This window comes from Pangasianodon hypophthalmus, chromosome 18 (genome assembly GCF_027358585.1).
Source record: "Pangasianodon hypophthalmus isolate fPanHyp1 chromosome 18, fPanHyp1.pri, whole genome shotgun sequence".
Taxonomy (NCBI): Eukaryota; Metazoa; Chordata; class Actinopteri; order Siluriformes; family Pangasiidae; genus Pangasianodon; species Pangasianodon hypophthalmus.
In genome coordinates this window covers 10,137,000-10,209,088 of record NC_069727.1, presented here as the reverse complement: position 1 = coordinate 10,209,088, position 72,089 = coordinate 10,137,000, and the positions used below count along the sequence as shown (strand labels likewise).

General features: G+C 37.2%; 2 protein-coding genes across 7 annotated transcripts in view; both read right to left on the bottom strand.

The window, feature by feature from the left end:
• Nucleotides 1-13,095: 13,095 nt before the first annotated feature.
• LOC113532214 (chemokine-like protein TAFA-2) lies at nucleotides 13,096-57,851 on the bottom strand. Of its 3 annotated transcripts, XM_026923468.3 has the most exons (7): nucleotides 57,406-57,850; nucleotides 42,282-42,308; nucleotides 31,429-31,529; nucleotides 24,978-25,130; nucleotides 22,244-22,368; nucleotides 17,739-17,788; nucleotides 13,096-13,885 (listed from the first exon to the last, which is right to left on the bottom strand). In XM_026923468.3, exons 3-6 carry the CDS (start codon nucleotides 31,526-31,528, stop codon nucleotides 17,759-17,761), a joined length of 408 nt encoding a protein of 135 aa, XP_026779269.1. In that variant the 5' UTR covers nucleotide 31,529; nucleotides 42,282-42,308; nucleotides 57,406-57,850; the 3' UTR covers nucleotides 13,096-13,885; nucleotides 17,739-17,758. The 3 variants fall into 3 exon arrangements, with proteins under 3 accessions (XP_026779269.1, XP_026779270.1, XP_053097587.1); XM_026923469.3 differs by lacking the exon at nucleotides 42,282-42,308 and having other exon boundaries at nucleotides 57,406-57,849; XM_053241612.1 differs by lacking the exons at nucleotides 17,739-17,788; nucleotides 42,282-42,308 and having other exon boundaries at nucleotides 57,406-57,851.
• Nucleotides 57,852-62,464: 4,613 nt separating this feature from the next.
• etv6 (ETS variant transcription factor 6) overlaps nucleotides 62,465-72,089 on the bottom strand; it is a 23,876-nt gene continuing 14,251 nt past the window's right edge. For 3 of the 4 annotated variants that reach the window (XM_026923009.3, XM_026923010.3, XM_053241796.1), the window contains 6 exons: nucleotides 71,265-71,429; nucleotides 68,281-68,415; nucleotides 65,905-66,495; nucleotides 65,089-65,231; nucleotides 64,430-64,530; nucleotides 62,465-62,969 (listed from right to left, as the gene is read on the bottom strand). In XM_026923009.3, the coding sequence (XP_026778810.1) occupies nucleotides 62,867-62,969; nucleotides 64,430-64,530; nucleotides 65,089-65,231; nucleotides 65,905-66,495; nucleotides 68,281-68,415; nucleotides 71,265-71,429 (1,238 nt within the window). In that variant the 3' untranslated portion in view covers nucleotides 62,465-62,866. Of the gene's footprint in view, nucleotides 62,970-63,243; nucleotides 63,894-64,429; nucleotides 64,531-65,088; nucleotides 65,232-65,904; nucleotides 66,496-68,280; nucleotides 68,416-71,264; nucleotides 71,430-72,089 lie in introns of those variants that run through there. The other variant, XM_026923011.3, reaches the window with a different exon arrangement.

Genomic DNA, 72,089 nt, shown 5'->3' with positions numbered 1-72,089 from the left:
GTATTAACAAACCCATTTTGTGTGAATGGTGTAACAATTACATATATGTGGTCTCCCACCTTTTTAAGGGAGCAAAAGTAATTGGAAAATTGGCTGCTCATCTGTTCCATGGCCAAGTGTATGTTATTTCCTCATTATTTCACATACAAGTAAGCAGATAAAGGGTCTAGAGTTGATTTCATGTGTGGCATTTGCATTTGGAATTTGTTGCTGTTAACTCACAATATAAAGTCCAACGAGCTGTAACTGCTAGTAAAGCAAGCCCTCATTAGGCTGAAAAATAAAAGCAAACCCATCAGAGAAATAGCAAAAACAATAGATGTTGCCAAATGTACCAACTATTTGGTACATTCTTAAAAAAAGAACGCACTGGTGAGCTCAGGAGCACCAAAAGGTCCGGAAGACCACGAAAAACAACTGTAGTGGATTACAGAAGAATTCTTTCCCTGGTGAAGAAAAACCCCTACATAACAGTTGACCAGATCAAGAAAATGCTCCAGGAAGTAGGTGTATATGTGTCAAAGTCAACAATCAAGAGAAGACTTCACCAGAGTAAATAAAGAGGGTTTACCACAAGATGTAAACTATTGGTATGCCTCAAAAACAGGAGGACCAGATTAGAGTTTGCCAAAAACATCTTTAAAAAAAAGCCCATATTGTTCTGTATCAAGATCCTATGGACAGATGAAAAAAAAGATCAATTTTTACCAGAATGGTGAAGAGAATAGTATGGAGAAGGGAAGGAACTGCTCATGATCCAAAGTGTACCACCTCATCTTATGTCGTGGGCGTGTATGGCTGCCAATGGAACTGGTTCTCTTGTATTTATTGATGTCACTGCTGAATAAAGCAGCAAGATGAATTTTGAAGTGCATAAGGCTATATTATCTCCACAGATTCAGTTAAGGTAAATGCTTCTCATTGGAAACTCATTGGACAGTACTGATGGACAATGACTCGAAGCATACTTCAAAAGCAACCCAAAAACATTTTAAAAACAATAAATAAATAAAAACACCCATACAGTGGTGAAACAACATACTATGGACAGAAGAGACAAAGATAAACTTCTAATTGAGCAGCATTACACTTGCTGAAGGCAAAACTAAAGGAAAAACACCCCAAGAACAAGCAGGAACTGAAGACAAGGAAATTTACTTTTACAAAGTCCTGACACTTCTACCATAAATGATAAACAAACGTCTCCTAACAGAAGACTTCAACTTATCAACTATTATATTCTTTTCTTTGTTATATGACATGTTTTTAATCCATTTATTATTTGGCTTAGATTATGTGGCATCCCTCATACAAGTCCCTGTGAATGAGCTGTTATAGGAACGATAACGTATTAGAATGAGCGCATTAACATTAACATAAACCTATCATTTCTGTTACAGTTATATATAATATTCAGATCTGTGCTGCTAGAAAATTAATCAGCACCTTCTGATTTGAGAATCGAACCATGCTGTGGTATAATTATTTTAATCAACACACATTCTCACTTAAAATAAAAATGATTAGACTATCATTCAGGTGTGACATCATAGTTCACACTACATTCATGCTGGTTATAAATGTCAGTATCCCCAATATAAAACACCTTCCTGCATCCCTACTGAAAGCTTGGCACAAAAAAGCCCTTCCTGATAACATCTTAGAAAAAGCACCTCCTGACATTCACCAAGTGTCACTGAAACTGCAGTTGGCTTTGTGTGTTGTAGTCAGATTAGAACAAAGTCAAAGTTTGTAGCCATGTATGTTTGGTGGAATTAGTGAACTGCATAAAAAGAAAATCGAAGATGTTTGTGGAGAAAGACGGCATCATGAACGCTCCTGATTAAGAGGATATTTAAGCCCAAAGCTTAGTTGCCTCCACCAGTTAGTTAAGACTAAACAAACATCCAAATGAACACCAAAAAGGTTAAAGGAAGACAAACCCCTACCGAATTCTCTGTGGAATTAAAGAGGACAGTCTGTGCAAAACTACAAATATAAATGAGCGTGAAGTGTTCTGCATGGAGGAGTACAAGATCCCTCTACAAGTGTTCTGCAACCTTCTAAGACATGGCAGATATTCACTCTAGGGCAGGCTTCACAAAATACCAAACATTTTGAAACCAATATTTAATAGAAATAAATATTTAGGAAAATGTTCTATGTTTAAAAAAAAAAAAAAAAAAAAAAAAAACACTGTTTAATATCAGGCTACCGTATGTTCACAGTATCACTCTTGGCATGTGTTATACCACTCTCGGCATGTGTTATTCTTTTTAATAGATAAAAATTAAACTCATTTTTATGATGGATGTCAATAATTCTCGAGGGCATTGTATAATTGACTCCTCAACGTATGTAGAATTACTTTGGGTTCTAACCTTCTAATTGCATTTCATTCAAGAGTAAATGTATTAAAGAAGTAAATGCCACATCTATCATAGATCAACATACAAAATAGAGATGTAAGCTTTGCTAGTAAGCACAGCATCAGCATAGAAATGTCTCCAACCTAGAAGTATTTTCAAAATGGAAAGATTTCACTCAAGTTATAGATAGTTAGGTGATCTTAAATGAAAATGAATGAAGAAAAAATTTGCTTATGTGGTGGTTAAAGTTAATCCTGTCTTTGAGGGAGTCAGAGTGAAGTAAAAAAAATAATTAAGATTGATGGATGTGAATTGCTTACAGTTCAACATCTTGCTTGCTCTTCGTTAAAATGACTGCAGATAAGTGGTAGGTAACAGTTATGCAGGATCCCTTATTTATTCCCTACAGGGTATTTGATATTGTTTGATATTTCCTGTCCAAATTTATACCAAAATCTCTTTATATTTGACTTGGATAACCTGACAGTTGTTCAATATGAAAAGAGAATCATGCAGCTTTCTTTATCACAAGATGTGGCTGTGTTAAAAATAAAGTATTTAATAACAGAGGCTCAGCCTTGGAGAATGAAGCTGAAAAAAACATAAATAAAAACAACTTGCCAAACATTAGGGGTGTAAATTCTTTTCGCCTCCGCTTGCCCTCCCTCTTAGGAACATACATTATTGAAACTATGATGTATGGTTTTTATTTTTGCACTCGTGTCAAGCTCAGTGTAAGGAGAGGGAGAACTTGTACAGGGTTTGACATGATCTGCACATAAAGATCGAGGGCAGATCTGTGAGAAAAAACTGGATCTTAATGAACATGGATCTTAACCAACTTCTGCAGAACTAATGTCATAGTATGAGCAAAGTGTCTGTGTAAGTGTTTGCCAGATACAAAAAAAAAGGTGCTGCCAAAAACCTAAATTTAACACAATGGAGAATGAAAATGAGAACAGACTGAACAACGTTGTGAACAGGATCAGTGCCAAACAGTCCTCACTGTCATAAATAGCCGTAGTCTACCGTTTGCTTGTTATGATTATTCATTATTCAGTCAGTGCTTTAAAATTCACCATTTACTTAAATAATATTGTGAGAAATCAATATCAATATCGAGAGCTCTTATCCACAAATGGCTGGTGAATATTACAAAGACTATAAATGAATGAATGAATAAATAAATATATATATATATATATATATATATATATATATATATATATATATATATATATATATATATATATATATATATATATATATAAATAAGATTGACAAAGCCAAAATTGACTCCACAGAACTAATCCAGTTCTATTAAATTTGAAATGTAAATGTTTATACAGATTATAAAATTATACAGACTTTTACCTGGAATGTTCCCTATACATGAGAAATGTGAGTAAACCTGTGTAGAACGAGATTATTAACAGAAATGTTTGCTTTAAATTGTAGTTCACTACATATTTCTTTATATAGGTGCAGTATGTTTGTCTAAGCAGAAGGTTGTGTGGTTTGTAGTGTCAACATTGCATATGATAACCCGTGTTTTTTTGTTGTTGTTGCTGAATTTCTATGTGCTACTCCACACTTGAAGATGTTTTCAGGAAAATTAAACTTTAAGAATTTTCAAATTTCAAATTTCATATTTAAAGATCTGAATGTCTTACATATTCCACATTGCAATGTAAAAGATTATTCTAATCTTTTACATTGCAATGTAACTTCTGTAACATTCTGTAACATATATCATCCTGAACCTCTGCAAAATAAGGAATTAATGAAAAGCAGATTATGAAAAAAGAATTCCCAGTAAGTGTGCTCAAATTTTTCACTGATAATGTACTTTCTAGTTTGGTTATTATTGTGCTAATGTGATACTGAAACACAAATGTATCCAGAACAAGTACATGACGTTATAATTTAAGAGATTCCTCAGCACTGCTAGCTAAATGGAGCCAAGAATCGCAGGTGTCAAACAGCACGTTCTCACACTCGCAAATTCATAAGAACTCGCATAAGCCTGGTTAAGGTTCTGGTTGAGGGACAGAGTTTTTTTTATTCATTATCTGAAATCCACAGTAAATCAAAATGATTTGCTAAAATTCAACTCAGTAAAATCCTCAAAATGAAAGGCATTGAAGAACTTGACATATCAAACAATGTGATTCTTCAAGCCTTTACATGTCAAAAGTGATGTTTATTAAAATGTTTTTTTTTTTTTCTGAGCAAGGCAATCTCCATTCTTTTCATGATCATCTTTGTCCCCTTGTCATTATGTAATTGCATGCTCAGTGTTACAATGAAGGGTCGCTGCTCTGTGTCCTATTTTACAGAATTTTAAACATTTTACAAAGCCCTTATTTGCAGTATAAAACCATTTATATAAAGCGTAAATGACTACACTTATTTAATTATCCTTTAAATTCTTTTAATTTGGCAGCAGTGCTCTGCAGGCAACTTTATAAACTCATGCATTCATCATTCATCTTCGCTTCATCCTGGTCAGGGCCATGGTGGATCCGAAGCACAGCTCTCTCACGCGCGCACACACACGCACGCACGCACGCACGCACGCACGCACGCACGCGCACACACACACACACACACACACACACACACTGACACACTCATTCACATATAGGGGAAACTGGAGACCCCAGAGGAAACCTAAACAGATACAGGGAGAATGTGAAACTCCAAACAAACAGAAACTCAAACTCAGAATTGAACCAGGTACCCTGGAGCTGTGAGGCAACAATGCTACCCACTACCATGCCGCAGTTTTTATTATAAAAACATATTATTTGTAATTCCTGAAGGCTTGAAAACCTGGTAATATACAGTAAATGTCACTATTCATCATAATCCCATGTGGCATACTGGACTACTGCTGTTATGACTGGTAATGACTTGTCCATCTTTATGAAGTATCCTACATATCTAAAAATGTCTAAAAAATTATATACTAGAGTAATGTTTGATATTTTAAGCTAGTAAAGTATGAAGTGGAAACTAATCAAGTGCAATGAATGATGTATATGAAATGAACATGGATAACTCCAGTTACCTGTTACTGCAAGAAGTCTATAAGGACTTACTGTATATTAGACTATATAAGACTTATATTGTTGTAGGCTTCTTCATTATTATTATTATTCAAAGAAATGTCTGTTTCTTTTTATTTGCTACTATATTACCCAGAACTATGGGATCAGCTGTAATGACTTATAAACACAGTTTTCATAGAAAGAGTTACCATATTGTATTAACTGAGGAGAAAGGCAGAGAAAGACCTGCTGCTGGAAGGACCAGTGTTTGAACTGGACATTACAATAACTGCACTTTCATTTGAATCCTGAAATGAATGTTGACATTTAATTACAAATCGTTCTCTGAAGAGTTTGCTGAAAATAACTTTACTTCAGTAAACACTGATGAACTTCTCTGATTTTTGTTTTTTTCATTTTTTTCTGTTATCTCAAAGCCATGATATCTTGTGAATTTGTTTGTTTGTTTGTTTTTCATGTAGAAATACTGATCACTATTACCTGATCATTGTCAACACGTTAATAATATGTGAGTGTGTATTTTCAATTAATATTTAATCAATCCAGGTGGCACAGTGATATTACTGAGATATATATATATATATATATATATATACACTATATTACCAAAAGTATTCGGGCACCTGCCTTGACTCACATATGAACTTAAGTGCCATCCCATTCCTAACCCATAGGGTTCAATATGATGTCGGTCCACCTTTTGCAGCTATTACAGCTTCAACTCTTCTGGGAAGGCTGTCCACAAGGTTGAGGAGTGTGTTTATAGGAATTTTTGACCATTCTTCCAAAAGCACATTGGTGAGGTCACACACTGATGTTGGTCGAGAAGGCCTGGCTCTCAGTCTCCGCTCTAATTCATCCCAAAGGTGTTCTATCGGGTTCAGGTCAGGACTCTGTGCAGGCCAGTCAAGTTCATCCACACCAGACTCTGTCATCCATGTCTTTATGGACCTCGCTTTGTGCACTGGTGCACAGTCATGTTGGAAGAGGAAGGGGCCCGCTCCAAACTGTTCCCACAAGGTTGGGAGCATGGAATTGTCCAAAATGTTTTGGTATCCTGAAGCATTCAAAGTTCCTTTCACTGGAACTAAGGGGCCAAGCCCAACTCCTGAAAAACAACCCCACACCATAATTCCTCCTCCACCAAATTTCACACTCGGCACAATGCAGTCCACAAATGACCTGGCAACCTCCAAACCCAGACTCGTCCATCAGATTGCCAGATGGAAAAGCGTGATTCATCACTCCAGAGAACGCGTCTCCACTGCTCTAGAGTCCAGTGGCGGCGTGCTTTACACCACTGCATCCGACGCTTTGCATTGCACTTGGTGATGTGTGGCTTGGATGCAGCTGCTCGGCCATGGAAACCCATTCCATGAAGCTCTCTGCGTACTGTACTTGGGCTAATCTGAAGGTCTCATGAAGTTTGGAGCTCTGTAGCAATTGACTGTGAAGAAAGTCGACGACCTCTTTGCACTATGCGCTTCAGCATCCGCTGACCCCTCTCCGTCAGTTTACGTGGCCTACCACTTCGTGGCTGAGTTGCTGTTGTTCCCAAACTCTTCCATTTTGTTATGATAAAGCTGACACTTGACTGTGGAATATTTAGGAGCAAGGAAATTTCACGACTGGATTTGTTGCACAGGTGGCATCCTATGACAGTTCCACGCTGGAATTCACTGAGCTCCTGAGAGCGGCCCATTCTTTCACAAATGTTTGTAAAAACAGTCTGCATGCCTAAGTGCTTGATTTTATACACCTGTGGCCAGGCCAAGTGATTAGGACACCTGATTCTGATCATTTGGATGGGTGACCGAATACTTTTGGTAATATAGTGTGTATGTATATATGTATATGTGTATATATATATATATATATATATATATATATATATATATATATATATATATATATATATATACTGCTACACAAATAATGTGAAAGTGCAAAACAAGAATGTTACACGTTCTCACAGCTACAATTTCAAGAAGATTTTATTAAGTAGCTATATTTCTACATGCTGTGGATCTATGCTCAAGCAATGATATTCCACAATTTGTAAACCCTATAATTCAGTGAGATTAATGTGAGGTTGCATGTGGGACAATCAGTAAGCTGCTTAAATGAAAATCTGCCTCCAGTTTTTGCTTATAAAAATATAAAAGGTGCTTCAAGCCACAACCTTAACTAGTCCTCATGTTTTCATGTGTTCCGTCATGGTTTCTTTTGTAGATTAGAACCATCTAGATCTTTTTATGAGTCCCTCTGTGTCTGATTAGTAATCTCAGTGAACACACAGAGAAATCCAGAGAGACATGAAGACATGAAAACATGCTAAATTTACAAACACACCACACAGCTCCAGTGAGGTGTGAATCTCTCCAGCTGTGGGATCACACTCTGTATTTATATACTGTACAGTATGTGAGGGCAAGTATGGTGACTGGTGCACCAGTGTAGTGTTTAAGATCCAGAGACTGTGTTGGGGCATGCATTAGGCAAATAACTGAGAGAAATAGTACTAGCATGATGAACCATTGCTTGTAATCATAATATTTTCTTCTGACTGCTTCCAATATGAATGAGACAATATTAATATAGTCACTGCAAATGTTAACTGTGAGTGTTGTTTTTTTGAAAAGAGCGATAGAAATGATTTGAAACAGAATTATAATCATAGGCTTCAATTTTGTGTTTACTATGATGGTGTTCATAGTTCCTGCAAAATATTTGAAAGATAAAATGTCTATATTGCAATAAGACATGGTTAATTTTGTTTCTAGGGTTTAGTTTTGTTTTAAATTAGACATTCGTACCCCTACATAGTAGTTCTTAATATTTGTATTAGTACAGTGGTGAAAGTCAGGTTTTTTAATTAAAGAGTGTTACAAGACTATGAATATGATTTTATTCATAGGATCAGCTTATGGTGAATGAGCTTGTTGTTATCCTTGATTTCTGATCAGTTAGCTAACTAGCTCTTACCACTGTTAGTAAAGTTTCAAAGAGCTGTCCTTAAATATAGCATGTTTTTTTTTAATTCTAGGATGAAGTTTCAAATAAATTTTAATATAAAATAATAAAATAAACTGATTACATTTATTATATTATATTATATTATATTATATTATATTATATTATATTATATTATATTATATTATATTATATTATATTATATTGATCTTCAAGTTTCAAAATAAAAAAATCTAATAGCTGCCTCAACTACCAGTGTTATTTTTGAATTACAAGTGATTAGTAGTGTCATGCTTATTACAAATAAAGCTTAACATTACAATATATAGAAGTGAGGATTAAACAAGTCCTTTAAAAACAAATTGAGTGCTGTATGGAAGTATTGGGTAAAGAACTAATCAGAACCAGGTTCTGTGGTCAGAAGAGACCCAAATGAAGTTTATATGGATTGTGAGGTTTTTGTGACAGGGAAGCTTGAACACATAACTCACAGTTACACCTACAGTAGGTGGCCTGTGTCATGCCTTGAAGAACCACATTATTTACAAAGTGATACAAGGGTGAGTTCTCAAGCCATTGGGCCTTATTTATCAGTCCTTGTTGTGTAAATGTTTTCCTAGGTCACACCAAACTAATTCCTGTTAAATATCTTCAGTAACAATGATTTTCTTCATACTCACATGTATGTACAGTAGATGAATGCCAATCACCAGCAAAAAAAAGTGCAAAGCGCTTGATCTCCACAGCTCACCTGCTTTTAGTGACACCAACAAATATCTGGAAAAGGAAAAGCTCACAGAGAGCTGAAAGAGCAAACTGAGGAGAAATGGTGTAAGAAAAGGAGGCAGAAGTAGACATTATTTTGATTCATGTCTAAGCCAACTTAAAAAAAATATTTAGGAGCATAACAGCGCCTGAAAAGGCCAAAATCTGGAGCGAAATTACAGGAAAAGTTAATAAGGTGTGAATTAACTGAGGTGAAAAAAGATATCTACACTGTAATCAGGTGATCATGATCAACAAGCACGTCACACAGGGAAACCACGATGTTTGTTATAAATGTCTCAGCAACTGTCGACTAGAAGCTTCTGACGCACCAATGCAGAGCAGATGTCATCCTGTGAAAAATCATACCAGTCTCTTTCTCTGTTCCCTCCAAAATGCAGAGTGTGTGAAATCTTCCAGTAGCTTAATGCCAGCTGAGCCATTTGCATGAGCATGTCTGCATTCACCTACTGTATGCACATTCCAACCTTTTATACACTGCCATTTCTTTTGTCTTCATTGAATGACTAGTCTTATTTGTCTTAATGTATGGATTTGTGTTGCCTTACCTTATTTAATTATTAATATATGGCATTTTCTGTATTTGATATTTCTTTGATTCATGCCATTAATTTCAAAGCACTCGGTGAACGAAATTCTTCATTAAAAAATTATGTGTATTTAAAATAAAGAAGGTATTTAAACATGTATAATCCATAGCCTATATACAGTTGCAGTAACCCATACCAAATGTATGATTTGAAGCCTATCAATCAAGTTTTACATTCTCCTTTTACATAAATGTTCACAAACTCAGGAGGTCTCATAGGATATGAATGTTTTTCCATGCTAGCAGGATTTTCATGAATGCCAAATTCCTTATATAAATGCACTTAGGAATGATTTCCGAATAAGTTTGTGTGGCTTGATAAATGAGGCTCATTGTCACCTCATTTACTAAGGACTGAGGAAGAGAATGAAGAAAAAAAATGCTGTAATATAGTCTCTGTAACCACACTCCCATGTCCCTTTCCATGGCATTAGGTCCATAATGTATTCGTAATATATAGTATATTATAATAACATGTGCTGATGATTAACAGAGGATGTAAACAGTATTTTAATTTTTTATTCATCCAAGTCATTTCAAATGTCTAGTAGTAAGGTAACTGGCTTTATGTTATAATCTATTTTAATATTGCCACCCATCCAAACACTTCATCCCACTGCCACACCACAAACACCACAGGTGGACTTGGCATAGAAAATGCAAGTGTATAATCAGTACTGTAAAAGCAGAGTAACACAATAAAGGGGATGGGTGGGTGGTTACTGATGCCTTCCAAAAGCTGCTTATATGAGCATGGTCACAGCCCTTGTAAGTCCAAAGCCACAACAGCACAGAAAATTTGCATGCATGCAGCAGCATGGCAGCTGCACTGTGAACAGCGTGATGTGGAGCCTCAAAGTATCAGAGCCAGGTACATTTACATTTATTCATGTAGCAGACACTTTTATCTAAACTGAGCCGGGATATAATCCAAGCATCTGAGAGCTAAGAGCCTTGTTCAAGAGCCCAACAGTGGTTCTCAATCCTCAGTTCTGGGATTTGAACTCCCTCCCTTTCAATTACTAACCACAGGGCCACCAGTGCTCATTACTACAGCATTACACTGAATGTATCACACTTCCATCAGTGCTCAGGGCAGCCATACGTGAATAGAGTGCTGTGTTCAGAGCAGGTTTTACTCACCCCTAGCCTCTAATGTCTCTCTGCTCGTTTGACATTATGCTTAGCGCCACCAAAACATTTAGTTGCTCACTGTCAGTGGCTGACTAGTGAACTAGTGGGCTATTGTCAGCTAGCTAGCTAGAAAACACAGCAGAGAACAAACACAGTTTCTGAGCAGTATTTCTGACACAAGTAACTGAAACACATTCTAATTTGAAGGGAAAAAAGAAGCTCTGTTCTGTTTGTGAATAGTTTATGAACAATGAAGCAGCTTCCAAAATACCTGGACTTGTCAGGGAGCTAATGACAGCGCATTTCAATCTATGAACTTACAAATGCTATTTAGCATTTATATGCTCAAAACATTTGTGTACTAATCTGCAATTTTTAGAATTCCTCACTCCACTTCAGTCAGGTGAGGAGGTCTGGGGTGCAGTTGGTGTTCCAGTTCATCCCAGTGGTGTTCAGTGGGGTTGAGTTCAGGGCTCTGTGCAGGACACCCGAGTTCTTCCACTCCACACTTGGCACACCATGTCTTCATGGAGCTCGCTTTGTACACAGGGGCATTGTCACGCCAGAACATATTTGGGCCTCTTAGTTCCAGTGAAGTGAAACTGAAAGTCTACAGCGAACAAAGCCATTCTATATGTTTGTGTGTTTCAAACTCTGTGGCAACAGTTTGAGATGAGAGAGATTTTTGTGATGGAAAAAAAATTAAACCAAAATAAATCATGTCAGAACCTTTCCCACCCTCAATGTGAAAATGTATATAAAATGTACAAAAATTAAGTGAAAAACAATCAGAAAATTTTTTGGAAAAATAGGAACAATAAAAAAAGTTACAATACCCTGGTTGCATAAGTGTGCACACTCTTTTATAATTGAGGATGTGGCTGTGTTCAGAATGAACCAATCACATTCAATCTCATGGTCAAAAGTAATTATCATACAGTTGTCATCAATGAAATTATTCTGATTAACCCCAAATAAAGACAAGCTGTTTCTGTAGGATTTTCTTCACATCTTCTTGGTTTCATCTGACTGCTGAAGCCATGGTTGAAAGAAATTGATTTTTTTTTTTTATTATTAATACCATGGGTCAACATGAAGGCCATCATCAACAAGTGGAGAAAATGTAGCACCACATCGACATTACCAGAACAGGACATCCTTCCAAAATTTACAGAAGGACAAGACAAAAACTTACCAGGGAGGCTGCCAAGAGACCAACGGCAACATTAAAGGACCTGCATGAATATATGACAAGTACTGATTACTTTCTGCATGTGACAACAATCTCTCGTATTCTTCACATGCCTGGGCTATGGGGTAGGGTGGCTAGATGGAAGCCCTTTCTCACAAAAACCATCCAAGCTCGACTAAATCACCCCAAACCATGTGGCAAAATGTGTTATGGTCTGATGAGACCAATTCCAAAAAGTATTATAATTACATAATTCCAAAAGTTATGTTTGGTGCAAAAAAAAAAAGCACATCAACAAAAGAACACCATACCCACGGTGCAGCATGGTGGTGGCAGCATCATGCTTTAGGGCTGCCTTTCTTCAGCCAGAACTGTGGGTTTTATGAAGGTGGAGGGAATCATGAATAGCTACAAATACCAGTCGATTTTAGTGCATTCAGGTGTCTGCTAATAAGCTGAAGATGAAAAAGAATTTCACCTTTCAGCTAATCAGATCAACAAAGGAATGGCTTAACCAAAAGAAGCTCAAAGTTTTTGAATGGCCTAGCCCGAGCCCAGACCTGAATCCAACTAAAAATCTGTGGGATGACCTGAAGCAGGCTGTGCACAGGAGATGCCCTCACAGTTTGATGGATCTAGAATGTTTTTGTAAGAAAGAGTGGAAATATTGTCAAGTCAAGATGTGCCACGCTGATAGACTCTTACCCAAAAAGACTGAGTGGTGTAATAAAATCATTCTTTTACTCCACAAAAACCTGCCAGTCTACAGGGGTGTGTAGACTTTTTATATCCACTGCATATGCTGCTTCCAAAATTGTGAGGAAAAGTGAAGATAAAGTGGTAAAAATGTTGCCTGGCTATTTCTGGGCTCTAGATCCACTATGATCCTGACCAGGATAAAGCACTTACTAAAGATGAATGAATGGTGTCATCATCATGGATAATCAGAAGTCAGAAGTAATTATGAATACAGCAATGTGTCTATAAAACATCATTTATTTTAGTAATTAGCCATGTAAGGTGACTATGTTACAGAGAGAATCAGACCTTACAGCACTTTTAAAGCAACAACCATGCCTTTGATTATGTTTGATTTTTTTTGTGCTATTTCTGTGCTATAATACACACAAATGGTTTAAAGACAAATATGGTTTATTATAGAGTCACTTTGTTCCTGACATACAGTACATATGAGGAAGCATTTGCAGCTATACATACAGTATGTTAAAAAAAAAAAAAAAACTTTTTTTGTTTAATTCTATAGGTTTGTTAATTTTTTTACTTCAGATTTAATGCAATAAATGGTGCATTAATTAACATAGGCTTACATAAACATTCATATTGGAACTTCAAGGCTTTCTGATCCACACAAACAAAGTTCACATATATTGTAATCTTATGTGGCTTTGTGCCATTACATTGCCAATTTTTATATGATTAAGTCTATTTGCATTCATAAGCTAAACTAAATAACTGTATCTTGAGGCAAAATGGTTGTCACACTTGGATCCATATGGATCTACATAAAGGAACTTTGTAACTGAGCCAAAAGTCCAAAAACGGCAAGCAATACGCAACTACAGAAATCCACAACAAGCTTTATAAAGCTGAAGTACGGAACAGCATCCAGATGTGCTCACGACACTGATGTGCCTGGAAAACCTGCGTTCACTGCGTTGTTCTGTGTCTGTTACAAAACAGTCTTTACACAGATCAGATCCACAGGCAAAGATGAGGAGCCTCCAAACAGTTCTCCAACTCAATCCACCTGAAAGAAAAGTTTCTCATTTAGAATTTATTAGAATTAGAATTTATTTTTATTAATTAATTAATATTATTACAATATATTTAATATAATATAGTTCTAACACATAAACATCACAAATATAATGCTATTAAACCACCTGATCCACAGAGCCTACCCAGATGATAGTAATATAAAAGAAGTCACATATAAATCACAGCACAGTGAAATTCATTTCTTTGTATATCCCAGCTTCTTAGGAAGCTTCTTGGGAAGCTGGGGTCAGCTATGATACAGTGCACCAGAATCAAAAAGGATTAAGGGCCGTGCACAAGGGCCCACAGGTGGCAGCTTGGTGGGGCTTCAGCTTGAACCCCCAACCTTCTGAGCAGTAATCCAGAGCCTTTAAACATTGATCCACCACTGCCCCCTTTCTTAAACCACTTTTATGCTCATGTCTTTCCGTTTTATCCAGGTTATGACGTAATGAACAACACATGACAAATTGTGCAGTTATTATGAAAATAATCCACATCAGGGTTGTGTGATGAAGCTTTACTCTAAGTGGAGGGCCCTTACCACCCCAAAGTGGAATTCCGCTTATACCACAGTGATTTGCCAAGGATTACAATGTTTAATTTATTAGTGAATAACATGTTGCGCATTTTAACGGTTTGTAGTTGAGGTGATGTTTTAAACCTTAAGATTTAACGTCCATGAGACAAGTTAGTTCCTGTTATCACTTACACTTTAGCTGCAATATACAGTCCTTTACTCAACAGCATCTCTCTCTCTCTTTCTCCCTCCCTCTCTCTCTCTCTCTCTCTCTCATCATCATCATCATCATCATTTTACAAAGAACCTGGAATATGTAAACGTCTTTGACCTGAAGACTTTCCTGTACCCAAGACTTCAATAAATGTTACATAAATGTCTCCTAACAAAAAAAAACTTCACCACATCAATAATAATACATGTTAAACAAAAACACTTTTCAAAAATCTGTTTATTATTACTCTTAGATTATGTGGAGCAGCCACTGTACAACCCTGTGAATGAGCTGTTATTATAGAAACTATAACGTATTATAGTTATAGCACTGAATGACTTACTGCAGTGCACTCAACAGGAGAGGGAAAAAAATAAATGGTGACAGAATATCCCGTCTTTAAACTGTAACTAGGAACAATTATTGCTCAATTTGAAGTGATTTAAGTGCTTTAGTTTTTTTTTCTTTAGCTTTTTTCTATCTTCTTCCCTGGTTGATCCATGAGGCTTGAGCACTGCATGATATCTGTTATCTCTCTCTCTCACACACACACACGCACATGCACCATTCACTGCCGCAACTGATGTCTGAAAGGTCTCATATCGGCATTAGTCTTCACAACATTTTCAGACAGGGCTTCCACTGTCCAGAATTTTTTCCACTGTCCTGTCATTTATGCAGTACATAAAGAAATTCTCTCCCTAGGAAAGTTATATATGATATAAATACAGTAGCAGATTAATATGTAGGTTAGCTTCGCCTCTTTACATAATCAAGGGCAGAAAATTCATTCTTGCACATATTACACATAGCACATAGAAATATAATCTACCCCCTTTGTGAAGTGGAGTAACATTCTCCACTGTCACCAAGATTAATGAGTCACTAAATTAAGAATTATTAGTTTTTCTTTCTTTCTTTCTTTTTTGCTACAGCAAGCAGAAAAGCACTTTTCTGTAAGACGTCTTTATAATTTATGTTGTACTCGTAATAACATATTCATATACGCTATAAGGACAGTCAGTCTAAGAGAATTGTTTGAGTTATGAGAGATAAATACAACAAATAACAACAATATGCTTAATTAGGGCTCAGAAATGGAATTAAAAAATCGATTGCTTTGCTCTGAGCAGAACCAAGATTTGTTCTTGTGCTCCATACCTAACTTAATGTTAGAAGAAAAGAGGAGAAATGATTAATTTAAGTAGGGCTAATATAATAAACTAGTAGGTTTAGAAAGCTATTAAACCCAGCAGCTGGGTTTGTGTTGATAAGGACACACTTACTGTTTATGTTCCAGTATCAATGAAATATGCCATAAAAATTAAATAAAGGTTATAATGACCAAAATAACGTCAAATGAGAAGTTACAAGATTGTCAATAGGCTTACAAATCCCTGTTTAAAAATGTTTGTTTTTTCTCTCATTTTCATGAGCGCAACACAAAAGAAGCAGGTTTGATTATCTTTCTAATGCATACTTTAACATAATGAAGTTTTATGCTGAGGAAACATTTAGTAACATTAATTTACCTTGTTTGTGCTAGATTATAGCCTATGGTATGTGTGTGTGTGAATGAAATCATGCAAGACGAGACATTGATCCAAAAACATTTGCTCGTTTGAAGGTAAGCAATAAGCTAAACAATAAGCTGGTGAGCTATAAGGAATGAAAGAATAATGATATTAATTATGAACAGATCGTGTTTAGTGAATGACGATTATGTTTTCTGTTGTATTTGCTTCTAGCTAAATACTGTTTATTTCAGTTTTCAGTTTGAAATGGTTTCCAATCCTGTGCTTAATACATGTATTTTTACACACAGTGATGGTAATGATCTATTAGAGGACTGCACACCTGCAGGGTTTACATTATTTAATCCTCCTAGAAGAAAAGCCTCGGCAAGAGGCAACTGGGGAGAATACATCTTTATCATTGGTCAAATGGAATATTCAAATATTCAAAGTTATTCAAATGGAATACATACATTTGCTTCTTTTTATTTTAGCCTGATGCAATTGTGTCTGGAATAAGGGGCTCGCAGAGGCAAAGTGAGGATCCCTATGCAGAGGTTTTAATGACAGAACTCAAAACATTCAGGGTCAATACCAAGGTAAAATACAATCAGGTACAAAATGAAATCCAAAAAATTAACTGCTCGTGAGGGATGTCAAGGTTAACGCACAAAATATCAGAGATCATATCAAGACACAAGGGCAACACAAAAGGTCAAAAACTTGGCAAGGCAAACAAGGTCATACTCAAAAGATCTATCCAGAAAGTAACAACTCAGAACTGCAAGGCGCCACATACACTGTAAACCCTAATATTGTCTTTACTTTACAGGTAATCCTGACTAAACATTACTTAAAATGTTGTGTTTTGTACCCATAAATCAAAAATCAAAGTTCTATGATATATATATGTATGTATATATATGTAAATATATATATATATATATATATATATATATATATATATATATATATATATATATATATATATATATATATATATAAACAGGATATGTGGGAGAAAACAAGGAAGTTTGCCCCTGGCCTCCTTTTGAGTGTCTGTCATATATTAACATATGACATTCTCAAAATTAATAATTAACCTGCTGTACACATTTCCAGAACTGTTTCCAAGTATTGTTTTATTACTGTCATACACATTACGATTCAGTGTAGAAAATACAGTCTTCAGAGCCATATCATCTTTGTAAAGCTTTTTTTAGAAGGAATATAAGAGTAGTTGGTGAAGCTTTCACATGACAAGCTTGCTGTGGTGCCACGATTCATCAAATTATCTTCAGAAACTGTGAGATGTCAGATGCATATTGAGAAACATTTGTTGTTCAGTGTATTAATGAAAAGATGAAAAGATTTGAACATGACTTGTGCTTTTATGATTCTCCATTGACAGATTCTCATGTTTTGCGATTTTCTTTTGCAGGCGTGTTCTAGCAGACATGCAGTCAGTGCTCAGCAGGGGTACCTAAAGCCATGCAGGTACAGGGAAAAAACACTCTAATGGGCAGGAAATATCATTCCAATCCGAAGCATTTCTGACCATCTCTTAATGTATTGTAGTGAAGTGCAGTCTGACCTGTATCTAGTTTCCATCCGCTACCAAAGCTGATCCCGGTCAGAAGAGATCTGTCCCAAAGGTTACATGGGAAATGAAAGGAGGAAACAGTATTAGTTTAGTATTTCATAGAGAATGAAAGAAATGCCGTCTTTTGAGGTTTATGTGTTTTACCACCGGATCAATATAAAAACCACCACAAACAACAGCTGAAGACATGCGCTGGGTTTTAGGCTGTTTAAGACTCCTTGGATCAATAATTAGGCTCCAGACACCAGGTTTGGTGTGGCAGCTTAAATAATTGATATAATGTGGACAGAGATGAGCAGGAGTGAAGCCATACAGTCATCATAACCAGGACAAGGGCACTGGCATCAGCTTACTATTAAAAGGTTCTAATTAAAGCTGGAGTGTTGGCTTATTGGTCTTGTGAAGGTGTAAGATTGTTGTGGTGACATGATGAATTCTTTTTCTAATGTCATTAAGACGACTAAAAGCTTCACACTGTCACTAAGGTCAGAACAGCTGAAGTAAGTGTTGGCAGCAGATAAGCATTTAAGCTGATCTGTTTAGGAGTTTTCCAATGGTAAAGATTAGGGTATGGGTAATAATAATATAATAAACAAAGTTCCTGTAGCAATCAAGCGCAAACTAGTAGGCAAACATAATCAGGGAATCTTAGTCCTAACATATGTATACCACAGCAATTTGCCAAAAATTCCAATTTTTATTTATTAATAAATGACACATTGCACTTTTTAACTTTTATAGTTGCGTTTAATGTTAGGGAACATCCACGAGTCTTCAGGACAGAGGAGTTTTGGTTTCTGGTTTCTCTGTAGCATGATAAGAACCTTTTTTTTTTAAATGGCTCGTTAATTACAATAAAAAAAAAATAGAGAGGTTACATAAGTGATAACAGGAACTAACCTCCGTGTCGGGAAACTGAGCATTGACACTCCTTCGATAAATGTTTATAAATGTCTCTTATATTTATATATATATATATATATATATATATATATATATATATATATATATATATATATATATATATATATAATAACATGTTTTTAATTTGTTTATTACTTGGCTTAGATTATGTGCAGCGTCCACCATACAATCCCTGTCGTATTAGAATGAGCACATTAATATAAACCTGTCATTTATTCAGTTGTAAATATTCAGATCTGTGCTGCGATAGAAAATTAATCACCACCTTGAGATTTGAGAATTCAACCATGCTGTGCTATATTTATTGTAATCAAGATACATTCTCTGTTAAAAGAAAAATAATTTGAAAAATTATCATTCGGATGTAACATCATTGCTCACACCACATGTATGCTGCTTAAAATTCCAGAAGCCCCAGTGTAAAATGTCTTCCTGTATCCCTACCCCCAAGTGTCCATGAAATATATCCAGGGGTCCCTGACTGTATTTTTTTTAATTACCATTGATGGTGGTGGAGGTTACTATCAACTAGTATCAATGTAGTTCTATTTGTAAGACTAATTGACTTGTCACTTCAAACAAAAGGGGTTCTGAAAAACATTAACAAACCATAGACTTAATAAAACCAGAAAGTGATGTTAACATGAAACACAATTTCAAAAAAATTGTTAAAGCCTCTAATGGATTGAATAAATGAATATGTTGGTACATTTTTGGTCTGTCATACTTAAAAGTAAATCTGTAAAATCAAATCTTCTACAGATTTAATAGATTTGTAAACATTAGTTTTCCAGCACAAAATGGTACACAACTATATTTGTATGTCAGTAAAGAAAGCAGTATATTACGTAGGAGACCACTTTTCAGACAAAAACATAATGAAGGCTGCTGGGTTTTGTTGCAAAAATAAGAAGAAAGTGTGACAGTCGAAGTCTCCAGAAGAACTGTGGCTGCTTCTGTAAGATGCTCAGTAACACTTCCAGCTCATTTCCTTATAAAACTGCACTAATTGCACCCGAGACATTTTTTTTTTAAAACAAAGGGTCATCACTCTAAATATTGACTCTGTTTCATTTATTACTGTTTACTGTTTAGTATTTTTTTTAATGTAGATACATTTAATTTAATTATTTTTGAAGGCATCTTTGCTGTATAGCATTTGCCTAAGAGTTTTGCACAGTACTGTATATATACACACCGCTCAGCCATAACATCTAAAACCACCTGCCTAATATTGTGTAGGTCTTGTGCCACCAGAACAGCTCTGACCCGTCAAGGCTTGGACTCTACAAGACCTCTGAAGATGTGCTGTGGTGTCTGGCACCAAGACGTTAGCAGCAGATCCTTTAAGTCCTGTAAGTTGCAAGGTGGAGCCTCCATGGATCAGACTTGTTTGTCCAGCACGTCCCACAGATGCTCGATCAGATTGAGATCTGGGGAATCTGGATGCCAATTCAACACCTTTAACTCTTTGTCATGTTCCTCAAACCATTCCTGAACAATTTTTGCAGTGTGGCAGGGTGCATTATTCTGCTGAAAGAGGTCACTGCCATTAGCGAATCTCACTGCCGTGAAGTTGTGTACTTGATCTGCAGCAATGTTTAGGTAGGTGGTACGTGTCAAAGTAACATGCACATGAATGCCAGGACCTAAGGTTTCCCAGCAGTCCAAAGCATCACACTGCCTCAGCTGGCTTGCCTTCTTCCCATAGTGCATCCTGGTGCCATCTCTTCCCCAAGAAAACGTGATTCATCAGACCAGGCCACCTTCTTCCAATGTTCCATGGTCTAATTCTGATGCTCACATGACCATTGTAGGCGCTTTTTAGGTGGTGGACAGAGGTCAGCATGGGCACTCTGATCAGTCTGCGGCTATGCAGCCCCATAAGCTGCAAGCTACAATGCACTGTGTGTTCTGACACCTTTCTATCATAGCCAGCATTATCTTTTTCAGCAATTTGTGCTACAGTAGCTCTTCTGTGGGGTTGGACCAGTCCGGCTAGCCTTCACTCCCCACGCGCATCAGTAAGCCTTGGGCGCCCATGACCCTGTCGCCGGTTCACCTCTTGTCCTTCTTTGGACCACTTTTGGTAGGTACTAACCAATGTATACCAGGAACACCCCACAAGACCTGCTGTTCTGGAGATGTTCTGACACACAGTCGTCTAGCCATCACAATCTGGCCGTTGTTAAAGTCACTCAGATCCTTACATTTGCCCATTGTTCCTGCTTCCAACACATCAACTTCTAGAACAAGAACTGACTGTTCACTTGCTGCCTAATAAATCCCACCCCTTGGCAGGTGCCACTGTAATGGGATAATCAATTTTATTCACTTCACCTGTCAGTGGTTTTCATGTTATGGCTGGTCAGTATAGATAGCTAGATAGATAGATAGATAGATAGATAGATAGATAGATAGATAGATAGATATTGATAATCTTGATAATTAAAAAATATTGATAATATATTGACATATAGATAATCTTGGTTGTTGAAAAAAAAAAATTTAGTATGATTTCCTTTGTAGTGACTAGGCATGTGATTTCTTTTAATCATCATTTCGGGACAACTGCCTGATCTATTTTTCTGATTTTTGATGCTATCATGATATTGTCTTTAAAACACTTGCTTAATTGTGCTTGTTTTTAATGGACAGTTATTTAACTAACTTAAAAGTGTCCTTAGCAGCAAGTCACAATCATCACTAACTATTCACAATTAGACAAAAATGTTTTTTTTTTTTTTTTTTTTATTAGAATACAAAAAAGTGTACAGACACTTCATCAACATTCTGTCCTTCTAATACGTGTTCTCCTGAATGCAATAAAGGGTTTATTTAAAAAAAAAACAATATAAAGCCTATTGAATATCATGGTGTATGATACAAAAGGAATAACTGGTCATGCTGTTGTAGGAAAATAAACAATGACTGGGTGGTGGGAAGTGTTTTATTCCTCTTACACCACACTAATTTACTAATAATTACATTTTTTATTTATTAATGAACAATACAACTTACTTTTTAATCATTTATCATTAACATCCATGAAACAAAGTAGTTCCTACTGTCACTTATGTTATAGCAGCTAAAAAGTCTTTTTTTTTTTCTTTTAAAGGTAATAAGAAAAAATGCCCAGCTTCTCATGTTACTGCAAAACTGGAAAGCCCAAACCTACTGATTTTACAGAGCACTGATGTGTAGAACCTTCGATCAATGTTAAATAAAAGTCTCCTTACAGAAAAACTTAACCATCTCAATGATTACATATTTTTAATCCATTTATTATTAGACTTAGATTATGTGGAAAGTCCAGCATACAAGTCTCTGTGAGTTATAACATACGTATTAGAACAAGTGCAGTAATATAAACCTGTGATTTGTCTTGAAGGCAGAATTACGGTCAGATCTTCTGTTATAGAATATTAATCAGCACCTTTTTAACAAAACGTACTAGAGAATTCAACAGTGCTGTGGTATAAAACTAACTACTAGCAAATGACATATAGTGAAGGTGTAGATTTGTTTGTGAAAAATGACTGTTAGTAAGAAGAGTGTGTGTCTTCACATACCTTTGTGGTCTTGATCTTGTTCCCTGTGGCACAGCTCCAGCCTTTAAGATCAGGCAGAACTTTACACTCCTCTCCATCCAGGCAGGGGTGCATCTGACACCACCACTTCTGCTCAACTATGGAGGCTGTAGGAGGTTAAATGTACTCTTTCAATCCAAATACTGATTCATAGATACAAGACACAATACAAGATGATGTGAATTGATGGGAGAACATCAATATTTGGAGCTGTGCAGTTTTCTGGCTGCTATTGAGGTGACATGATTTCCATGTCTTACTTTTGTTCTTTACAGCTATCTAGAGTCTGGAACACTTGATGACATGATTTACATTAAAAGCGACGGTATTAGCTTTCGAGCTTTCAGTGATTCACATTAGAGAAATATAAGCCCTTGCAATAGACCATTGTCTTGCACAGATTGGAGTAAAAGGTGCAGTATCTAAATATGTAGTGGAGATAATGAAAAGGTTAAGCACTGATCGTTTTGTCAAGATTTCCTGCAGTGAGCACATTAGTGCTATGCTTTAATTTGCAGGGAATGTCAGACACAAAATGTCATTGAATAGGTCAGACAGCACTGAGGGGCCCATCTGGGTTCTCTCTAGTAGCTTAATACACTGATTTCCTCTACTTTATTACATCGCAACTATAGTAGGGCACTTATGAGCCAAGTAAAAAAGATGACAACTGCCCTTTTTAACAGTTACACACTTTTCACAGTGGATTATGGAGTGACCGGAGCTTCTATCGTAAAATATGTACATACAATGCCAAACTGATTAAGGCTTAGTGCCATTGACCAAGGCCATCTCTTTTGATTTTATAGTAATAGAAATATATGTGGATATTACTATTATTGTTCATTTGTTTGTTTTGTTTTGTTTTTTGTAAAGAGTAATTTTTAAGAGTAATTTTGATCTTCTATCATCCACATCCCAATGATCCAGTGAACAACATTTAAGCTCCTCCTTTAAGTAAATCTCATTTACCAGATGTTCAGAAACTTATCAAGAATCTTTGGGAGAAAAATCCCGGTATGTAAGATACATACATAATCTACATACATTCTTCAATGTATAACTTGTGACACGCAGTAAAGAAGGAGTGTTTTAGCACCAAATGTTTCATACGTTCCAATTGGAACTGAGTAACAAAGTCATGTTTCTATTAATAATCAGAAAGAAAATAAGCAGCAGGAAAGCACTTGCACATTAGACAGGCAACCTTCACACATTTGAACATATTTTTAGCATCCAATCTCCACCAGCTAGCACATATATATATATATATATATATATATATATATATATATATATATATATATATATATATTTCACTTGTTTCATGGTAGCAAAATTAGCTCTACTGCCATTTATACTTGATGTGACAAGTAAGTAAGTTCATTAAAAAATCTAGAAAAAGTAAGATCTAGAATAGTACTTTCTGAACTCAATCATTAATTCATTCATTTACAGTAACTACTTTATCCTAGTTGTAGAGCCTTTGCTGGGAATACTGGGGCATGAGACAGAGTTCACTGCATAGAACAGTACACACACACAAACACACACATACACACCTGGGGCAATTTAAAGTTGTTAATTTACCTGTATACAGCTAGATGTCCGAACAGCTGAGTCACTGGCAGTCTTCAAACAACGTCTAAAGACTTACCTCTTCCTAAAGTACTCAAGTTAGCACTTACAAAACCAAAAAAAAAAAAGTATTGTCTGAGCACTTGTCTATTACCTCCCAAACAGAGTTTTTGGACTGATGGTATTCCTAGTTTGTGACCTAGTGAGCCAGTATCAGAATGTATTTTTGATAGACTTCAAAGCACTTTTGTAAGTCGCTCTGGATAAGGACGTCTGCCAAATGCCATAAATGTAAATGTAAATATGGGAGAAAAGCGAGGAATCCAGAGGAAAAAAAAACACAAACACACAGGGAGAACATCCAAAACTAAACACAGACAGTAACCACTGAGCACTGAGATATCAACACTACCAACTGCACCACTGTGCCACCAAAATCTGAGCTATAAGTGATTAATTTCAGGTAATGTCATACACATGCATGTCTTCAGAACCAATTTTAATATTTGGTTCTTTATTAATTCAAAATTTAGGAATGCTTCCCCAAAACTTTAAAAATCTAGTTACAAATATTTAGTAGAACATTCTTTTCAGTTCAAAATGCCTTACAGCAACAAAATCCATACAGTGGGGTCCAAACGATTGAAACCACATTGAAAATCTGGAATTTTTTTAAAATTGGAAATAAACAGAAAGTTTTAGAATTTTGAAAATTTTGAAAATCCTCATGTCTAATCTCTTCTATTGAAGCATGTGTTCAGACGACACTCTGATGGATTTGATCTGAAATGGATCATCGGGTTTTGCACAAACTTGTGGAGTCCGTGCCAGCTCGAGTGCACACTGTCATTAAAGCAAAAAAAGGATTCTACTTTTCACTCAAGTTGTTACTGATAATATCAATATCAAATGACAATTTGTGTCCTATATCAGAAATGTTTCGACCTCATTTAACAATGTATACACAATGCCTAGTTATAGGTATTTTTGAAAAAAATTATAGCGTTGTGCCAATATAAAGGCAAAAAAGTATGATAAAAAAAAAAAGATGTTACACGGGTATATATATATATGTATGTGTGTGTGTGTGTGTGTGTGTGTGTCTGTGTGTATGTGTGTATAAAATCCCGGAACATACCATCTACACAGGAAGGTGCTGCTCGTGTGGTTCCAGCCACTTGTCCCGGAAAGCAGGAGCATTTGACAGTCTGAGAACGTTCCTCTATCTTGTTCTTATTGCAGCATCGATGTAATGCTACGACTTCACACGTTCCTGTTCTGACATGGTGAACTGTTGAATGAGAGGTCAAATGACACACACAAACTCATATGGTTGATACCTTTTCATCTGCTCTAAAGGAAGGATATAGTGATATATGAATATAACGTTATCTATATTAAAATATCTTTACAATGTGTAAGATAAAACCCTAGTATGACACTATTCCAGTCATTTGTTTAAATAATAAAACTTTTCAACCAGGGTAACCATACTTTTTCATGGTTGCTCTTTCAAATAAATTAGGACAGCCTGATTGATAAAACGGCACATAAACCTTTATTTGATTTTACCAGCGCCATTTCCTGTACAAAGAGTTCAAAACAATCGTGGCATTCATTACATACCCCTAGTGAATAAAACCTTTCAATCCCATTTTGGTTCTAAACCCTTTTCTTTTGTAACTTTGCTTTGTGCCATGTTTTGTCTCATTGTGACCAGATCCACAAAATTGTTTTGAAACTGTAGTTAATATCTATAAAGAGGACACATATAATATAGGAAATATATGAAGTTCTCTAAATGAATGACACACAGCTAGGTGCTAACTTATTCCAGGATTTGCAACGGTTATCTGTAGCAATTGAACCTGTTATGTTTCCATGATTTCTAAAATGATATCGTATTATGATCTCATTCACATTATGAAATTATGCTAAACATGAAACATGATATACAGTATATATATATATATATATATATATATATATGATACATGAAACATGATATACAGTATACACACACACACACACACATATATATATACTGTATATCATGTTTTTGATGTTATTGGCAGTTAATTATGCTTATTTCTATCAGGTATAGGCAGAGACGGATGCAAGTGTGGGTTGAAGTTTATTAAACACTCAAATAATCCAAAAGCTAACAATCCAAAACCAGTCCAAAATCCAATGTCTAAAGTCAAAAAACAGGCAACATTCAGGCAATCACAGTCATGTTTCATGTTTAGCATAATTTCAAAATGTAAATGATATCGTAATATAATTTATAATATTTAATATTTCTTTCTTTCTGGACTCCTCCTCCCAGTCCACATCAAGAGCTTCATCATCTACAATAGAGGATCTGAAGAAGGAGAGACCAGAGAAAAGACCACCGGGATGGGCTGAGCTCAGCTCAAAGCACTTCCTCTTCCTGGACCTCGCTGATTACGTAATACGATATCATTTTAGAAATCATGGAAAAATAACAGGTTCAGTTGCTACCGATAACAGATATTTCGACAGTCTCCTTATTACACCACGGCATTTTGACTTTTAAGTCTTTATGCCATAGCTTTCAGCTTGACTTCTAGTTCTACTTGGAGAATCTTTAAGGGTAAAATGTTTAACTTTATAGGGAACAATTTATATACCAGCGTAACCAGGGTAAATAGGAATAGAAAAGTTAGTGTCCATAATAAAAGCTTAACATTCTGATGATCCTGACCTGGGGGTGTGTTCTGTAGGTGTGCATGTGGTACACTATACTGTATATGAAGTTAAAAAAACTAAAGTATAAAAGAAGTTAAAGGAATGCTCAGAGTTAAACTGCAGTGTTCTGTATTTTTATCCATTTCTCTATTTTTATGTAGTTGGCTCCCTCGGTATTGTCTGAATTATTTAAAGGCAGTGTATGTCTGTGCACTTTTAATTGAGTCTGACATTTCCATGAGGTTCCCTCCTCCTGTGGATGCATTTTTGTTTCCACCTAATGTGGTAAACAACTAATTAAGAGTGTTTGGATGCCCTCGCACTGTTCTATAGCAGTGCAGACAAGCTTATCTAATTACATTGCATTTTCATAACTAATCAATAGAATTATGGGGTTGGATTTTGTAAATTATGATAAATGATACTGAAATGTGTTCAGTAGAGGCTTTTTATGTATATAGTACTCCTCTCCATAATTACTGAAATCACTTTTAAACATTTTCTGAATAGCTCTCCGACAGTCCTCATCGTAGCTTAATGTGTAATGTGAATTGGTGACATTTAGAAATGGTCAGCAGATTCTATCGGTGCAATTATAATCTGACTTTTAATACATATGATCATGGATCTTTTTTATGTTATTAACATCCTCAGTCTAATTTATAGTTAGAGTGTTAACCTCGCTAGGAATGGAGAGAAAATTATATCAGTACAAGGCAGCAAGAGGTCTGTGTTACAGGGTTTTAATAATCAGTTTCTGTTGTCTCTGCACACACTTCTCTTGAAGGCTGTACCGGTTACTTTGACTATGGAAGAAAGGAAGCACTACAGAAAATAACCCACACGTTCTCCTAGCACATTCTAAATATGAGCATGAACTGAGACACTAGAGTTTTAGCCAGCCATTATTTGCTTTCTGAGCTTTCTGAACTCTATTAGTACAAACATGCACAGGGAGGAAGAGAAGTAACACTGAGCAATGTGTTATTTCAGGTGCTGTTCCCTTCACTGTAAAGATAAGGTCACAGTCTCCTCCAGAGGCCTGAAGTGTTCGTTCGCAGGTATGACCAAACAAACAGATAAGCTCAGTGGCTCTGCATGTCTAATCTAACTGTGATGTATTGAAGCATTTCGAGATAGAGATGGAGGGCACATTTAGAGGATGAACAACATAATGTATTTTTGATAATTTGACAGCCAAATCACCCCCATATTCCCCAACACATTTATGTGTGTGTCTGAAAGGAGTTGGGAGACACGGATTTGAGCAAAAGGTGCTTAGACTGTGATTTGAGCAAAAGAAAAAAACAAGCTAAAAATGAAAGCTGCTTTGTCTGCATATAATAAATATCGTACAGTGAATCATAAGGATTTGATTAAGTTGACTCCACATAATAAGTTATATTCTACAGTATATTCTAAAAATTTACTTAGTATGCAACAACAATAATAATAATAATAATAATAATAATAATGATGATGATGATGATAAAATTGTTATATTGAATAATAAGGATGTCCATGCCACATTCACTTCAAATATGGTGTATATATGGTGTAAGTTACACTAGATGAAAGATGCCACGAATGGCAGACAGATGACATACACTATATGGCTAAAAGTTTGTGGACACATGACCTTCACACCCATATGTGGTTCTTCCCCAAACTGTTACCACAAAGTTGGTAGCACAGAATTGTATAGAATGTCTTTGTATGCTGTAGAATTAAGATTTCCTTTCACTGGAACTAAGAGACCCAAAGATGTTCCAGCATGACAATGCCCCTGTGCACAAAGCAAGCTCCATGAAGACATGGTTCGCCAAGATTGGAGTGGAGGAACTCAAAGTATCCTGCACAGAGCTCTAACCTCTTTGAGATGAACTGGAGCACCACATGAACCTCAGACCTCCTCACCCAACATCAGTACCTGACCTCACTAATGCTCTTGTGGCTGAATGATCACAAATTCCCTCAGCCACGTTCCTAAAATCTAGTGGACAGGCTTCCCAGAAGAGTGGAGGTTATTATAACAGCAAAAGAGGACTAAATCTGTAATGGGAAGTTCAACAAGCACATATGAGTGTGATGGTCAGGTGTCCACATACTTTTGGCCATATAGTATAGGTATTAGGCAATCATCAAAATGAGGGACAGACAGAAGGTTTTCAGGTGATCAACAAGCAGGATAAAGTAGGAGAGGTAGTGTGGCAAATCAGGAAATAAAACTTCACAAAGACTGGATTATTTAAAGGGGTTGTGTACAGATGTGTTTCTTTAGAAGTCTGGCTTTTGTGACCATGGATATGTTTCAGTTTGATCTTGTGACTGAGAGTCATGTGGTGTGGGAACTGGCTGAGGATGATGGGAGTTCGCAGTGGGTACAGACACAACATGGACTCGGCACTTTTTTTTTTAAGAATTCCTTCTGAGGAACTCTAATAAATCCATTATCACAATTATGATGATAACTATTAACTATAAGTTAAGGCTGGCTCTGAATAAGAATATTATATTGGAAATTATTTTAAAATGAACAAAAAAGATATCTCTGTGATGTCATCGATAGATATGTGTTAATAATCAAAAACAATAGGAATGTAAATGTTTTTGATTATTAACACATACACAATAAGAAATCTACTGAAGCTGTGATATTTGAAGGAGATATAGTGAAAATAAGCTCCAGCAAGCTGCAAAAAGACAAACTGAACATTTCTGTACTTGCATTAAGTTTGATGATATAGGCACATGATCTACAGATCCCGTGAAACATGAAAACGGACACAACAAACATATCAGGCAGAGTTTGATTAGTTGATATTTGCGCTGGTGCTGCACCCACCCAAGGTGACGTGAGACAATAAAATGATTACGATACAGTGACTTCTTCATTCTACTGTAAATACTGTATTACATTAGGGCCAGTGGGAGCTCAGTGGTTATGACATTGGCCTACTGATCGGAAGGTTGTGAATTCACATCCCAGCACTGCCAAGCTGCCACTGTTGGCAGCTTAACTCTCAGCTGCTTAGTTGTATAAATGAGATAAATGTAAGTCACTCTGGATAAGCGTGTCTGCCAAATGCTGTAAATGATACAAAGGCATATTGTAGATACTGTATTACATTACTACTACTATATTGTAGAAATAAATAAGAGGAAGGAAGATCTGTGTTATACATTAAAAAGGGCATCTACTTATATATAGTAGCTACACAATACTACAGTGTTTGCAATCCTTACAATGACATGATATACTAGGTAATTAATTCAGTGTTAAAAAAAAAAAGTGCATATTGTATGCATGTTGGACCTTCAGCCGCTCAATATATGATGTTTGTTTTGCACATATATTCTCCTTCTTTCCATTTTGAGTCCAAATCTTCCCTCCAAACATTAAGTGCTCTCTGGAAGCTGTGCCTGACTCGAATGATAATAGATTTACAATTCCAGAAAAAAAAAAACACAAACCCTGGGGAAATTACAGTGTACCAAAATTATCAGATGGAAATTGAACCCTTGCAAGCTAATTCGATTCCAGTCCCCGCTAAGATGATGAGCATCTTGAGGATGAGCAAGCCAAGGCCGCTGCCAGTTTCCGGAATGCGTGCGTCCCTAATTGGGCCAAAAGCTGCCTGGCGGCTGCACATGCACTGGGCTACTGAACTATTCGTCAAGGTAAGCTGGTTTCATATCACCATATTGTTGTGTGGCACAATGGGGTACTTCTGCACTGCGGAGAGTGCTCAAACGACAAAGGGTTTATTTTAAAATGCTGTAATCTATTTTTCCAAACACTTTTTACGTTTTGCATTCATATGCCACATCCTCCTATCCGTAGATGCAGAGTTTATTTTACAGCCTCAGGGACAAAAAAAAATTTTTTTAAAAACTAAAAGCTATGTTCTTTGTGACCAAATATATCCAGCAAATAATTTAATGTTAATGTAAATTTTCTTAACAATCATGCTAATTTAAAAAAATAAATAAAATAATAATAATAATAATCTCCATCTAGCCAATGAAGCCTGTAAATTAGGCTGTGATACTTTTGCTAATGAACAAATAATTACTTCTACCCATTTCAAATGACTTCAGGGACCATATAAGTACATTAGAATGCTATTATGGCACTAGAAAATCCCTGGTAGTAATTAAAATACATATACTGATTTAGTTAACACATTATTACAACCTTGGTAGACATGCTACAGGCTGGAATATGATTGTAAGCAATTTGGCGCCATCAGAGGTGCGTGTCATATCATGTAAATATTCGTGACTAGCATCTAGTCGTTTCTCAGGCACACCCACAATGCTTTTCTGCATTTTATACCAGTCTACTGGACAAGAAAAGCCTACACACCCTAAAGAAGCATGCTGGCATACGTACACTTAGGGTTTACTATGTTATTTGTCTCAGTTCCCTGGCACTACAATACCCAACATGCATCACTCCAATGCATCTAATGGGAATTAATTCCTATAGCATGTTCAATCAGACTGCTAGTCATTAATTTATAAGACCAAAAAGACACCTGTAATGCTAGCTAAATTTATTGCTGTGGTGTTTACTTTAATCACACTGGTTGTGAAATAAAATGAGATTATTTATTGTACAATAATTCATTTGAATAATGCCTCTGGAGTGCAGTGTAACAGAAGTGGAAAATAAGAAGATGATGAAGCTAATGATGTTGTTTTTCACTGTTTACCAAAAACAAGCTGTTTGAATTTGAAAAAAAAAAAAATCATATGCAACAGGACATTATTCAAACTAGTAAATCTTGTTCTAGGGAATAACGTGATTTTACATCATTTTCGGACTCAATAATGAATGGCTTGGAAGTTTTAATTACTAAATTTACACTCACCTTTATGTCCTGCAATGTGGATCGGTGATAGCAAGATTGTGAGCATGCAGATGAGCAGCAGAACTTGTGTAAAGGTCTTCTGCTTTTGTTTCTTAATCATCCTAGAAAGAGATGGAGAGACACAAACAGTAAAAGAGAGCTGGGAAAGGTCAAATCTTAAAGAATCAAGAATCAAGAACCTTATTCCACTCAGGTATCCTTCTAAAGCTTTGGAAAGTGATCAAAGATCAGACCAAAATGTAAAAAAAAATAATAAAGTATCACTAACTCTAAAGCAAGTCCATGTGGCAATGTTAGTAAAAAAATATGTACATTTTGAAAAAGACTACTACTAGTTTTAAAAACAATATAAAATCTGTACTAGGAGTTCAAACACACATCCCAGCTGTGTGTACGTTATTTAAGATGAAGCAGTGTGTACAGTCTGTACACTGTGTCACTGTCTTACTAATGAAGTAAGAATAAAAGAAGAAATCTCACAAGCCTCACGAATCTTATCAAAAATCTTTCAACTGTATGAAACTTAATGGAACCTCTATCACTCATTCCTGTGATTTTTTTAAATACATATTTCAGCATCAGAAGTGAACTTCACTACACTCTAAATTCTATTGCACCTTCTTCTCATGTCTTTGCCAACTCAAGTATGTAATACTGTCTAATTCAGTTTTTATTCCATTAAGGAAAACAAATTATTCACCTCAAAATATCATCAACCCTATACCCAAGTGAATCCTGTTTCATGGTAATGTCTAGCCTTCTCAAATATGTTGAGTTTTGGGCTCTACTCTGACAAGAGTGTTATATTTTTGCACCTCATGCAAGTGAAAGGTTTTGTCCCAGTCTCACTGGAGAAAATGAAGTCGTCCTCTAGATTCCTGAGGACGTGTCTAGATTACATATTCCATTACATAGGTGCCAATGGTTTTGTACACACACTCCATTTTAGGATGTGGCTATAATTATTATTATTGACTGAATAAGAAATGACTTTCAGCCGAAAGTTTTTTATTTAGCTCATCAGACATTTTTGCCTTTAGACAAATGTGAATGCAGTCAGAATATCAGAAATTAAATTCAAACATAGAAAAAAAACATGCTCAGTATACAATTCTTTACTAAATATTGATTGATCAATGAAGACATTTTGTAGTCTGTTATTTCTGAGTACTCTTATGCATACTAAGAAGCAGAAAAATAAAGGGAATATGGGTGACACTTGGGAAGCTAGTTAGTACACTGAAACAAAGAAAGTTTTAGTTTGTAGCTTGTGAAGCACTATACAACAGTCACAGTAGCTAAAAGCTAGTAACTGAAATGAGGCTTGTTATGTCTATGTGCATGGCTTGGTTTTGGTTTTGTTAGTAACACAGTTCTGTGAAACCATCAGTCTGTGACAGAGCAAATGAACTGGTAAAACACAAGAAGGCAACAGTGGCTCAGTCTATGAAGGCATTTAAAGATCCCGGCAGTGCCATAACTATAGATACGTAGCCAGATATTGTAAACACAGGACAGAGGCAATACAATAACACAACAACAAAACAACAACAACATTCCTTTTTATTTCCTAAAGCTGGCAAGTCACTGGCAAGTCATGTAAAGTATTGCGTTTGTTACAAGCTTGAGAAGGAAATAAGACAACATCTATTAACAAATATGTCAAAAAATGAACAACTTTGGACTTCTGATTGTGTTTGTTAATGTCCATGGTGCAAACATTAAATCAGTCCTGTTTATGTGAGTAAGAAGGTGTAACAGCGTCTTTACTTCCTGAAGAGACTGAGGAAAGCTCATTTACTACTCAGATACTGGCAAACTTCTGTCGCTGTACCATCGAGAGATGAACTGCATCTCAGTGTGGTACAGCAGCTGCTCAGTTTCCAACAGGAAGGCCCTCCAGAGGGTGGTGAGAACTGCCCAACACATCACCGCTGCCCCACTACCACTACAAGGACATTCAAGAGTCATCATCAAGGACTGATGATGGACTGTTTACTCCTCTTCCATCCTGGAAGAACTACAGGAGTCTCCACTCTGGCACCAGGAACAACTTCTCCCCCTCAGCTTTCAATCTCTCTTCACAATGGCACTAATCCTCTAACCCTCCACATTTCACACCTTCTTCTGCTTGCACCTTATGTTCTTCTATACTGTAGTGTATTTGGATGCCATTCATTCATGTCATTGGATCCATGTCTACTTATATACCATTCCATTTGGACCTTCTTCTATTTGCACCTTTCATTCAATTATACTGTAGTGTTTTGGATATTCATTCATATCACTGGATTCATGTCTACTCATTTATCATGCCATTTGCACTGCATTGTCACTTGTACTTTACAGCTCTTACCTCATTCATTTCTTTACTTGCACTATAACACTCAATGCTTCACTGCTATTTGCACTTCTGATTAGATGCTAACTGCATTTCATTGGCTTGTACTCTGAACAATGACAATTAAGGTGAATCTAAACTATAATCTAAACTAATCTAATCTAATGTTCTCCCCCTGTCCATGTGGGTTTCCTCCAGGTTCTCTGCTTTCTGCCCACGTCCTCAAAACATGCCAGTAAGTGGTTTGACTAAGATAAATTGATCATAGGTGTAAATAAGTGCATGAATGTGTATGCATGGTGCCCTGCAATGTACTGGCATCCCATCCAGGGTGTATTCCTGCCTCACACCCAGTGTTTCTGGGATAGACTCTGGATCCATGGTGAGACCCTGACCAGGATAAAGCACTTACTGAAAGTGAGTGAGTCAGAGAGAGTGCTCATATGTGTTCAAGATGTATAATGGACAAATGTAAAATCTCTACAGAAAAAGAAGGCTAGAGGTGGAGTTTTTACCCATCTGCCACAAGCTCTGGCTATTGTTGTAACACTACAGTCTCTACACTGAGGCTCCTTTTCTCTGGCCTGTTTGGAAGGCACCCTTTAAGCAGTAAAGCATTAATCCTGCTGTCAAGGATTTTGTAGAAGCAGCAGTGGATGTAAGAGCAGATCTATTGAAATAAAGTGCAAAACAAACAACAAATTATTGAAAACAAGGATCATGAACATAAGCAATGGATACTAGGCGAAACACATAGACTAAGAGCTAGGCTGTGGCACACACAACAACAAAACCTTGACAATAAGGTGCAGAAACACTAGAACTTATATATAGGTGTTAATGAGGGTGAGACTAGACACAGGTGAGCGTGATTAGGACATGGGATATGCTGGGGCTGCTGGGAAGTGTAGTTCAGCACCCCTTTGGTCGCTACCATGACAGAATCCCCCTTTAACACGCAGCTTCCGAAGCGTGAAATAAGTTCGAGAAGGGGTCCTGGACCACCTGATGAGACGTCTCTTAGCTGATCAGGGTACTTAGGGGCGCTACCCATTGTGAAGCCAGCGGGAGACGTGACTTCTTCCTTTGGGCAGTGAGGCAGAGTGAGCTCCTACGCATAGCTAAGGGGTTGCGCGACGTCCAAGGCAGAGAACGAGGGCGGAGTGACAGCCACTGCAAAGCCAGTGGGGGGAGAGCGAAGTTCAAGGCAGAGACTGAGGGGGGAGCAACGTTCTCCATGAAGCCAGAGGGGGGAATGACATCCTCCGTGAGGCCATATGGGAGAGCGTCATCTGAAGTGGGGCAGGGAGGGTGGGAAATGGTTTTGGTTGGGTCAGCAGCCCCCCCAAAAAAATTTCCTGAAGGGGCACATGGCATCGAGCCATTCCTGGGTGGTCTTGACCCAAACTCCCTTCCCCTGTTGCTCCCACAGCATGCAGTTCCTCTCTAGGAGGGCTTCCTGGACAGTGAAAAAATTTGCTGCATCCATGTTTCGGTCAAGCTTTCTGTCAAGGTACCAGTGGATGCAAGTGAAGTGTAGATACCATGACCCCTGCCTATATAAACTTGCATCTGAGATTACTGGATTCATTATTATTTCTCCAGTTTTATTTCTGCTACAGACACACACTGCCTGATGAACTTTCGCTGAGTGAAATACAAATAAAATCAATCAAGTAAATCAAGTTTTTTTTAGGCTAACTATTTTTATTTTGTTTTTCTGCTTATGTGAAATTTGCTAGTCTACTTTAGTCTCTAGGTTTATAGGGCTTTTAATTATGTAGTTTTATTAAATGCTGTGTAAGCAAATGTAGGAATGTTGCCAAAGACACTCATCTAGAGTACAAAGCACTTTAGCCAAGCCTAAGTTTAATTTATTTAGGCTAATTGTTTCATTTTGGAGGGGATTTTGTTGCTAATGTTGGAATGTTGTTAGGTGTAATTTACTACTGATTCTGATTGAGTTTGTCATTTAAAGTCAGTGTGTAAGGGTGGAAATTTCACCATTAGGAATCTTTCTGTTAGACTAAGCTGCTATATATTGAAGCAACCTGATCTCATGAAAAATATGTACAAATTCTAAAAAGCGAGGAGATATGATTGAATTTTATACAAATGAAGCTGTACAAAAAAACTTAACCCCACCCCTAACCCAAAACCCTAACCTTAACCTTTGTATATTTTCATATGACATGAGTCATGCAAATTGCTCCAAATTTACAAGTGAGACTATTTGGTGCTGAAGGAATATAATAAAGAATAACTGTAACAAACTTCACGGATGTGCAAGGAGGAGGCGGGAACCGACTGAACTCCAACGCAAAGTTTTAATAACAAACAGAACTCTCCCTGGCGTTTCCAGCCTCTCCTTTATCACTCTCATCCACTGATTAGACAACCCAGTGCCAGGCGTGCATCCTCACAGCCTGACCCCTCCCTCCTCCTCATCACAATAACATATACAATATAAAATGTGTCAAGAAACAATAAAATCTCTTGCAATGAATAATTAAAAGTCTAACAAAACAGTCCCTGTTACCAGAAATGTGTAAAATAACACCCCCTGTATTCTTTGTGCTGGATGATCTCATTCATCTTCATTACTCTTCTCCTGTGAGAAACATATAAAGGGAATCGCACTGCGTCTTCTTTTTACAGACATTTTGCATACATTTTGTATTTTGTTCATGCATTTGTCTTTATCCACACCATATTCGTTTTGCTCTTTTAACCAAAGAATGATTGCTATGGTCACAAACTGAGAAAACAGAACACGTCGAGGCCACTCTCTCTGAACTGTGGAGTTTGCTACCCTGCGAGCCATTTCCTTTTCATCAGCTCCGTCTCCCAACAACAAATTGAATAGCCACAGGCCAATGAACACAGCTTTGACCTTGGCAAACTATGTACATCAGCTGCCTCAATGCAGAGGCTTAGAAATGAAAAGTCTTCTGCGGACAGATCAAAAGTTACACAAAAGAAAAACAGAGAAGTTTTATTAAGAGATTACTGGAGTAGCACTGATCATGAGCACATCAGAAGTGAAGACTTTTACTGAAGGTTTACATCAGCAGCAAATGAACTGTCTATTGGATATTGTGATTTGTAAATAGAAAAGCAGAAGAGAATTTAATTTCATTAACATTGTATCACAGGATATCCAAGAGAATTGGCCAGTAAAATTATAAGTCGTCATGTGATCAGCATTATAAAAGATCATAAAGAAAAATTAGCACAAAGTGTAGTGTATAGCACTGGTTATATTGAAGAATTATATATATATATATATATATATATATATATATTGAAACATTTCAGTCTTCCTTCACAGTGAATATTTTTTGTGAAGTGAATATATTTTTGTCATTGTACTGTGATCATCTTTAATTATCTAACTAATAATGATCAGTGAGACGGTACTAGAGGCAGCTACGCACGTGTATGTGGCCTGATGCACCTTCTACCAAGTTTTACATAGATTTTTATTAAATTTCCTTGTAACTCTGTTTCAGAAATGGACAGGCTCCTCTCTCTTGCTGCTTAGTAAAGAACAATAGTTACCTGCTGTAACCTGTCCATAAATGAGAGGTAAACGTTTTCATGAAGTCTTTATGCTGACAATTATTTCTTCATATGGCAGATTTTTTTCTACACTCAGGAGGCTGGTAATGATTTTCCAAAATGGTATTTCATGTTTTTCTTTCCTCTTTAAATAAAAAAATGTAGCGGTCATGTAAGGCTGATTGAAAATGTGTCTCTGCTTAAGGTATTGACTGCAGCAGAAGCTGTAGGTGAACTGATGCTTTTCTGGGTTAACACTCTGCAACTTCAAATGAAAAAGAATGCTGATGAGTCAAAAAAAAATAAATAAAAGGGAAAAAGACAAGGTTCCTCGGTTGAACACTGTAATTCACCCAAAGTAACATAACAGACCTTAAAGACTTTCTTATAAATTGGATTTTTTCTGTGTTTGTGTAGCACGGTGTGATATGACCCCCTGTAACAAGTGTCATATATCTGAAAAAAAAGAAAAATGTCACTCTATTCAGATTGCACAAACTGACACTATGCACTGACCCAAAAGTTAAATATGTACCTTACAAAGCAAAAGTCTTGAAGAAGGAAAGATTTACCAGGATGATAGTCTACAAAGTCACTTAACTATATGTAAAAAAAAAAACCCTGAATCATTCTTTGAAATATTATATTATTCTTTATCTCTTTCTCTCAATTTTTCAAAAATATCAGTGATGAGACAGGTATCACAGAGAAGTCTCTATGCTACAGATGTTCATCTGTTCCATGGTCTATGTCTGTGTGTGTGTGTGTGTGTGTGTGTGTGTGTGAGTGTGTGTGTGAAATGTCTGAGCATGTTTTATATCTTGGTCGGGACCAAATGTCCCCACAAGGATAGGAATATCTGACAGTTTTGACCTTGTGGGGACATTTGTCTGGTTCCCTCAAGGAAAACTGCTTTTGTAAAATACAAAAACAGCAAAAAAAAAAAAAAAAAAATAGAAAGAAAAAAAAAACTTACTAACTAAAGAACCAAAATGTTTCTTTTTGGTTCTCGAGATTAACATCATGGTAAGATTTAGGTGTAAACATAAAACAAAGCATAAGCTGAATTAATAATTATGTCAATGGAAAACTCTAATGCTGTACAACATATTATTATATTTATTAGGATATATGTGAACATATAACCACAGAAACCTCAACATCCGAGAAAGAACCCTTATTGTAACTGTAATTCCAATTACAAAAATGTGCATGTAGAACAAACAATACACACCTCGAAACAAGAAATGTATGGGACAGTTTTGGGTCACTTAATAACTAGATCCATGGAGATAAATAGTGGTCTGATAGTGATTTCTTTTTTATTTAGTTGCAGTGAGTTCAGGCTGGTGGATGGAGTCACCTTGACTGCACAGTTCAGCTCTGTGAATGTGGCAGGAGGAAACTTGGCAAGTGCTATGACTGAGTACAGGTGATGACATCCTGTAACATGCACCTGCTGTCTCAAAAGCTTCTCCACTGCTAGCAATTGAAAAAAGAGTAAAGGATTAGGGCTGGAGGGTCATAAAATGTGATATAATGTGCATCATAAATTTATGCAGATGGTAGTTTGCCAACTATACGAGACAACAAGTGCTACAGAAAGTAATGGCTTAATTTGTTTTTATCGTGCCACATTCTTCCCATTATCTAACTCAAAGTTTGGGATATTTTTTGTAACCAATCTCTTTTTCTGGATATTTTTTATAGCTCCTTAGTCTTCATGGTGCTCTTTGTTTACGTATGTTCTCTAATATATTCTGGGGTTTTCCAGAAACAGCTGTATTTATATTAAAAATCACAACATTTACGTTATGTCCTTTTACATTTTGCAAACTATACTGATTTTCCACTTCAATATTATAGTTTATTTTATGTAGATTCCTGACATACAGTATAATCCCAATTAAATTCATTTCAGTTCCAGGTTGTAACACTACAAAATGTGGAAAAGTCCAAGGGGGTGAATGCTTCCACAAGGCACTGTAAAATATGCAGCTGTAAAACTTTTTTCTAGTCCATTACCATCCTTCTCACCGTGCAGGGGAGAATGTGCTCATGGGTCCAATACTTGGCAAATTTCCGATTATTCGCACTTCATTATATTTTTAACTGCTTATGTATTTTTATATAAATTACCTGATTTGTGCAACCATCTGTCTCTTTTGTACTGAAAGGTCTTTGTTTTTTCTATGGTATAATTTCTATGGTATAATGGGTTTTTACAACCTCATATTTATAGTATATAGTATATACAGGTTAACAAGTAATGGGGACTGAGAGTAAATGAATGACAGTTAGGCCCTGTTCACACCTTCACACCTTTGGAGGTGGTCTGGGACACAACTGACCATATATCATTTGTAGTGTAAATGCAAAAACATCCTGGACAACAATAAAAGACCACCTAATTGTCTGCGTCATTACCCTAGCCAGAAGATACGTAGGCTAATCATTGCGAGACTGTTTGGTATTTGTGCTGAATGGCGTTCTCCAGCACTAGGCGGATGGATAAAGGCAATGCCTGTTACTGAAACGCAAGTGAAAGACCTCCATTTGGGCCAAGGACCCCTCTCATTTCCTGTTCATTTATAATTTTCGCTAACAGCCCATGTGATCTAAACATTTGAAACAGCCAGTACAGGTACATGAGATAGGATTCGAAGAACATTTCTGCCTGAAAACAAATGCTGCAGAAGACTTATGTAATAAATCTGATCACAAGCGGTCACTGTCACGTGCCACGTGTAAATGGCTATGTGTTTAAGCTCCCCACTTGTGATCAGATCACTCGAGACAGATGTTAATACAGATGTGTGAACAGAGCTTTTCTTTGCCTTTAATTAAAATATTCCTTAGGGTGGGGAAGGGGTGTCAATAATTTTGGCACATATATTTTTGAGAAGAAATGGTTTTGTGTGTGTGTGTGTGTGCTTGGGGATCCTCCTGCTGGCTGTGGTGTGTGTGTGTGTGTGTGTGTGTGTGTATAAGTAACACTTTTATTTCACCTTTGTCACTTAGAGGTCAAAATGAGTATAGTCTCTGTAAAAAGCTGTTCATTATAGAAACTGAACCAAGCTCATTAAGACTTTTTCCACTTTTGGTAATAAAAGAAAAGAAATAAATTAAAACTGACTCACTGCAACATAAAGGGAACATAAGGGTTAATACTAAGGAGGCTTATTCGTATCATACCGCACTGTTCTATGTCATGTTAGCAAAGCTACAGCCATAATCACATTCAGTAATGATGATGATCTGTCATTTATCTCCTGAACCACGGAAAGTTGGCAGCCTTCAAGTCTTCCGTAACTGACTTTTGATTAAAGCTTTCTCTTTTCCTTTCTCTTTTTCATGCCCTCCTGATCCTGTTGCACCTAATGCCAGTGTGATGTTTCAATCAATGTCCCTAAAATTCCACCCGCCACCCATTAGCTGTTCAAATCATTCATACCAATCAATCCTGAAACCTTCTCTTTCTTCTTGCTTTTAAGCTCCAGTCCTCTCCTATGATGGTTCATAATACACGCAGCCTATTTTTGATCCGGCTTTAATTGCTCTTTTTTTTTTTGCAATGGCCACATCAATTATGTATATAGTTCAGAAAGGCATCATATGTCTCATCGTGACTACCTTTAAACTCCGTCGTCAAACTGAACCAATCTACAATATATTCAGTCATAGATACATACAATTTAAAGGCAGTATACTTTTGGGGGAATTAAAGGCTCAAAAGTTTGCATCTCCCTCAGCTCAAATCCTAACTGTAATCTGTGCAAGTGTAACTCCAAAGACAAACATTTAGCCGAGATTCTTGGCTGCTGCTGTTGAACAATGACTCTTTGTACAGATTTACACTAATCCAGACGAGACTGCAGCAAAGATATTACAGCGTCTATACTGCAGTTATGGATTACACCTGATGTTAAGCAGACGTTAATTAGAATGTGGTTAAAGTTGCAAACAAACCAAAAGATGCACTGTCGATTCTTGGATTGAAATAGTCCATGCTTTAAAGAATCTGTTTTAATTTGCTGTGTATGCTGCTACGCCCCTCTTTTTCTTCTTCTTTAGCACTTTTGAGTTTATCTCTCTTCATTTATCCTATCTGTATTCCGACCATATTTTCTTCAGTAAAATGTTTCAGGTAAAACATTCAGGTAAATGTTTCAATAAAAACTAAAATCACACACAAAATGTTTGCTAGAGTTAAATGCGCTAGTTAATTTATTTAAACTTGCCTCATTATGGTCTCTAATTTATTAAAACTCTTTAAAGAGTTAATACACACTGTAAGTTAACAGCATCTTAATTATTAATCTTATAAATTGTAAATACTCAATAAGGCAGTGTTATTTTTCTCTATTACTCTGCCATTTTCCTGAAGGAATCATTATTTAAAGCTGAGTTAAGCAAAATGTGTTCTGTGCGAGAAGGCTGTATGTTATCTGAGTTTTAAGGAGGAGACTATTTAGGTCCCTCCCTATTGCGTAATAGCTTTAGTATTAATATGAAAAACCTTTGACTAAAAGTTTTTATTTCTGCATAAAAGGAAGATTTGACAAATATATAAGGTGAACAAATTCTCATGTGATTTCTTTTCTTATTATGTTTTTCTTTGTTTGTATGTTAGTTCCACTGTAGCACATTTACTAAGCTCAGTAAAAGGCCAAAAATGTAATCAGCAATGGCAGCTTTTTCCTTTGTTCTCATCCATCAACCTGTTCAAGGCCACTGCTCATCCCTCTGGAAAACCACACAGTGCAGTCTCTGCCAACACATCGCAAACGCTCTTCCTTTACGAACAGTGACTGAAAAAAAAACTAAAAACAAGCAAGAAAAAAAACAAAAAAACTGAAAAAAAAAAACAAGCAAGTATTCTGGGAAAGCTAATGGTACCATTCACCAACATGTTCAGTGTTGCAATGGGCTGCTTGTCTGTGTTCTTCACCTTTGTGCTCGACTTTCTGCTCAGCAACTGCAAACACAGAAAGTTGAGAATGGTGAAGATTAGTAATGGGCTTAATGAATCTGGTTAAATCACTTTGGCCTTTAGAATGTCTTTCCTTCTGGTTATTCATATTACATTGAGCATTAAAAATTATTTAAAAAAAAAAACTATAATTATGGCTTTTGATACCATTTATGTGCAACAACATTTTCGAAGAGGACAAAATTAAAATGAATGTAATATAAAATTGGATATAAAATTATCCAGAACAAGCTGTACATACATAATAAGAGAATAGTAAAGGGCAATAAGTAGAGATTGCGCAGTACCACTTTTTTCTTTTCTATTAGCTGTATTAGCTGATATTGTTCCCAAATTGATATTGTTTATTTAAAAAATACTAAGCTTTACAATGATTTGAACTGATACAGGAAAAAATACATTGCTAAAAGCATGACATACAAAACCACAGCTTTCACACAAAAGTCAAGTCTCGTTATGTGTAAAGCAGTTCCAAAAAAATCTTTTCCAAAATCGAGTTCTAGTCTTTAGCATTTGTTACAGCATTGGATTAAATTCAATCTTTTTTCTCTGATATCAGATCTGCCATTTTGTGCTGGTACTGGCCCAATACCGAGCCCTGTTATCAGACTGGTGCTATTTCAAGCAATTAATTAATGCCATTCACAGAATTGCAAAATATGAAAGATTTAAAAGGATGGTTTTTGAAGCATGGTGTAAAGTGCTTCAAAAAAAGCAAAAAAAAAAAAACTTCACTCCACTCCACTACAAGCTTTCTGCATCTTAACATTTCATTTCTAACATTTCCACCATTTTCAATATACACAATAAACACATGTAACCTGTCTTTGGTTTCCCCAGCACACAGCTCATCCAGGGTGTGATGCTATCAGATTCTCCTTTAACTGGTGGATGTCATGGTTTTGTTCATAAATCAAGATTGCTAGTTTTGGGTAGTCAAAAGATTCTCATCTGTACCATCAGTTTATTCTCATTCACTGTGAGTTTTGGATATTTTGGGATTGTCTAGTTTACAGTTTGATAGTGCAGCTGAAACTGAATAGAAAGACACACATTGTTACAAGTTGATCTCAGAATAAAGACGGGTTTTGCTAACAGCAATTGAAAGCGTAGCCGAATACAAAAAAAAATTTTTTTAAATAAATAATCTGCTTAGCACACCAAGTACATTCATGCCAGTACAAATGTAATATTACTTGATTATTTATTTAGGGTTTAGAATTAAGGTTGTTAAGTTTGTTTATAGCATTGCTGCTTCACAGCTCCAGGCTGCCAGTTCAATCTACTGTCTGTGTGAAGTTTCTGTGAATGTTCAGACACCCATGTTTCCGCTCAGATCGCAGCGTGTCTGGCAGACATTTCATCATGGATGACAGCTCATCAGCTGAAACTTAATCTCAGCAAAACTGAACTGCTGTTCATTCCAGGTGATTCATCCCCATGTCAGGATCTTGTGATCTCCCTGGACAACTCTCTGATCTCACCTTCGGTTACTGCACGCAACCTTGAGGTAACCATGGACAATCAGCTGTCCGTTTCCTCTCACATTGCTAATCTAACACGCTCAGGTCGATTTCTCCTTTATAACATCAGAAGGATTCATCAACTTCTATACACACCCCACTCAGATGCTTGTTCAGTCCCTTGTCATTTCGAGACTGGAGTACTGCAACTCACTCCTGGCAGGTCTGCCTCTGAGCCCCATTCGTCCTCTGCAACCGATCCAGAATGCAGCTTCACGACTGGTTTTCAACCTTCTCCCACACCACCCCATTGCTACGCTCCCTCCGCCGGCTTCCTGCAGCTGCCAGCATCAGATTTAAAATACTGATGCTTGCGTACAAAGCCAAAAATGGACCAGCACTCACATACCTCTAGCACTGCTTGACTGGTCCCACCATCTCTCAGGGTACAAGGAAGGTATGCATCAAGACTCTTCTCTGTTCTGACACCAAGGTGGTGGAATGAACTTCCCCTAGATGTCCAAACAGCTGAGTCACTGGCAGTCTTCAAACAATGCTTAAAGACCCACCTATTCCTATGGTATTTAAAATAGCACTTAAAAAATAAAAATCTTTGTGTTGTCTGTGTGCTTTTTACTATATTTCCTCCCCAACAGAGATTTTAGACGGATGGTATTCTTAGTCCCTGACATAGCGAACCAGTATCAAAATATATTTATTGATAGAGACATCAAAGCACTTCTGTAAGTTGATCTGGATAAGGGCATCTGCCGAATGCCATAAATGTAAATGTAAATGTTCTGGTTTCCTCCCGGTTTTCCTCCAGGGTCTCTGGTTTCCTCCCACTTCCCCAAAACATGTGTGTGAATGTGTGTGTACCTTGTTCTCACATCTAAGAAGTATTCCCGCCTCAGGCCCGGATATGACCTGGATCCCTGGAACTGGCAGTCTTCAAACAATGCAACCCTGACCAAGACAGTTACTGAAGATGAATAAATGAAAGTTGGCTTATAATACATTTTTTTGTTCCGCTTGACTTTTAGAGTGACTGGCCAAGAACAAGTTGCTGTATGTGTTCAGCATTACACTGGATTCTGAATTGTAAATGTATTAGTATTGCAGTGTACATGTAAATGTACAGTATTGCAATGTCAGATTTTGTGATATACACTGATACTGGTATTCCATCGCACGTCTACTTGAAACACTGGTGAATTTGTCTTTAGTTTACTAATTTGTGTAAGAAAATTAATAAAACAGCTGAATTAAACATGCGGAATTTCAAAATGAAGAATATCTCCTTAGTTCTAACCAGTGCACTACATTTCACCTTACACAACTGGAAAGGCAGGAATAAAGTGCGCTCCGAACACTATGGCAGACGCTTGCGCTCTGACAGGAAGGAAGTAGATGCAATGTGAAGTGTCAGAACAGATTTCTATTTTTACTATCTGTGCTGGCGCGCTCTCGCTTGCTGGCACGGCCAACCCCAGATATGGCAGTTGACTAGGCAGTGTTTTTAATTAACGCCTGTGACTGATATGCCTATTAGGCAATTATCTCCACAACATTCAACACTCATAAATCCAAACTCTCTCTAGGTTACATATTAAGTTAAACTTGTTTGGCTTGTTTGTTTAAACCAAAATTTATTGTGTGTTTATTTGTTTTCAGTATGGCTTGTTTTTTTTTTTTTTTGCCTTTTTTAAATTGTATGACAGGCAAATGTTTCTTTCTTTTCTTTCTCTCTCCTTGACTAACATTAACAAGGCTAAATTACATCCATATGGATATATGTTCATTACAATGAGCTTGTATTCGGAATATGGCAGTATGAAAATCATAAACAGCTTAACTATTAACATTATGCTATACTAGGCTATATACATAATACATTATTTACATTTGCAGCACATCCCTTTTATGTAGCTAGAAAACAGGATAACACACCCCTGGCACTACCTCAGTAAAATGTTTCAGTATGCTCGAGTAACAAAGACTTGTATTACATGAGGTTTCTACTTTGCTTCCCTAGAAGGCAGGAACAGATTTTCTAAGATTGAATGATGTTTTCAGGCAAAAATCATCATGGTATAGTTGCTATAAAACAACAAAGTTACTTTTCATATGAATAAATGACATTAACTTAATTTCATCAAAAACATTTACCTTTTATTTTGTAAAAGGTCATTAGGTAAGATGAATTTTTTTTCAAGATTAGGTCTTTAATGGTAGGTGAGTTTGACATTTGAATGATTTCCACTCATATCATGAAGCTCCACCCCCAGGATCTACACTGGCCCATAGAGTGGAGCATCTGTAAAATAACTGACAGTACGCAACAAGCATTCTGGACCGGAAGTCAGTTTTCCAAACAAGTTTTCTCAGTGACTTAGTAAACGTTTGCTGAGGCCACAGCTTAATCCATAGTTTTTGGGGTTTTTTTAATCATGTTCTACATATCTTCTAGATTATTTGTACAATGTACAAGTAAGGAATTTTATTGCACCTTTAAATACATGAATACATTAAAAAGTAGCAACTTTTTTCTTTCAATTGAATACATTTATTGGCCAGATATTTCCAATTTTAACTAAGATTTCAAAACATTATCACTAATTTCCCTTCAGTACGCTATATGGCCAAAAGTGAGGTCAGGCACTGATGTTGGGTGAGGAGGTCTGGGGTGCAGTCAGTGTTTCAGTTCATCCCAAGGGTGTTCAGTGGGGTTGAAGTCAGGACTCTGTGAAGGACACTCGAGTTCTTCCACTCCAACCTTCACAAACCATGTCTACATGGAGCTCGCTTTGTGCACAGGGGCATTGTCATGCTGGAACAGGTTTGTGTCTCTTAGTTCCAGTGAAAGGAAACTGTAATGCTATAATGTTCTTCCCCAAACTGATTTAAAACATTGTGACAACAGTTTAGGGAAGAACCGCATATGGGTGTGATGGTCAGGTGTCCACATACCTTTGCCCATATAGTGTATGCAATGCAGATTTTTTCAACCCAAATAATTTCATACATGCCCTGTCACTGCAGTGTTATATCATTTAATGTCATCCGTGATCTACTGAAAATGGATATTGGTGTGTATGGTATACATAATGTGAACTGTCTATATCATTCCTTGCCTAATAAACAGTTATTCCTAACAGCAACAGTCTCACTTTTAGTGCTAGCACATTTGAAACCACATAGACCTTTCTGTGCGTTGCTTGCCACTTTACAAAAAGCTTATGAAAGCATTTTTCTAAGCTTCCTCATCTTCCCCCTGTGAAGAAAAAGCACTGTTGTGCGAGAACAGGCAGGCAGATGAAGGAGAGAGTCAAGGTGAAAGACTTATCCATTAATAGTTTGTGTGAATGCTTATGTATTTAAATGCACTTCACATCCTTTCTGCTCTTAAGGGCCTTGTATTTGACATTTTTGTGTCAGAAGCTAGCTGTGACAGGGCAGTAGACAAAACATAAACCTCTGTGATGTACCATATGTAAGGGTATGAGCTGTTTCTGATTAGGTCAGTCATGAGTGTGGGATTAGTGAATTCATTTTGATCTGCCATGTGTTTTTAGGCTTGTGTAATTTTAATAAGATGAAGGGCGTGAGATGGTTAAAAAGATGATCTAATTACATCTGCTTTACCGGAAAGAGGTGTGATCACACAAGCATTAAATGAATGAGCACCTCTTTTTCTCTTCCCCTGATCTTTTTTTTTTAACGGTTGCTACGGCGAGGCAATAGCAAAGTTATTCCATTCTCCATCTCCAGTGGGGGTTTTAATCCCCATTAACTGACAGGCTAATTTGTGAGATTGGATTACACTAGAGGCTCATTTATGGCACCTTTAGACACACGGGTCATGTGATGCTGCTCCACTCAACTCAGCAACGAGACATGCTTTCCTCTTGAGTATGCTGTGTGCATTTGTGTGTAAGTAAAATGAGAAGTCATCTGACTAATTGCCTAACATCGAACATTTGTCATGGTTTAAAATGTATTGTATATTAAACAAATCAACAAAACATATTTACCTATACTATACACTGGGCAGCAATTTAATCAACAGGATTCTCAGCAGCATCACATTTGCTACTAATTCTGGCTTCCATGTTGTTTAAGCTTAATTTCCTGCACTGAGAAGGATCCAGTTGATGCTGCCTTCGTATATGTTCATCATAAAGAATCTCAGAATACAGGATGTCTGTGAGCTGCCTTCTCAGTTAGACAGACTTTATCTTAAAAGAGTAAATGCTGCCCAAAATTACTGTACACATACGGAGCCTCCTCCTCCTCCTGCAAAGTACAAAAAAAAAACATGTAGGGCTCTACATGCAAGGCATAAGACAGTGGCAATATGCACTCACTGGCCACTTTAATAGGAATACCCGTTCACCTGCTCATTCATGCAGTTGTCCTAGCAGCCAATCATGTGGCAGCTGGCTCACTGAAACTCACTGAGAGATGAAGATTGGTCAAAGGAAATTGACCAATGGGGAAATTTTTTTTCAATCTTCAACTGTCCAGTTTCGGTGACCTTGTGCACACTGTGTCCTCAGATTCCTGCTCTTGGCTGACAGAAGTGGAATCTGATGTGGTCTTCTGCACATTCAGAAACACTTTTCTTCTCATCACGGCTGTAAAGAGTGCTTATTTGAGATCACGTTTTTCCCATTTCTGATGTTTGATGTGAACATTAACTGAAGCTCTTGACCTATATCTGCATGATTTTAAGCATGGCACTGCTATCACATGATTGGCTAATTGGATAGCTGCATGAATGAGCAGGTGTATTTTTGAGCAGGTGTATTTTTGAAAAAGAAATGTAAAAGGCGTTTGGGCTTGATCAAGTACATTATTAATTGCTGTGATTAGGCAGGTATCCAATCAAATCAGCTCCTCTACTTCCCTTTAAGAAGTAAGTATGTGCAGTGCAGCACAGTGACGATTACACATAAAGATTTTCACATCCATTCTTATATGTAGAAACCTCCAGCTGGGTGAGCGAATACATTTTCTGTTTCCTCAGTCACTATATTTTGTGTTAATATTTTAGTGGTAATGTCACCAAGACTTGCGCATGCGTTTTTATTTTAAACAGCCCAAAATCCACCACATTCATTTAAAAATGAGCAAAGGGTTTAACACGCAGACATCATGAACATTCAGAGATAGAAATGCTATAAAGGGAAAACATAAAGAATGTAAATGTTGCATATAAAAAGGCTTCATTTTCTGCAAGCTGCAGTCATGTGCACAGAGCATATTTTCCCCATCGGCATGGTTTCCTGCTATAAACAGTGTAAGATACAATATTCATGCTCAATTGTGCAGTCTCTGCTATTTTTAATAGTTTGTTCCTAAAACCTGTGATGAAATGCCAAATTCTCAATTTGTTTTTATTGCACTGAATCCTGATGAGTCACTGTAAACTAATTATGTCTGATTACACTGCAAGTAAACGCATATTGGTTAAAACATGGGAAGAAGAGTTCCTCAAAATGCGATCACTGCCACAAATTGCTTCATATCCTGGGAGAATTAAAGCACCGTGTCTGAGAGCTTTATTTAGCTCCATTCACACCAGCTCTATTAGCGAAAAACAATTTCACATTTTTAATGTTTCATATATTTAGGCTCATGCAGGCTTGAAGGATTTTTGAGATCATCTTTTTAGAGTGGGCCTAAATATAAGCCTGTTGAAAGTTTCCTATTTTTGTGTAAGTGGAAAAAATAGGACAGGACTTTATAGGACTTACAAGGCTCCACTTGAGGTCAGGAAAATACTGGCTTATCCCTGCAGGTCTCGGGTGGCGGTAATTCTAGGGAGGTGCTAATGTAATTTTAGGAGCAATATGGCTTTGTAAATCAGGCTGTTCTGTGTGTCACACCCACTTTTGTGTCACTCCAGCTACTTCAGCATGTTGCAATAATTTATGACCATGAAAATAGTAAGAATATGTAAAAGTAAATATTTCCTGCACACAACCAAATATCAAAATTTCAAAGATGAAACACAGTGAACAATAAATTAGTTACTGTCCAATAAACACAGAGCCCATGGAAGTTTCCACTAGTGTTCACACCATCTATTTCAAGATTCTTCTCAACTCTATTTATATGTGTGTACCCACACATGCATGCATTCATGCACACACTTTGAGAAATCACATGCCTCAACTGACAGTAAAGTCACTGTGTCTCCACACTCTGCAGGTCAGCGGGTGCAGAAAGAAAGGGAAAATGTTTGAAAGGTGCTGTAGTCGATTTTTAAAAATTTCTTACTTGTACAAATAACCTGAAAGGTACAGTATGTAGAGCATAATAAAAATAACGGTTTAGGCCATTGCCTTAGCAGAAGTCTATTAAGTGGCTGAGAAAACCTCTTTGGAAAACTGAATTCCGGTCTGGAATGCTTGTTTGTGTTTGGATGGGCCTCTGGTCAGATATTTTATAGACACTCTACAGGCCACTGTAGATCCTGGGGGCGGAGCTTCATGAAAATGGGTGAGAATGGGGGTGGGCTCAAGGAGTAAAAAATAATAATAATTCATGTCAAACCCACCTACTTAACCATTAAAGACACCATGTTGAAATTATTTTATTCCTCTTACCTAATGCACCTTTAAAAATGTAATGTAATGTGGCAGAACACATGATCATGATCACCGAAATGCAAGGTGCTTAATGTCTCCACTAAAATGCAAAAAATTGGGTGTAATTTGTTTTCCTTTTTTTGTGATCCATATTCTTTTTGATCTCACATCTGTCTACCCAGCCTGGAATTTGAGTAATACAAGGAAGTGGAAAATATGAGGTTTTTCATATGCAGTTAATTTTGCGCATAAAGCATCTTCCTAAGGGGCGCATTGTATTTGTAACGAAATGCAGCAAGAAATAGCGCAACATACACCAAACACAACAGACAGCATTTCAGGTTTTCAGAAGACGTATCCTGTATGTGGTAAAAGAATCGATGTTCCTTTCACCCCATTCTTGCCACCACAGGTGTCCAGCTATGAAGCCTGATATCTGATTAATTAGGTCTTCATGCAGGATTAAAGCAGGGCTAGACTCTGTGGTGTCTGTGCCACATGTGAAGGATCAGGCAGGAGTTTGTGGATAATTGGCTGGGCTGCCCAGTAGAAGCAAATCATGGCTGTCTAGTGCAACTCATTACATCACCACTCATGGACTGCATCCAGCATCTTTGTCATATAAAGCACTATTCACTTCATCATTTAGGCAGGGAATATGATCTGGAGTGGTAAAGACTAAAGAACTTTCATGTGGCGCACTTTTAACGAGTGATTACAACACTTTGGCTGTGCATGACGCTGAGGCTCACATTGTAAGCAACATACAAGAACAGAAGGTGCGATCTTACACCTTTGTCAGAGTGAGTGAACCTTCTAGCCATCTAGGAACCATTGTGCTTTTGACTTCCACACTCTTAACAATCTAACAATGAAATATGAGTGTAATATGAAATCCAAAATGAAATGAGCATCAATGAGGATGGAGTTCTAAACAACATCAATAATAGGAGCAGCCTTTATTTGTCACATGTACATTACAGCACAGTGAAATTTCTTTCTTCACATACCCCAGCTTGGTACGAAGTAACCCAGAGCCTTATCCATTGAGCCACCACTGCTACAATTATTATTATTATTATTATTATTATTATTATTATTATTATTATTTGTTTTGTGCAATAGAATGACTAGTAATGCCTGAAAAGCAAGATATCAGTGCTTCCTTAGACATTGATCAATCAAACTGATGATGTAACCCTGTAAAAATCTGTCCTAGTGATTAAGAGGCACTACTGTATATTTTTTAATTCATTCTTTTTCAGTAGCCACTTTATCCTGGCCAGGGTTATGGTGGATCTGGAGCCTATCACTGGGTGTCAAATGAGAAGACACCCTGAATGGAACATTACAGAAATATGAATGCATACACTATATCTGACCAAAGGTTTGTGGACACGTGACTGACACATCCACATGTGCTTTTTAAAACTTCCCATTCCAGATTTAGTCCCCCTTCACTGTTATAATAACCTCCACTCTTCTGGGAAGGATTTCCACTAGATTTTGGAGCATAATTGTGGGGATTTGTGATCATTCAGCCACAAGAGCATTAGTGAGGTCAGGTAATGATGTTAGACGAGGAGGTCTGGTGTGTCCCAAGGATGTTCAGTGGGGTTGAGGTCAGGGCTCTGTGCAGGACACTCGAGTTCTTCCACTCCAACCTTAACACACCATGTCTTCATGGAGCTCGCTCTGTGCACAGGGGCATTGTCATGCTGGAACAGGTTTGGGTCTCTTAGTTCCAGTGAAGGGGAATTGTAATGCCACAGCGTACAAAGACATTCTTGACAACTGTGTGCTTTCAAATTTGTAGCAACAGTTTGGGGAAGAGCCACATATGGATGTGATGGTCTGGGGTCCAAAAACTTTTGGTCATGTTGTGTATCATAGAGGAAAATACACGTGAACTCCGAGGGCCATAATCAGCGTTCAGTTAGTGTGCATAGAGAGGATTTAATACCAAAATAGTGCTCATTGGTATTCAAAGCTCAGATGTACGTGCTGTTCAGAAAGCTGTGTGAGATTTGTGTAAGTGGGGTGGACCTTGCCATGGAAAGAGGCTTATCTCAGTTATGTGTGATTCTGACCATGGACTTAAGACTTTTTTTTCTAACATATGTTTTTCAGAAAAAGTGCATAAACTAGTTTACCAATAGAGTTTATAGAAAACAGCAGATTCGTTTCAGTGGTCACAGCTCAAATGAACATTCATTAAAATGAATGAGGACAACTGGGACTACTTTTACTTAAATCCTACACTCTTTGGGGAAGAAAGGTTTCATAGCACCACTCTTAAGGGTTCTTAGCTTTGTCACTCGGGAGGTACTTTTAAAGATTCTGTGTAGAACTGTACAGCAGAAGGTTTCAGAAAGGGTTCTAAGTATAGCCCTTTTAGGAAAGCTAGGAAACCTTAAATATCCAAAGAACCATTAAAGATTACTTTTTCCCTTAAAATAAAACAGGGCTGGAGAAATAACAGTATCACAAGTACATATGCTGCTTATGCTGTACCATCACCTAGTGTGAAGCGAGAAATCCCTGAGGTTTTAAAACAGCCTCACAATTATAACAGCCTCTGTAATCCTCGCTCTTTGCCAGATTAGGAAACACTGACGAGCTGTAATTCGAGTTTTCTGTCCTCATGGAAAATGTGGTGGTTCAGATGTTCCAGAGGTGTTTAGCGACACACTGCATTTGCTGGAGTAACATTTTAAATTTTCACATCCAGGGATCTCACTTCCTGGAACAGTCTCCAGACACATCATGACCCTGACCAGGAAAAAAGCAATTACTGAACATGAATGAATGAATGCCTTTTTGAATAAATTGTGCTTGTAAGTGTAGTGTTAATGCTGGTTCCTTTTCTACTCCTAGTCCAATACATGTTAAGACAAAAATATATTTTTCATTCATTACATTCAGCTGTGTTCTACCCTTTACTTCTTCTCATTATTTGTCCATTTATTTCACCATTTTATAATTCGGTGGATCTTCCTTTCATTTCACTCACTAAGAAGTCTCTCTGATTCTACGCTCGATGAAGTTTCACCCTACATCACTCCATTGTTTACAAATCAATGCTTTGCTTTCTTTGTGCCATGAAAAAAGCATCACTGTTGTGTACAAGTCACTTCATGTTCAACTTGAGAAAACATTAGACACCGGCTAGTGCACACAGATTACTGTTAAAGCTACAGTAAAGTGTCAGTAACACATACTGTATGTTAGCAGTGTAAATAACTTCTGTCACCATTTACTAGCATTAAGTGATTTGGATCTCAGGACTATCACCATCACAACTACATGTTCTTAAATGTAGTACTGTATGTGTATGTGTTTGATGTAGTATGTGTATGTGTTTGTGTTTGTTTGTATGTGGGTTTTTTTTTTTTTTCCAGTATACTGTATGTTCATACTATTACTCAAGTAGTTACCTAAATAAGTATTTTTACTTTTTTAAGGTGACCATACGTTTACTTAAGCTATTATTTTTAAGGTAACAGTACTTTTACTTGAGTAATTATTTTTTTTAAATGGCAGTACTTTTACTTAAGTCATTATTTTTAAGCAGCACTTTTACTTACGTATTTTTTAAGGTGACAATATTTTTACTCGAGTAATTATTTTAAAGGAGACTGCTTTTACTTGACTAATTATTTTTACAGTAACAGTACTTCTACTTAAGTCATTATTTTCTAAGGAAACAGTACTTTTATTTAAGTTATTATTTTCTAAGGATACAGTACTTTTACTTGCGTTAATGAAACAATACTTTTACTTGAGTAATTATTTTTCTAAGGTTACTACGTTTACTTGAGTAATTATTTTTAAGGTGACAGTACTTTTACTTAAGTCATTCTAATGAAATAATACTTTTACTTGAGTAATTATTTTTTTAATGAAGCAATACTTTTATTTGAGTGATTATTTTTTAAAAGTGACAATACCTTTACTTGAGTCATTATTTTTAAAGAAACAATACTGATCCTCTCTCCACTGATCCTCTGATTCATCCACAGCATTGACTTCTTTTCTATAACTGCTGCATGTGTTCTATAACACTTATAGCTGTGTTTTGATTGGCTTATATTCTTAATGTATTAGTATTTTGATAAAGACAAATTGCACGCAGTAGCTTTGATTTATCAGCAACTGTACCACTCGGACAGATAGCGACAGCGTGAAGAAAGAAGCATAATATTTTAATTATTCAGTCATTTTCTTCAATCAGATTAGGTTTACTTTAATTTATACCCTCCACTATTTATTAGCAGATTGTTTACATCTTCGTTTATAATTTATGGATTATCACATGGTCCAGTAGTGATGTGCAGTGAGTTTTGAATAAAGGAGATTTTAGGCATATTAGAAGTACGCAGTCATTCTAGTGAATGAAATGTTAGCAGACATATGATGAGACTGACATATGTAAAGGCCATGCACACAATGATTTCTTTATCAATAATTTTATTCTAGTTGCCAAAGAATTTGGTGCTGAATTCGAATACTGCTTGTTTTAAAAATGTTTCTTAACCTCTTTTACATCAAAGCTTGGTTAGAAACTCAGTGGTAGCCATATTGCTGTTTATTTCTGTCCTTATGTTGTGTTTTTTGCTGCAATGAAGTTTTATGACCCCTGTTTTTCTCTTCTTTTCTAAAAAAAAAAAAAAAGATAACAGGCACTCCTACTGGACAGCCGTGTGTGTATGTGTGTGTGTGTGTGTGTGTGTGGGTGGGTGTTTTTAAAAATCATATGCTTAATTGCCGAACAGGCTACAGTCAATCTTTGCACAAAAGGGGCTACTGTACAAAAAAAATTATCTATGTAAAACTTGAAAAATATTTAAAAATAGAAAGAAGCAGAGTCTGTCAGAAAAAAATGAACTAGTGTTGGGAATTCTGCCTTGTGTTTAGTGACTAAGATCAGCCTTCTTATTCATCTAAGAGTGACTCTTTAGCTCCCAAACAGCTTCTTGCCAGTTTTTAAGCAAAACTTTCCAAAGCTGTTGGTCTTACTTTACCTTCTGATTTACAAAACATCATAACATCTTACATTATGCTTTCTATAAAAACTATTTGAATACATATAAAAACAGTAAGGTGCTACATATTTGCTTTTTGAAATACAGTGAGTCTTACTGCATTAATTTTATTGTGCTGGTTTCATCAAAAGTAGAATGTAAAGATGTTTGCCTTTTTATCCTGATAGCTTTTTTTTTTTTTTTTTACCTCCCCATATATTACGTATAACATCACCATAACCAGCAGCAGTGCAGTCAGACCCTCATGCTGCCTCAGTCACACACACACACACACACACACACACACACACACACACACACAGGTCTTAACTTTCTCATTAGAACTGACTCTTAATCATTGTGGTGTGCCGAAAAAAATACAAGATATTTACAAGATTCACTACATGCGCTTTTGGTCATAGTACTGTGTGTGATTATGGGCATTAGAAAATCATGAATACAGAATACTGATGAATTTTCAGTAGAATATGTTACAGCTCTTTAGAAATGTGATTGGGCTCCCAAGGTTCACCTAAAAGATTCAACTTATTCACGAAAGAGATGTCACACTCACATGCATGTTATATTTTTATAATATTGACATTATGTGTACTGAAGCAAGGAAGCATTATGTGTATTGAAGCAAGGAAGAAAGCAGGTGTGTCTTGAATCAGAAAGGTGCTCTGCAGGTTAACTGTCCAGTGTTTAGAGCTTGGATAGTGACAGGTTTATTTTACAGTTGCAGCAGTTGTTCATTATCATACATTTTCTATTAAATCTGACTGAATTTATTTTTCATTCCTTTGTCCCTGCTGAAAAGTGGAACCTTAAAACATGAGTTGCAAATATTATGACTCTAGGAGCATTGTTTCAGGAGTAGAAACCTGCATTATTTCACCAGAAAACACAATGTTTAGCTCTGAAAACCATTTATGCTTTTCAGAACTGTTCATTTTCATGAGGAAACTATACAGGAATAAGCATGCCTTGACTTCTCATGCTCAGTTTAGCTGCAAACATGAATACTCCATACACTTACCTAAAAAAAGTAGCAGCTGGTTATGATAATATAAATATCATCAGATTTGACCATAATGCATATTACACTGAACCAAACTACAATCCGTGTTTCATTTAAATAATTAGCTTAATTAAATATGGTGCATTTTATTACACATGTATCAGCTTGAACTTGAGGAATCATCTCAACACGGTAATGGTTCCAAACTACAAGGACAATTTAAGAGACATATAGCAACGATTCTGATATATAAGGAAGCTGTGATATGAACTGCAACACTGATAAGTTTACGTGACAACGCTTTATTATTTGCTCGGAATTACACAGCAAAACAAAGAACAGTGAAGAGTGAACAGCTTTGAATTAAAAGCTACAGCAATTAACACACACTAAGGACTGAATTAACACCTTCACAATGTCTGGGCCACAGACTGTGCATGAGTTCATTCAACACTGAAAGACCAGGATAAAGAGGCTTCTGAAAATGAATGAATGAGTGAATGAATGAATGAATGAATGAATGTGCCAGGAGTAAATTCACCTGTCCTATAAGAACTCTAGGAGTTTATTTAACACTGTATGTGTGAAGACCAGGATAAAGAGGCTTCTGAAGATAAATGCATGAATGAGTGAGTGAATGAATGAATGAATGAATGAATGTGCCAGGAGTAAATTCACCTGTCCTATAAGACCTCTAGGAGTTCATTTAACACTGGAAGAGTTACTAAACAATTCAACTCATTCGACTGTGTAAGACTTTATATCACACTGCAGGTGTTGTGTTATCCAGTCGACTCGACTTGGAAGAGTCAGTTTCTCGTTATTAAGGTGTTCAATCATCCAGATCATTGGAAATTGGTAGTAATAATGTTACCCCAAGTGGCAAAGTGGAAAAACGTCTCCAATAGTCTAAATCAGTATCCCTTGATTTAAGGCACTTTGGTGTTTGGTGTAGTGTGTGTTGGAGTGAGTTTGTACCTGCTGCGCTGCTCCGTGTGCGCTCTCTTCCTCTCTCTCTCACACACACACACACACTCCTCAGCGCTGTTCCTTAATCCATCAGATCGAGCAAAGCCTGGCCAAGAATCCGCCCTGATATCAGCATAGTCCAGTTCGGCCAGGATCACGCTGTCCTGTTGGGATTTCTGATGCTCTCCGGCTGAACATCTGCTTTAATCCAGATGTTGCTCACGCGCCGCGGATGTGCCGACTCGACGTGCGTAATGTTCCTGCTCCGTGTGCGCACGGGTATGATGTGCAGCGCTGGAGAACCAAAAGCACACAAGCAACACTTCCGAGTGACACTGTTAAAGGTGGAGGAGAGTCTGAAAGGTGCAGATAGGCGCAGCTGGAGGCTACAGTGGGGTGTGTGTGTCTGTGTGTGTGTCTGCTCTTTCCAGTACGGCGTTCCAACACACACACTGCCTCCACTCGGAAGAACTGAGTTCAGTTTTTGGTGCGAGTCAGTTAACACCCAGTCTGTGTTAATATAACCGCCTATAACAACAACAACAACAACAACAACAACAACAACAACAACAACAATAATAATAATAATAATAATAGCAATAACAAGAAGAAGAAAAAGAACAACGACAACAATGATCATCATCAGAAGAAGATGCACAACAGCAACACCGACAACAACAACAACAACAATAATAATAATAATAATAATAATAGCAATAACAAGAAGAAGAAAAATAAAAAGAACAACGACAACAGATCAGAAGAAGTAGTAGCACAACAACAACAACAATAACAACAACAACAAGAATAGGAATAGCCTGACATTTGTTGCTTTTACTTTAGAAACAAAATTTAGAAGAGCTATAGAGGCTAAATTAAATTTACATTTACAGAAAACACCATTATAGTAGTTGTCATTCTGTTTGATCAGTTATAGGTAATTTAAGATGATATAATTAAAGTGAATATTGGTAGATACTGTAAACACTTCCTGTAGACTGAATTCATGTAGACAGAATCAGTCTGTATTTTAAGTGTGGGAATAGACCCAATAGAATTTTTATAATAATAATAATTATTATTATTATTATCATTAGTAGTAGTAGTAGTAGTAGTATACTACATTTTGTTATCACCTCTTCAGCATCAGCAGTAAAATGGTGATTTATTATGACTTAAAAAGTCATAATTATGTGAAAGTGCAGAAATGATTCGTTTTGAAAATAAACCCTTGCACGCAGTAGAATTAGCAGAATTATCTTAACAATATTGAGTTATTCTTACCATTCCCCGAAGGTTAAATAAGAAAATCCGTCATGCAGCTAGCACTCTTATTTGAAAGAGTAATTAGAGAATGGATTTGATCTTGCCCCGGCTCCTTCAAATCTCCCAAAAATGCACAGAGTGCGCCATCGTGTGGACATGCAAGTCATCTTATCCATGAATATAATGTGCACTGATGGTCATCCAAAACGAAAATGTATTTATTATAAACACATAAGAGTTATTTTATAACAAAACTAGTTGGACTTGCTTATATAAAATGAGTATGCATTGGATTTCATCAATAATAGTTATAATATAACTGTGCAATGTTAATCATTGCACAGTTATATTATAAAAAAAGATGTTAATATTATAAAAAGTGCAATGTTAATCATTCATTCATTTTTTTTTTTCAGTAACTGCTTTATTCTGGTGAAGGTCACTGTGGATCCCTGCAGAACATATCATGGGAACACTGTGCAGGTGGTAGGGGATACACCCTTTATGGGACACCATGCTATCACAGGGCACCAGGCACACACTCATTTGCACCTTGGGGCAATTTATCATACCCAGTTCACCTTTTTTTTTTTGGAGGTGGGAGGAAACTGGAGAACCCAGAGGAAACCCACACAGATAGCCACACAGTGACCCAAGAGCATGATCGAACTGGCACCACTAAAGCTGTGAGGTGGCAATGCTGCCTGCTGTGCTACCATCCCACCCTCTTATTAATAAATATTTTCATAATCTTAGCTTTCATAACAAAGCATGACAGCATTTTCAACAGTTCTGCTCTTCTACACCTATTCAGAATTCACTATTCATACTAATCTCATTCAAAAGGAAATTTTTTACATTGTGTGAGCAAATTTATTCCAAAAACTCAATAAAGCCTGTGAACCTGCTGTATGCCGCTCCACTGTAAAAGGTTGTTTCAGTAAACAAGCAGTAAAATGGAAATTCAAAGGTGCACAATGTGTGCCTGCTTTTTTTCCTCGCAAGTTGTGTTCTGGTCCTTATGAAGTTTGTTAGAATTCGAGTGATGTGAATCATATAGTGTATACTCCTGCCCATATACAACAGCACACGAAAGGTCATATAACCTTGATGAAACCCTATATACCTTTGAAGAACACCCATTCTTTGCCACTGATCAGATTTGCATGCTCTTGTTGCACTAAATCTGTTCTGCTTACGAAGGAAATGGAAACCGTCACTAATGCAGATGATGTCCACCTTCTTCAATTTGTTGGCATATCAGCAAAAATAAGCTCATAAATAGGGCCTATAAGGGTCTCCAGCACAAGCAGAAGGGTCCGTACAGTACTCATAGAGAACTGTGACAGACAGAGGCAGTAAAAAAATCTATGGAACTCTAACAAGTTGTCATCCATCATGCTGAGGTACACTGAACTGGCTGCAATATACACCCTTAGGGTAGATGGGGACTTGCTGCTCTTTAGCAATCTCTGGAGAAAGGTCAAAATCATAGGAATCAGACACTGCACTGGATCAATGCTCAGGCTCCAGCCGATAAGGAAATACCATTTGCAGAACAATTTCCGCTTAAGGGCATACCTGGCCTGTGTGATAGGGGTGTCTGCATTCAGAAATGTCTACACTGTGATGCCATCTTCCAGGGTTTTCCAGTGATCAGTAAAGGAACAATGGGAACTAAGGTCTTGCTGGTCTTGAGTTCACTCTGCGGATGTCTTGACATTGCATCTGCTTGATAGTCACTCAACCTCGTGTCACCCTGATGGCTGATAATAGCTGTTATAATGCTGCTGAAGTGTTCTGAGCTAACACTGGGGGCAGGAGGGTGTTTCAGGTCAAGTTGCTGGCTGATGACCCATTTCTGGAATGCCTGCAGCTCTGGCAAGCTTAGGAGGACCACTGATACGACTGCCATCATCAGACTAACATCCTCAAGAGACACCGATACTACACATGGCAAGCTGATTTGCAAGCATAATTATACTCACCACATGCTGGGGCGATGGGTTAGCTAGCATTCTCAGTGAACCTACCTACCTGCTGATGAACCTTCTGACCTGCTTTGGTGGTAGGGAGCTGTGTTCTGAGTGCACTGTAAGTCCAAGCACTGTGATACGAGAGAGAGGGTGGATTCTTCCAGATGGTCTCCTCCCTGGTGGGGGTGTTGTGGAAAAACTCATTATTAAAGAGAGAAGGCTCCACTGGCATGGGGAGTAACCTGCGAGCCAAACACAGTCCCAGAATGTGATGTTCCTGATGTTTCATAGAATGAACTTCTTCTGATTTTTTTTTTTTTTATCTCCACACATGAATATACAGGGAGGAATAGCGAGTCTTTTCCTTTCTGAACTAAATAAAATGAGCAGAATAGCACAGAATAGATGACTATACTGTCATAGTAATACTAATACACTAATACCAATAATATCCTTATAATTATTACACCACACTGGCACAAAGGAGCCTGGCATCCAAACATACTGTATATGTATCCTGATGCCAGGAGCCATCAGAGGATCCAAGATCACCTGTATTGAAATCACTTGTCGTGCTAGGGAAAGGTCAGAAACCAAAACATTGAATTGGAATACCTACGCTTGGAGCAACTGTGTTTCTTGTCCATGGGAACATGAAAATAATTGCCATGCAGGTCTACAAACATGAACTAGTCTTGTGGCTGCACAGTTTGAACTACATCCATTATCCATAGCATATGAATAGCTCCAGCAAACCTAGGGGAATTACTGCTGTGGCTGCCATTATCAGTCCTAGCTTCTTTAACAGGAGCCAGTACATTCAGTGATGCCAAAAATCTTCTGGATTTTCGTTGGATTTGTTGGAGAGAAGTGCTTTGGTGGGTAGTCCAATGCTGTCAATCACCTCATCAACCATTCCCTTTTAACTCATATAATATGTATTTATCATAAAGAAGGAGCTGTAACAAAAAACAGGAAGTTTGGGTCTTGTCCCATTCACTAACATGGGAATGTTTGGGGTTAAAAATTGTACTGCAACCAGCCACTAGAGGGCCTCAAACATTTTTAAACAAAATTTAAATGGCTATTTGAAGAACAAAACTACATTAAAATGGTAAAATATTGCACTACGTTTATCCTAAAATACAGGATTCCATTTATTTATTTATTTTTTTTTAAAATTGTATGGTGTTTTGACAGAAAAGTCAACATAAATCCTTGCTGTGAACCAGCACTTTTGATTTAGTGCTAGTGAATGCAAGGTTGTGAATATTCAAATCACAGGATTGCCAGAAAGCCACTGTTGTCACAGGTATCACAGGGGGAAAGGTTGCCACTTCACAGCTACAGTGTGTCCCCGGGTCGACCCTGAGCTTGGGTTTGTCTTCCCTGTGTCTATCCAAGCAACACAAGGCACCCTATCTGGGAGGCAAGATGCGCACACTCGCTCACACCTATTGGCAATTTTAATGGTTTTGGGAGCTGGGAGGAAATGCACACAAACACAAGGAGAATGTGCACAGAAACTCCACATAGACGGTAACCCGAACTCGGGATCGAAGCAGGGACCCTGGAGCTATGAGACATTAACGCTAGCTGCTGCGCCACCATGTCACCCTGCTTCAGGGAAATACAGATTGCAAGAGGTATAACAGCTCAAGTTATACCTAAACACTAAACTAATCTAAACACTCATACAAATGTACATGGTTATTGTATGTGAGTCTTTATCATTTTATGGGCATTGTTACATGGACCAGCAGAAGTGACTGATTTAGTTAATGTGATACCCATGCTTAAAAATAAACAAACATGAAGCAAATGAGTCACTCATTAAAATTTATTCTTGAATTAATCTCTTGTATAACTCGTTTACACAAACTGCAGTTTGTGTTTGTACAACACTCACTAAAAAAAGTCCTCACAGAAAAGTATGAAATCATTCATTGTGCCAGGAATTTGAAAGAGGCGATTTGTAGGAGTACTTATCATTAATTTAAATGATTGTCATACTGAAGTTTATTCTTCTGAAGCAGAAACCAGAAAATTAAAGATATGATTATTAAGATTCAGCATAGAAAACAGTGCAGAAAACGACGTTGTCTCCTTAAGTTGGCTCCCATTTTATGATAAGCAACGTCCAGGTCTGCTCGGGGGATACTGAACACAGCAGAACATTGGCGAGGCATCTACGGCTTTAAAAGTTCATCTCAGTGTGTGGCAAGCGCTCAGCACTCCTCTTTAATGTAGATTTGATCATCCGTATCTGACTCAAGATGTTCCAGACGGTCTGTTTGTCCACTCATGATCTCATCTGGGGTCTTCATGAACCTGTGGTGAACACACAACACACACAGACACACACAGACACACACAGACACACACAATAAATAAGGTAACATTCAAGTGACTAAGTAATAGATAGTATATTAATAGTATAAGTATACTAATAGTAATAGTATAAATAATAGATAATCATATCCATAGCAGTAACACCCAATTTAGTACTTGTTTACTAATTGGGTCAATATCAGTATTAGTCATTAATAGATGACAACAATTACCATTGTGTCAATAGGAGAAATTAGTTAATCATGTAGCAGCAGCATAATGCATAAAATCAAGCAGATATAGGTCAAGAGCTTCAGTTAATGTTCACATCAAAAATCAGAATGGGGAAAAATGTGATCTCAGTGGAGATTTTTCCAATCTTCAACTGTAGCACATTTGCCATAAGGTTTGATGTGCGGGGCGTTCTGAGATGCTTCTCTGCACACCACAGTTGTTCAGAGTGGTTATTTGAGTTAATATAGCCTTCCTGTCACCTCAAACCAGTCTGGCCATTCTCCTCTGACCTCTCAACAACAAGGTGTTTCTGCCTGCAAAACTCACTGTTTTTTGTCTTCACACCATTCTGTGTAAAATCTGCTGTGTGTGAAAATCTCAGATGATCATCAATTTCTGAAATAACCAAACCAGCTCATCTAGCACCAAAAACCACACCATGATTAAAGGGTGTTTTCTTTTGAGATTAACCATGCTCAGTCCTGTTAAACTGGACCCGAAAGGGAACTAGCTACAAATGACCTCACTGCTTTTGGTGTTCCCAATACAAGTGGACTCAAAAGTGGACTTAGCTCTCGTTCTGGACGTTTTAGCGTTGATGCAATTTCAGACCACTTGTCCACAACACAACTCCTTCATCGTAGTGTTTTGTCATTCAAAATGGTTGCTTTACATGATGCTATCATTTGGCTGTGGATGAAAAATTGAGAGAGTAAAACAGAATTGAAGTGAAATACCAGAAGCATCTTGGGGGGTGGGGTGGGAAGAAACAACGAAAATCTCTGAAGCTGAACCATCAAAACCAACTCATGCTTCATGCCACAGAGCTACTGACTGTGTTTGCATTGAAAAAATACATGCATATACCACATATAATACACACACATATTAAGACATGTACAGTAGCTATTGCTCCAGGCACTGACGCAATGCAGCAGAGTATTGTTTGCTTAGGGGTCCGAGTTCATTTGTTGTGTGTACATATGCACAAAAAATCCTGACTCATCAATCCGAGCCCACTTGGAACACTGAAACAGATGAAAGTGTGAAAACATCCAGTGTCAGTGAAATCACATTTCCCCATTCTGATGTTTGATGTGGACATTAACTGAAACTCTTGGCCTGTATCTGCGCTGCTGCCACATGATTTGCTGACTGGATGATTGCATGAATGTGCAGGTGTATAGTGTAAATAATAACAAATATTATTAGTTCACCCTCCATACCTGAAGAGCAGCCTCTGGCCTGGCTCTTTCCTGATGATGTTCAGTTTGTAATAGTGTCGTAGTGCTCTTGACATTTTCTCATATGTCATGTTGGTCCTGTTCTGTAAAGCACAGCACAGAAGATAGGTTTCAAAACACACTCTTGCAGTTCTGAGAACAAAAACTGTGCAGAAAGGGTAGAAGATACGGCTAGTTTTCTTATTCATGCATACAGCTAGGTGTAAAAAAAAAAAAAAAAAAAAAAAAAAAAAATCACGGTGTGATAACCATGCAACCAAATGTTGCAATTTTCGGTATATCACCGATTAATATTTTCAAAAAGTATGGCTGTTATAATACACTGCAGCAGCGGGACAGATTATTTATGAAGCAGTGCTGTTAAGATGACCACTCAGCCTTCAGTCACTGATCAACACACTGTAGAAAAGTCAGATTTCTCTGACTTCTGCCTGTGTTTGTTCTCTACAAGGTAGACTATACAGTTTTAAAAATCTTGCAGCATATTTTAAAAGAACACACTCTAACTGGGAATAACTTTTGACGTATAGACAATATTGCAAAAAATAATGTTAATTGCATTACTATTAATTATTATTAGCATTATTATAATGTTAATTTTCCCATCAGGGTACATCATATTGATACCTCCTTAATCTCACCTTATGGTTTCCCCACAGTCTAGCCAGGCCATTGGGGTCAATGATTCTGAACACTTTGGTGTCGCGGTCCTCCCAGCGGATGTAGTTCTCGTAGCGGCTGTCTGAAAGGAGCTGATACACGTAGTCCCACAGCAGTCTGCAATCTAAACAAAAAAGGAAAGATATTTAATATCATCAATTAAAAAAAAGATAATTCTTCCAGGAAGGAATGCTGAGTAATCACACTGTTAATGCAGCTGAATACCGCATTTAACCTCCATTGCTTATTATTTACCATTCAGTCCACAAGGTGGACTAAATGAGTCAATAACTATACATTCACTACACAACTGTTCTAAATGAAGTATGTGTCTAGACTAACTCTGCTTTAAACTGCCTATCAGTTGCTCTGATCCTCTGAAAGAAAACAGACCATATAGCAACTTGTCATATCTCTTTAAATTGTGGTCTCTCATTACAAATAAGCTTCTGTGATACTGATTTTCAACATATCAGTGATACTGATATAATAGACAAGAACAACAAAAAAAACTGACACACAAATGATCTAAAAGCTATTCAGTAGCTCTGTTGAATGTCAATAAGCAACTATTTTACATATAGATGACAATGGTAGTCACAGTAAAAGCATTCTTTTATTTTTTAAAACTAGTTTTTTTTTTTTATGAATGTTTCAGTTTTGTGCTAGTATGAGCTAGGTCCAGCCACAACCTCCTCAACAGATAGTGATGGTTTGTCATTTTCCTCCCACAGTTCTTAGTCACTTCTCATTAACCAGAAGCTTTCAGTAATAAAGTAGAAATAGGATGCTCTTACCAGCAATGCGTCCAATAGGCACACCCTGCTCCTCAGGAGGTGACACGGGCATAAGGATCTGGTTCCTATAGCGGACATCTTCCTGCTGGTGTGACTGCTGCTGCCCTGCCAGGCTCAGTACATGGTGAGGAGGAGCATGATGATGATTATGGTGGTGGTGATTATGATGATGATGATGATGGCTCTTCCCCTCACGCCCGTTCTCTTGGGCTGATGTCCGGCCTTGTCTGAACTCGCCCGTCACCCCTCCTCGTCCGGGACTGAGCAGCAGCGGGTGCATGATGGCACTGGGCATCAGCTGGATGACCCGAGGAGGCACCACCTCCTCCTGGCACGGGCTGGCTGGACGTTGGGCGTGGTGGCCGTTTGGGGCCGCAGGTGACACAGACAGCGGGTACAGGTCTTCAGGGAGGTGGTTGTTGCTGTCGGGCAACTGGGAGGGCACTGGTTGGACATCCTCAGCGGAGGCAAGGTGGACATGTGCAGCATTCGCAGGCGAGCGGCGAGGTGAGCGTGAGCGATGACGGAGCTCGATGGTGGGAGGTTGGAGCGGGTGGCTATCTGTGCTTCGTGGGGTTCTTAGTACCGTTTCTAACAGAAGGAGACAGATGAGGACAGGTAGAGAGAACAGACAGAGAACAGGTAGACAATTATTATTATTACTGCTGCACATTCTTTCTGTCCATTGTCACAGTTCAATAGAGAATACATGCAACATTTGATCCAGCAGAGGGCCCCAGAAGCATGGGATGAAAGCCAATTTATTAAACAAAATGATAGTTTAAATTTCTACTAAATGCATGCTGAAAGTGAGGCTGGCATTTGGAGGAGAATGGCACGCAAGCAATGATCCTTTGTAAGCAAACTATACCATGGAAAATTTACAGGAGGGTATTTATGTTTGTAACACTGAATAAGCATCAAAGTTCAGCTTTCTCTGTCTCAAGGACATATTCACTAATTTGAACACCTGCAAAATATTCTATTTAATCTTCAACTCAGAACTAACAATACGTGGCAGCTTTTCATCTGCCTTTTGAATATAACATTCAGGCTTGCAACCTCATGACATTAAACATGCTATTTAAACAGAAGCGTATTTCCTTGTACAACAGGTTTTTCTGTCAACATTCCCAACCGCCACTTCCTCCCCGTCCACCTGTTGATTCAAGGTACAGCCTTGTTTTATAATCATTGTCTCCTGAGGTCTCACCCCCAGAGTGTTCAAAGTCAATCAGTGAACCAGGAAATGAGCAAATTACTTTTTTATGAATATGTTTCCTTGAAAACCTGCTTACCTCTCTGACTCCTTACACAATGTGCATTTTTATTTTTTATTTAGTTAGTATGGATTACACCTATGTTTTACAGCGTACTACACAGACTGGGGAGACTTAATTAGCATAATCAGCTCAAGGTGGATGAATAATAGCAGGTTATTGATTTTAAGAACACCAAATTACAGCCTTTTATACCCCAGCACTGTTGAATTCTCAAATCTGAAGGTGTGGATTAATTTTCTGTAACAGCACAGCACTGACAATTGTTCCGGCTGTAATTTAAACAATAATGATCTAACATGTTATCGTTTCTATAGCAACAGCTTATTCATATGGACTTGTATGGTGGACTCTACATAATCTTTGGCTAAAAATAAATAAGTTATTAAGTGTGATGTTACTTAACAAAGAAATACTTGTAATCTTTGGTATGATGAAGTTTTCTGGATGGACACGTTTATCTCCTTGTGTTAGAAATGGAAGGAGTCTCCAGAATCAGTGCTTTGTAACAACCAGTATGTTTTCCACCGTGGGAAAGAAAGTGATAGCAGGAACTAACTTGTCATGAGGATGTACCACAACATTAAATTTAACAATAAATGGCGATGTGTCGATCATTAAGATAATAAAAATTGTAACTGTTGGCCAATCATACAAGAGTTATACAAGGAATAAAACACTTTAGGACATGGTGTTACAGAAAAATTAATCCACTCTTCTTTGCATCGGGCCATATCAAACCACCCAGGCGTGGATTATTTTCCTGTAATCACACGCGCCTCATGTTTTATTCCTTACTTAATATTATTTCTGGTTTATCCTAATGATTGTGTGTCATTACCTACACGGTCCTGTGTATGTTGTGTACTATGCTGCACTTATTCTTCTACTCCAACTGTATATTTGTTACTTTGGTTTAATACTGTATGTGTACTTGTCCTTTTGTCTCACACTTATTATGTAGTCCTGGGTGTACATTAGGCCCTGTATTTTGCACCATGATTGTGAGGGTAAGGTGTGATATTTTATAATGTAGAGGGATTTCATGTAGATATCACGTATCAATGCCCCACCTGTTCCTTAAAAACACACTCACCCTCAAGTTTATGGTGTTGCAGTGCTGCATCAGGCAGAGAATGAAAGGAGTTTCCAGGGTAATACGTGTTGGGGAAGGATGAGTGGGGCTTCCTCTGCTTCAGGATATGTTGCAAGAGCTCATAAAGAACATCTCCTGTAACACACCAGCAAAAAAGGCAAAAGGTAATGATTAATCTCTCAAGGCCTTTGGTGCAATAAATACTACCCAATTTTCTTACTGGGGGTATAAAAATATACCGGTGTGGCTGTATAGCATGAGAATGAAATCTGAAATAATGGTACAACATTACGTTCACAAAATCACAACACTATTTCTAACCGCACATGTCCATGTTTACGTTCACTACAAGATTGTAAAAAAAAAAAAAAAATTTTTTAAATTTTAAAAAATGAACTCATTCATTCAAAGAAAAATGATTTATACATGGTTTTGATGAGCTATTAAGGGAGTATGTAGTTAAGGAGTGCACGGCAAGTTCATTTTCATTTTAGGCCAGCTAGCTAATGGCATGCTTAACATAGATATCTTTAAAATCAATGTTTTGCATACTCTAGTATAAGAATAACTTCCATAAATAGCTGCAGAATCACGATAAAAACTGAAGAAAAAAAAATAATTAAAAAAAAAACGCTGCTTAGAATTCTGGTTCCGCAGAGAAATATGAAATGTAGCATGTTTCTCAAGGAGCTTTTCACTCATCATTCGGAGGAAGATACTGTATAAATGTGCTTGCTAGCGTTAAGTCACTACAGGTTGTGTGGAACGTCATTTGAGTTGCACCCACTTGTTGAGTCATGGGCCAGTCGCACAATGTATCTGTTGCATAACTCAGAAAAATTCCGTAATTCTGACTGGCTAATTAAAGTATGTCATGTTTAATATCCGGTAAAAATGCTGAAAGCAGGACGTGTTATATCGGTTAAGTGTCAGTGCAACACATATAATACAAGCAGCGTACAGAGATTCATGTTAAAGACTGATTCATATACATTCACTGTTAAGGTTATTGAGAAGGAAACACAGCTTGCTTGTTAAGTCTTGAAACAATATTTTATAACACTTTGCTAAAATGCATGAGAAATTGTTAACAGTTTAAACTTTGTCCAATGTATGATATCTTAAGGATTTGTGCTACTTTCTCTGTTAGCTGGTAAACGATCCTGCTAACCATTAACAAGTCAGCATGTCTGTTTCAAGAGAAGTGAGAAAAGAAAGTGTCAGTGGCTTATAGACTTCGCAAACCCAAGCTCACCCACATCCCACAACAATTTTACAGTCAACTGCAAGTGTTTATGCCTAGTCACTGGCAAACATTCACAAAGAAAAGCTAGCTTACATTACTTGACAGCCAAAAATAAACATGGATGGCTTACGTTCAGCGAAAAAAAAAAAAAAGAAAAAAAAATCATGGCACTTGGACCATAGACTATATATAAGATCTTGGCTTGGGCACAATCTGTAACTAGCTGACTATGCATGAATAACGATGATTAAAGTCAGGAGTGAGTCAGTCAGATCAGTTAGGGTTTGATTATATCGGCTTATACCATAATATAAAAAACAATAATACCTTGAGGTTTTCCAATAATCTATCTATTCATATCAATGAACCTAATTTCTAATAATAATAATAATAATAATAATAATAATAACAGCAACAACAACAATTTGCTAAAGGCCAACATTATTTGTGCTACAATTAAGAAATGATGCCAACTTTATTTAAATAACACCTTTTAAAAATGTTAAATCCAGCTCTAAGTGCTTTACCACATGGGCGACAAACATGTGGCAGATGCAATAGTCCATTTTTTATCCTTACTTGTACAACTAACCTGAAAAAAGCCGTAGCCTTAGCGAAAGAGTATTAAGTCGCTGAGAAAACCTGTTTGAAAAATTGAGTTCTGGCCCAGATTGTTTATTTGTGTTCGGATAGGCCAGTCATTTTATAGACACTATATGGGCCATCATAGATCCTGGGGGCGGAGCTTCATTCACATAGGCAGGAATGTGGGAACAGGCTCCAGAAGTAAAAAAAAGAAAATCATTCAAATGTCGAACCCACCTAACTGTTAGAGACCTAATTTTGTCGAAAAAAAGACTAATCTTACCTAATGTACCTTTACAATAAAATAAAATATCGAGCAAACAAATAGTTATGCCTTAAAAAAATGCACGTAATACAAAAGTAAGTAAAAGCAGACTATCCTCTAACACAGTGTCTCTCAATCCCGGGCCTGGAGTATCACCACCCTGCACATTTTGGTGTTTTCCCTTCTCTAACTTCAGGCTTGTTAATTAGCTAATGAGTTAAATAGGGTGGGAAGGGAGCAGGGCAGTGGCAGTCCAGGAGCAGGATTGAGAAACGCTTTTCTAACATGACAAAAAGTATTACGCATTGACATGAAGGTTTCCATGACCTCTGTCTTCATTTTAAGGTCACTGGAAAGAAAAGAGACACAAAAAGTTTTGGCACATTTGTGGAACTTCCTCCTTCATGGTGTCTTATGAAAACTTGTATTTTGAGCTGCTTCCAGCAACTTCAAGGAAATGCTTCTCATAAAGGAAGTCAGCATATGCAACACGCACACAAACAAAGCAAGATACCTTTCAGTTCTCTGTTTCTGGTCAGCTTGTTGCTGGAAGGGAAATTCCTAGTTCTACCAGGTGACAGTTGTGGCTAGATTAACACTTCCTTATCAAACGTTTACCCAATTCTTAACTTCCTCTCATGCACTATACAGACAGAAAAGTCAGACTTCAACCACTAGTGCTTTCTATTGTGTCTTTAAAGCTGCGCTCAGTTAATAAAGCTTCATTTTACATCCATCCCTACATGTGTAGTACAGTAATAGTTTGCAATGTCACACTTACTGAAATACAAATCACAAAAATGCCCCTGTGAGAGACATGTCAGGAAATGGCTGTGTTCTCTGCACTCTGAGGTGACATGCATGTGTTTATATGTGTGCAAGTGTCACCTGAGTGGGGTGAACGGTAGCGGAAGTCCTCCTTGGTGAGCAGCAGGAGGGCTTTGCCGTTCATCTGAAAACTTCCGCTGGAGATGGGTCGGAGAGCGAACTCTCGCTCAGCCCAGCGCAGCCACTGAACTACATCCTCTCTGCTCCAGAACACAGGCTGCAGACCTGAACATGGTGACACAGGATGACAGGAGGGACACAAACTTTTAATGACCAACTACCAGCACAAAAAAGAAACCAAAAAAATAAATGGACTTGATTAATATGTGTAGATTGAAAGACAGATAGACAGACAGAGACTTGCCACACAGGCAGACAGGAAGCCAGAGAGACTGAGACAAACAGGAAAAACTGCACAGTAAATAAAACAGTGGATGATAGAAATAAAGGGAATAATACACTTTTGTTGGTATTTTAGATCCATTTCACAAGCACAGCAATTTCTGAGCACAGCTTCTATCCCTTATGCTTATCCCTTATAAATGTTTGTACAGTTCAAACACCACATTCTTCACTTTCTAATGCTAGTCATGTACCTTTCTGTCAGAATTCAACTGCATAAAAAAAGGGAAGCAGCTTTTTTTTTTTTTTTTTAGGGCAGCAAAGATTGTTAACACGTAACCAAAAAATGGAAAATCAGGCTCAATATATCACTGATTTAAAAAAAAAAAAAAAAAAAAAAAAAAAAAAAACAGTTGGAATTTAACCACATTTTATTATTTTCCTTACTTTTGTAAAAAATTACATGTTTTTATTATTTACTTTTCTAGCTTATATCTTCTTTCTGGCACTGCTGTTATTTTTGACTTATTTCTCTGTAAAGCA

Bases quoted from the DNA above. Each gene is read 5' to 3' on its own strand.
- LOC113532214 (XM_026923468.3), bottom strand. From the start codon at position 31,528: ATGATTAAGAAACAAAAGCAGAAGACCTTTACACAAGTTCTGCTGCTC. The intron at 22,369-24,977 runs GTATGTTCCGGG...AACCTCCTACAG, and splicing joins AGCACCTTCCTGTGTAGATG to CCTCCATAGTTGAGCAGAAG. The intron at 17,789-22,243 runs GTATGTGAAGAC...CCTTTGGGACAG, and splicing joins ACAAGATCAAGACCACAAAG to ATCTCTTCTGACCGGGATCA.